The 72,089-nt window shown below is 45.1% G+C and overlaps 3 protein-coding genes across 3 annotated transcripts in view; all 3 read left to right on the top strand.

The window, feature by feature from the left end:
- LOC140065309 (uncharacterized) overlaps positions 1 to 95 on the top strand; it is a 6,528-nt gene extending 6,433 nt beyond the window's left edge. The window contains exon 5 of the mRNA XM_072112905.1: positions 1 to 95. This exon is cut by the window's left edge and continues 364 nt beyond it. The gene's annotated coding sequence lies outside the window, so the exon portion shown is untranslated.
- A 5,184-nt stretch (positions 96 to 5,279) lies between these two features.
- On the top strand, positions 5,280 to 16,163 carry LOC140065310 (uncharacterized). Its single transcript, XM_072112906.1, has 5 exons — positions 5,280 to 5,368; positions 7,235 to 7,351; positions 7,990 to 8,136; positions 14,422 to 14,568; positions 15,578 to 16,163. Exons 1-5 carry the CDS (start codon positions 5,317 to 5,319, stop codon positions 15,745 to 15,747), a joined length of 633 nt encoding a protein of 210 aa, XP_071969007.1. The 5' UTR covers positions 5,280 to 5,316; the 3' UTR covers positions 15,748 to 16,163.
- An 8,484-nt stretch (positions 16,164 to 24,647) lies between these two features.
- Positions 24,648 to 58,406, top strand: LOC140065311 (phospholipase A2 inhibitor and Ly6/PLAUR domain-containing protein-like). Its single transcript, XM_072112907.1, has 6 exons — positions 24,648 to 24,775; positions 47,560 to 47,840; positions 49,933 to 50,049; positions 53,840 to 53,986; positions 55,901 to 56,047; positions 57,365 to 58,406. The coding sequence occupies exons 2-6, from the start codon at positions 47,648 to 47,650 to the stop codon at positions 57,541 to 57,543; spliced, it is 783 nt and encodes a 260-aa protein (XP_071969008.1). The 5' UTR covers positions 24,648 to 24,775; positions 47,560 to 47,647; the 3' UTR covers positions 57,544 to 58,406.
- Positions 58,407 to 72,089: the final 13,683 nt, after the last annotated feature.

Raw genomic sequence — 72,089 nt, forward strand, 5'->3', positions numbered from 1 at the left:
AGTACATGTGGTATGCTGCTACTTGTGGTCCGGTGCCTCTATCTCTCCTCCTTTTATCCTCTTTAGATTTTAGAATTGTGACCTGAAATGTAACAAAATACAATAAAAAATACCCGGAATAACATTTTCTCTAATAATATCCTTTCCCTTGTTTTCTTTATTTATGTAAAGTGTAAAAGACAGTAAGCGAAGATTAGTGATGAGCAGAGCCATTAATATTCAAGTGCTCACCTACTTTTCAGTTCAGGGGGGAAAGCGGCTGCACAATTTTCAGCCAGTTATCCATCCCTTCAGACACCTATGGTCCAGTGAGTGCACACGTGTTACACGCTACTGTACCTTTGCCCTATCTTTTCACATAAGTACGGCCGGGCACCAGGCGTCTCTATGGAGAGGGGAGGGGTGTTCACATTAAGTATAAGAAAATGGGAAGAGAAGAAAGAGGATATTGCTGATCTAGGCACTCGACGATTCTGGCTAGAAGCGAGAAGATATCTGGACCAAAAATATAGTTCTACATGTCATCTGTATTGGAGTAGTATTGAAAGCCGTGAGGCTTAATAAGCTTTCCTAGGCCAGAGGTGTAGATGGAAAAAAGTAGGGGCCCAAGGACAGAACCTTGAGGGACGCCAACAGAGAGTGGGTCGAGGTGGAGAGGTGGTATGAGAGTAATAGACACTGGACGTCCAGTTGGAGAGATATGAGGAGATCCAGGAGAGAACCAGGTCAGTGATGCCAAGAGAACATAGTGCCTGTAGCAAGAAAGAATGGCGGACAGTGTCAAAGGCAGAAGATAGATCAAGAAGGAGAAGAGCAGAGTAGCGGTGTTTTCCCCTGGCTGACAGTAGATCATTGGAGACTTTGGCCAGGGCAGACTCATTATAGTGATTAGGCCTGAAACCAGGTTGTAGTTTATCAAAGAGCGAGTTGGAGGAAAGGTAGGAAGATAGTTGTAAATGGACATCTTGTTCCAGGAGTTTTGAAGAAATTGGAAGTTGTGAGATGGGCAATCGTTCAGCAGAATTGCTGTTTCCAGAGATGCTTCTTTAGAATAAAAATGCATGTTTAAAAAAAGATGGAAGATATTATTTGTCGTCTTCTGCCCCCTATGATTCCAATCTGTGTATTCTCTGTCTGAAATGGCATTATGGACAGGAGTTGATACACCGGCTATCAAGATGGCAGCTCCACCTCTGGAGTTGGGATGAGTGGACCCAGTGGGTCGGTTTTAGCATATACTGGCAAACTTCAAAAAAAGGTTTGGCTACCCGAACCCAAACCCAATCCTATTAGGATGCAGCATTTAAATTATCCTGCACTGATCTCGGTGGCTACCGGGTGATCCCATATACCAAACCTATTTAGGAGTTTATGATGAGCCTGGTCTAATTTTTCCAGTAAGACGAATCTCGTGTGCATGCAGTAAATCCGAAAGACCTTGTTGTTGTGATAAGATTCCAATATGAATGTATGATGAAGTATGGTGTAGTTGAATTGTCGCTAGTCCACTTTATTCCATTCAACCAGGTACTAATCCACGACAGATTAGAGACACAGCCTACTTTATTGGATTTTAGGCCCAGAGCCTGCCAGACTTTGACAATAGTGATCGTATGTATTGTCCAGTCAGCCCCACATAGCAATCAGCCCTCCTTGTCTTCAGTGCTGCATCCTATCCATTCCTGTACATACTTCTCAGGTGTACTTATACCGTCTTCTCTTCTAATACCATTTTCTTCCCATTGACTCACATGTGGAGGATCTTACTGGCTAAAACAATGTTTCAAACTTCAGTTCCCACAGCTACAGTTGGCTAATTATTGGCAAATGAAATGAACCTTGGAGGACGCCATAAATTGGCCACCTAGATGGGGTCACTTCCTGCCACCTAGATGGGGTCACTTCCTGCCACCTAGATGGGGTCACTTCCTGCCACCTAGATGGGGTCACTTCCTGCCACCTAGATGGGGTCACTTCCTGACACCTAGGTGGGGTCACTTCCTGCCACCTAGATGGGGTCACTTCCTGCCACCTAGATGGGCTCATTTCCGACCCCCTAGATGGGGTCACTTCCTGACACCTACATAGGTCCACCTGCTCTTCATAATAAAACGGTAGAATACAACTCAACTGCCACCTCATCCCCTCCCGGAGATGTTGTCTTTTCCTCTTCCCATCTGCATCACACCTCACCTGTAATATGTCATACATAACTCTCCCTTCTTAACCAAAGCAACAAAGCTACATAAGTTGTAATAGAACAACCTTCCATCTCATCCTCCTGTAGTCCATCTAGACAGAAATTGAAATAATGTAAAATATAAGCTGACACTTGTCAGAGCTGCAGAGCCGGATTATAACTTCCTCTTTCCCGAACCTGTAACTACTAACAACACACACAGGGGTCTGATTACACAACTCTCCAGGATCATCACCTAACTCTGGCTGCAGCTTTGTGTGCTCAAAACTGCTGATAGATTCCCTTTAGTAAGATGTATAGAAAGAAGGTGCACTATTTATTTTTATGTTTTTGATTTAAAAAAAATTTAAATTAAAAAGTTAGAATTTATAATCACAATTCAGAAAACAATTGGTACATCTGTCATCTTATAGTAACGGAGCCATCATCTCCGCCTGCACATTGCTGGGAACAGCTCTGCCTCGGAGGCTGCGCAAATACTCAACACTCATAGGAAAAGTAATTTAACACTGGACAATAACCCAAGGTATTTTTATCTGTAAATAACTATTATTATTATAACTATAACTATAATTTCTCATTCAGCATACAAATATTATATTTTTAATGACACTTTAGACTATTATTTTATGCAATTAGGTGATGTATAAAATAATATATCATTTTGAAATTGAAGAAAAAACAAAGTAAAACATAATGGGGCTCATTTAGTAAGGGCTCCGCGGCCGCACTTTCGTCAGGTTTCCCGACTTTTTCCGTTTTGCACCAAACTCCGACAGGATTTTGGTGCACGCAATCGGATTTCCGTTGCATGCGACGGAAATCGGGGGCATGGCCGTCGGAAAACCCGACGGATTCGGAAAAAACGCCATAGTTTTTTTTTTTAAAGTGTCGCTTGATCCACACTTACATGCACCAGGAAGAAGACGGTGAAATCCGGCGGACCTCGGCGCAGCAGCGACACCTGGTGGACATTGGGCGCACGGACCTTAGTGAATGCCGGCAGGACCCGAATGCTCGTAGGAGAACGCGCCGCTGGACAAAGATGTTTTGGAAACTTGACCCTTATACTTACACTGTGTAAATCTATCTATAACTTTCACGCTAGTTTGGATCAGCACAAGCCCTGAAATAACAGGAGCACGTTATGGATCTTGGAGATCTTTTTCCCTTTTGGCGCTTTTTTGGGACTACAACTAACTACTTTAAAAAATGTTGACAACCAAAGGAATTCCATTAGGGGAAATTTGGACTTTTTTGACTTTTAAGTTGTGTTAGTGGAAATGAATGAAATTTTGCAAATAAAAATTGAATTGCGCCTATTCCGACCCCTCCGCAGGTTGAGCAGGGAGTAGGTGTGGGTTTAAGCCCTTATGCCACAGATTTTTCACACAGAAAATCCAAGTGTTATGCACATTGGGGCACATTTACTTACCTGTCCGAGTTGCGATCCCAGAGGTGCATTCCCCGACGATCCTGCACTCTGCCGTGATCCACGTAGATCGTGCGCCCGATATCCTGCATGTGTCGCTTCCCCGATCAGGTCCGCCGGAGTTCACCGGCACGCCCCCCCCCCCCCCCCCGATTTCTGTCGCATGAAAGCCGGCGCCGAAGAAATAAGAGATCCTGCCAGTGTGGGTACACACACCAGTATGTCAGTGTGCTTGGTTTACAATCCTTCATTCTGGTGGTAGATGTCCTTTAACCCCTTACTTTACAATGTTACTCAGTTTTATTTCTGTTTTAACTCCTATCACTCAGTGATGGTCAGTGTAAGATTCCAGAGTGTGAACGAGGACTCTCTGAGCAGACACTTCATGATCCCTCTGTGCTGTGAGATGCTGTGAGCTGACAATATGCTTAGATCATCAGGATCCAGGGTTTATATACACTTTTATTTACCTTCCAAACATTCGGTAATATCTGACACATAGAAAGAGAGATGAGACAGATCAGAGATGAGATGATGATGATGAGATCCATGAGATGCATATTACAAACAATGACACAGTCAGCTCTGCTACATGTCTGCTCTATCACACTATCACCCTCCCCAGATAAAGAACTTATTTGCCTGTAGCTTGTAGGTCTCCTCTCGCTGCTGCTGCTTGCCAGCAGGAAGTCAGTGTGTATCAGTGTGAGCTCGTCCTGGAATGTAGGGGGGATGGGTAACTGCAGGGAGAAGAGAGAGATAAAAATTCAGCTCCACAGCATCAGGCAAGATGGCTGCCAACCCTAAAAGTCAGAAGATCCCGGGTCGGAAACCAGGGGCAACAAAAATTGTATACACCAGGACCAATAGAGACAGGTTGGAATTATATCTGTTAAATGCTTTATTTTTGGTAACAACAGTGAGATAGAGAATGTGTTATTTTGTTATCCTGAGTATATTTAAGAAACTTGTCTACGTGGCAATATCCCTTTAAATTTACTAATCTTTTATAACAATTCTGAGTGATGACCGTGGCAGGATGTCATAGGGATCGTTAGCCCGGAGACCACTTTGACCTGTCTGGTTTGTGCAGGGAGATTACAATGTGACTGTATGTAGTTGTCACAAAATGATCACAGTAACAAAACGGGAAAGGGGAAGCAAGAGAAGAATCGGGTAGGCGGGGCACAAGTGCTACCATTTGCATGATAGATTTCATTTAAACGGTGCACCCACGGTTACTCAAAGGTAAGTGGGAGGCTTTTCGGTTTACATACCGGTCTATTGCGCTGATGTTTATACCCCTGATGAAGCTGTCAGAGGTGAAGCACATGTTGGAGTTTAAGGCTCTGTGTACCTGGATATTGTAGGGGTGTGACACTTTACTTTAAATTAGTTTTTATAATTTTTTTTTTCACATTAATTATATCATTTGGGTTCCGAGGCTGAACAAATACCCTCAGCGCAGCCTCCATTTGGCATAAAAACTGTTGATCGTTAACTTGTTGTTTTTGACCCAAAGCGACAACTACAAGCAAATATATGGAAATTGGACTGAGACTCTACATGACCTCATCTCCTCCTCAACCCCCCCCCCCCCCCCGCCATAGACTCTATATATATGACCATCCGCCACCATGAGGTTACTCAATCAAGAAGTGCAAGATCAACAAAGGTAACAGAAATGAAACCTGTTATAATAAGCATCTTCCTCATTTCCTTCTCACTCTCCATCGGTGAGTATCTTCTCAGAGTCGTTTCTTGTCTTGTGTCTTATAATTCAGCCGCGAAGATCATGAAAATGATCCTAGAAAACACCTGGAATTTATGACGAATTCTACATATTTATACATTATATTTTATAATTATTAGTCTCATTGTATAAGGGTTTACTGAAACAACAAGCATTAGTTGTAAATCATATCATTTATATATAATAGAAGGGGAGTAACAAGGGGCCTGATCACATATGTTACATACAGACATTTCCTATGTCTATATAATGTTATCATTTGTTTCATCTTCTATCGTGATTTATGTAGTTGATGTCATTCTCCCATCTGTTTATGTCAGTAAACCCTGAATCTTTGCTGTTACTGACCTATAGCCTTATAATAGGTTAAGAGTCCACTGCCCAGTGAACCTGCCGTCTGCTGGATCCTCTTCTACTCTGCAAAATCTGGTCCTGCTATGGGTGCCAACCAATGTCTTTATTCAGGCTTAAAGACTTTTATTAATATATATATAGTCAAGCTACCATTGGGAGGATGAAGATGTTAATGGGATATTGTTATGATGGGAATTTGTCCATTGCTGGTTTATATAAAGGAAGTTTCATTTTAATGGTGTGTGCTGGTACCCATGGCGGTACCATTGATGTCAGTCTGTAATTAGTGTTGAGCAGACCCAAAATTTCAGTGAAAAGTTTGGGGTCAGGTTTGTTTCCAATCCCTCCACTATTAACACCCTATAATCCCTCCCTCTATTAACACCCAGGATCGGTGTTGGCACTACACAGGGGTGTATAAAATGCTTTAAATGCCACCAGCATCAATTAAATTAATGTGGTACAAGGATGTCACCATTATGGGTAGGGTTCTTGCTCCTCAATGGCGTCGCAAGCAGCAGCGATCTATCTAAAAATAGCAGTGCCCACGCATCGCTGGGGTGTAAATGCATCAGCTCGTTACTCGAGGCGAACTTTTTCGGATGCTTGAGTGCTCGGTTTGAGTTACGAACCCCATTAAAATCAATGGGAGACTTGAGCATTTTTCATCACAATGTGTTCTTCAGTGAAGAACACATTGCAGATGTTTAACACAATGTTTAACAAGATGTTCTTCACTGAAGAACAAATTGCAGATGTTTCCGATCATCAGCTAAACATCTGCGATGTGTTCTTCAGTGAAGAACACATTGCAGATGTTTAACACGATGTTTAACAAGATGTTCTTCACTGAAGAACAAATTGCAGATGTTTCCGATCATCAGCTAAACATCTGTGATGTGTTCTTCAGTGAAGAACACATTGCAGATGTTTAACACAATGTTTAACTAGATGTTCTTCACTGAAGGACACATTGCAGATGTTCAGCTGATGTTCGGCAACATCTGCAATGTGTTCTCCAGTGAAGAACATCTTGTTAAGCACGTGTTAAACATCTGCAATGTGTTCTTCACTGAAGAACACATTGCAGATGTTTACGAACATCTGCTTACTTAGCAGATGTTCGGAATCATCTGCGATGTGTTCTAATTCACTTTTTTAAACAGTTTTTACTTAATTAAATGCTCGATCTCGAGCAGGTGAGAAACTCGTCCGAGCAACGAGCCATTTCGAGTACGCTAATACTCGAACGAGCATCATCTCTAGTCAGCATCTTTGCTGGCGGGACTTAACAGCCGTGTGGTGGTTCGGGTTCGGTACCCAGACCTGGACCTGATCAGAATTTTTAACTTCATCTGTAATTTATTCTTCAGGAACCATACCCACCACCACTACTATCACTGAGATTTTTTGCCTTTTATATTTGTCTCTCAGATATTGTCCATGTTCTGGTGACTTTATGTGGAATATTATTGTAGATGTGTTGTAATTGCAGCCGCTGTTCTCCAGTGCTACTCCTGCCGTGCTAAGAACAATGTCACCTGTGAGCCTGAAATAGTGAACTGTACAGAGGGAGACCGGTGTGTAACTATCTCCGAGTATTGGAAATATTGTGAGTATCAAGTTCTGCTTTTTCTGGAATCTTCCTTGTCCTCTATTGAAACCTTTGTAATTGCTTCCAGCTACGGGGCGAGAGCGAGGTGTAATTCTAACAGATTTTATTATCTGAAATTAAAATAATATTAAGAAGAAAATAAAGAAGAAGAACAACAACATTTTGAAGGGGTTGTCCGAGACTTAATAAAAAAACAAAAGGTGGCCTGGAGGGGGCTGTTTAAAAAAATAAAGATGTACTTACCTTCCGGCGCCCTCTGGGTGTCCCGCGCTGCTATCGCTCCGGTCCTCGCGCCATGTAAACAAACATGGGCACGGACCATCGTTGGATACAGCTTCCGGCCGGCCCGGACAACCATCCGTCCCGCTTATACAATGCTGTGAATAGGGACGAGTGGGCGTGGCTGGCCACGGCCAGCCGGAAGCTGAATCCACCACTGCTCCCGTGGCCATGTTTGTTTGTCGGGACACCAGGAGGGCGCCGGAAGGTAAGTACATCTTTATTTTTTTAAGCAGCCCCATCCCGGCCACATTTTGTTTTTTAATAAGTCCCGGGAAACCCCTTTAAATTTTTGTTATTATATTAATCACCTTGTTTATCAAAATGTTTCCATCAAATCATTTTTTTTTTTGCAGATAAGATCTATCGCTCAGTATCCAAAGGCTGCGCTGAAGGTTTACCATGTGGTGTTATACCTCACGGAGGGGTAAACTGCAATATCTCTCTTAGGTATAACATCCAGTGCTGTGATACAGACCTCTGTAACGCCAAATCCTATGAGAGTAAGTAGAGAGAATAAGAAGCGGGGGGGGGGGGTGTCCTGGGAGGATTAAATAAAAAATCTTTAACCTAAAATACTGTATCTTCTGGATAACATTTATTACTGTAAAAATTATGCTAATGAGCCAGGTAGACTCTGGGGGCATTACCAGAGGCTCTTAGTGCTTCAGCTTCAGAGTCCATTACACTGTGAGAGGGGGAGGGGGTAGTGCAAAGGGAGCAGGGGGGGGGGGGGAGTAACAACCTGTGCAGATATATCGTGGGAGGGGACATTGTTAAATGCCCTATGAGCCTTTCAAACTTATTAGCATAATTTAAACAATTGATATAAGAAGGAGGAAGGACATGGATAACAAATAAGGCTCTATGACTAAGTGTCGCTGGTTTATCATGATGGATTTAGTAGATTTCCTCCAAATCTTCTGTCTGGGAAGCAGGACACGAATTCCAAATGTTGTTGATTGCCAGAAAATGCAGAGTTGTCCCATGTTTTATGCGCTTTGTTTTTATGTTTTTTTCTGTGTGGTCAAATTGATACTTTTTTTTTGTTATACTTTAGGCCAGAAGCAAGAAAATCTAATTTATATTTTTACACTATATGTGCAAATACGGTTAAAATAATTCTGGGGGTAGCGGGACGGTGCAGGCTCCTCCTTCCTCTTGCTCCACATCTCTGTAGTTTTAGTTTTTTTTGTCCTTTTTCTTGTCTTTATGTAATGTATGTAGTTATTTATTTTTTTATATTATTATTATTTTTTTTTTACATGTATTTTCTTTTTGAACCATAAGGGATCTGATCATTTATAAAATATACTGCAATACAGTAGTGAGTATTCGACCTCTCTATTACAGTCTACCTCCAGCAACCTGTTTAAAGACTACAGAATGACCGCAATGGGGGCCACTTACAGGCGCTAAGCTGTCATGGCAACCAATCTGTGCCCACCCATTTATTCGCATGTAAAAAAAATTATTGCCTGTGCATTGTACCAGTGCAAATCTGTTCTGAATGGCGCAGCTTCCCTTCTATACCCTCTGCAGCGCCCATACAGCAGTTACCAACAAATATGTGTTATACTCACTGAATGTATTGTCCAAAAAAATTACAATGCATAAATCGCATCTCCACTGTGTTAAACACCTAAAGGGATAACAAGCTTTTTAAATGTGTTTTCGCATATATTGAGGGGTTTAGTTTCCATAATGGGATAATTTATGAGGTTTTACTATTATTTAGGCCTCTCACAGTCCCTTGAAAGCTGAGCAAGTGCCTTTAAGAATACTGTATATACTCGAGTATAAGCCGACCCTAAGCTCCTACCTTTACCACAAAAAACTGGGAAAACCTATTGGTCACAGCCTCCCCCCAGTATATAGCTATTAAGCCCCTTCTTCCCATTATACAGACAGCCTCATTTTGCCCCTAGTATTCAGTCAGCCTCAATTTGCCCCCAGTATACAGCCAGACCCAGTTTTCCCCCAGTATACAGCCAGTCCCAGCCTCACCCCAGGATATAGCTACTCAGCCCCTTGCCCCAGTATACAGCCAGCCAGCATGCCCCCAGTATACAGACAGCCTCAGTTTTCCCCCAGTATACAGCCAGCCCCAGCCTCCCCCCGTTATACAGCTATTCAGCCCTTTGCCCCCAGTATACAGCCAGCCAGCATGTCCCCAGGATACAGCCAGCCCCAGTTTGCCCCAAGTATGCAGGCAGCCTCAGTTTGCCCCCACTATACAGCCTCAGTTTGTCCCCAGTATAAAGCCAGCCTTAGTTTGCCCCCAATATACAGCCTCAGTTTGCAGCCAGTATAGAGCCTCAGTTTGCCCCCAGTATACAGCCTCAGTTTGCCCCCAGTATAAAGCCAGCCTTAGTTTGCCCCCAATATACAGCCTCAGTTTGGCCCCAGTATAGAGCCTCAGTTTTCCCCCAATATACAGCCTCAGTTTGCCCCCAATATACAGCCTCAGTTTGCCCCCAATATACAGCCTCAGTTTGCCCCCAGTATAGAGCCTCAGTTTGCCCCCAATATACAGCCTCAGTTTGCCCCCAATATACAGCCTTAGTTTGCCCCCAATATACAGCCTGTTTGCCCCCAGTATAGAGCCTCAGTTTGCCCCCAATATACAGCCTCAGTTTGCCCCCAATATACAGCCTTAGTTTGCCCCAATATACAGCCTTAGTTTGCCCCCAATATACAGCCTCAGTTTGCCCCCAGTATAGAGCCTCAGTTTGCCCCCAATATACAGCCTCAGTTTGCCCCCAATATACAGCCTTAGTTTGCCCCAATATACAGCCTCAGTTTGCCCCGAGTATAGAGCCTCAGTTTGCCCCCAATATACAGCCAGCCCCATAAAAAATGAAAGTTAATAACTCACCTTTCTGGGGGTGCACAGCGCTGACACCAGAGCCTGTAACGTCGCACGGACTTGCCACTGCCAGAAGGATTGCACAGAAGACCTCCGGGGGGCGCTCTGGAAAGGTGAGTTATTAACTTTTTTTTTATTAACTCGAGTTAAGCCGATTTTGGGTTTTTCAGCACACTTTTTGAGCTGTAAAATTCTGAGTATATACCGTAGGTTTTGCTGATTTTCCAAAAAAATCCCACCCAAATTTTAAGCCTCATAACATTCTAGAAAAATTAGTGGATGCTTGAAAAAACCTGCCAATATAAAACAAACACTTGTTTGCTATGAATTAATTTGGTTAATATGAATATCTGCCTGAAAACTAGAACATTTTGAACATTGATTATGGAGCGTCTTTCAAAATTTCAGCAAAATTTCAGTTTTTCTCATAGCTAAACACAAATGATATCATCCAAACTTTTTAACTAATTTGAAAAACTATGTGTCATCAAGAAATAATCTCAAAGTATCCTGGATATGTTAACGTGTTCCAAAGGTCTAACAAACTATAGTGACACAGGGAAGATTAGAAAAAATGGGGCAGATTTACTTACCCGGTCCACCCGGTCCATTTGCGATCCAGCGGCGCGTTCTCTGTGCTGGATTCGGGTCCGGCCGGGATTTAACCCCTTCACGACTTGGCCTTTTTTAGTTTTTTCACTTCCATTTTTCACACCCCACCTTCAAAAATCTATAACTTTTTTATTTTTCCACATAAAGAGCTCTGTTATGGCTTATTTTCTGCGTAACAAATTGCACTTCGTAGTGACGGTATTTAATATTCCATGGCGCGTACTGGGAAGCGGGAAAAAAATTCCAAATGCAGTGAAAATGGTGAAAAAACACATTTGCGACGTTTTCTTGTGGGCTTGGATTTCACAGCTTTCACTCTGCGTCCAAAATGACAGGTCTACTTTATTCTTTGGGTTGCTACGATCACAGGGATACCACATTTGTACAGGTTTTATAATGTTTTCATACATTTAAAAAAATTAAAACCTCCTGTACAAAATTTTTTTTTTGATTTTGCCATCTTCTGGCGCTAATAACTTTTTCATACTTTGGTGTACGAAGCTGTGGATGGTGTCATTTTTTGCGACTTTTGATGGCGTTTTCATTGCTATCATTGTTAGGACTGTGCGACCTTTTGATCACTTTTTATTAATTTTTTTATATTTTCCAAAATGGCAAAAAAATGTCATTTTTGACTTTGGACGCTATTTTCCGTTACGGGGTTAAACGCAGTGAAAAACCGTTATAATATTTTGATAGATCGGACATTTTCGGACGCGGTGATACCTAATGTGTTTATGATTTTTACTGTTTATTAATATTAATATCAGTTCTAGGGAAAGGGGGGTGATTTGAATTTTTAGGTTTTTTTAATATAATTTTTTTTTTTTTAACTTTTTTTTACTTTTACTTTAACTATTTTTCAGACTCCCTAGGGTACTTTAACCCTAGGTTGTCTGATCGATCCTATCATATACTGCCATACTGCAATATGGCAGTATATGGGGATTTTACTCCTCATTCATTACAATGTGCTGATAGCACATTGTAATGAATAGGTTAAAACGAGACAGCTTCGGGCCTTCGTGAGGACGATGCTGTCATGGCAACGGATCACCGCTCCCCGTGACGTCATCGGGGAGCGGAGATCCGCGCCAAGATGGCGGCGCCCATGCGGCGCCATCTTTTTGAAGCCTCCGGCAGCATTGCCGGAGGCGATCGCGGTGAAAGCACCCGCGATCGGTGCTAGCACCGATCGCGGGTGTTACCGGTAAGCCTTTGCTGCAATATGCAGCAAAGACTTACCGGCTATAGAGAGGGCTCGGCCCGCGAGCCCTCTCCATGCACCGGGACCCGGCGCGCGCCGTACTAGTACGGCGCGCGTCGGGAAGGGGTTAATAAGGTAGTTCCTCCGCCGTCCACCAGGTGGCGCTGCTGCGCTGAAAAGCATCTGAACGCGCTGTAGTTCACCGGCTCGGGCTGAGTGAAGGTAAGCGCGTCCCGGGCGACACATTTTCCGTTCTTAAATGCGGCGGTTTTTCCGAATACGTCGGGTTTTCGTTCGGCCACGCCCCCCGATTTCCGGCGCGCGCATGCCGGCGCCGATGCGCCACAATCCGATCGCGTGCGCCAAAATCCCGGGGCAATTCAGGTACAATCGGCGCAAATCAGAAATATTCGGGTAACACGTCGGGAAAACGCGAATTGGGCCCTTAGTAAATGACCCCCAATGTGTCAGGTAGGGGCAAAATGGCCAAGTCTATAATGGGTTAAATGACTGACATTGGTGATAACTAGAGATGAGCGAGTATACTTGCCAAACATCAGTTAAACATCTGCAATGTGTTCTTCAGTGAAGAACACAATGGAGGTCATTTACTAAGGGCCCGATTCGCGTTTTCCTGACGTGTTACCCGAATATTTCTGATTTGCGCCGATTTTCCCTGAATTGCCCCGGGATTTTGGCACACGCGATCGGATTGTGGCACATCGGCGCTGGCATGCACGCGACAGAAATCGGGGGGCGTGGCCGAACGAAAACCTGATGGATTCGAAAAAATTTAAAAAAAAAATTGGTTGCACGCACCATACTTACATGCACCAGGAAGAGATCAGTGAACTCTGACGCAACTCGGCCGACCTCGGCGCTGCAGCGCCACCTGGTGGACATCGGGTGCAGGACCTTCATGAATCGCCGGAAGACCTGAACGCTCGTCAGAGAAGCCGCTGCTGGAACGCAAATGGACCGGGTAAGTAAATGTGCCCCATTGTGCTGAAAAATGCTCAAGTCTCCCATTGATTTCTATAGGGTTCGTTACTCGAAACGAGCACTCGAGCATCGGAAAATGTTCGGCTCGAGTAACGAGCACCTGAGCATTTTAGTGCTCGCTCATCTCTAGTGATAACCGATATATAACAAACGACATTATGCATCACCGCTCTCCACTTATGGACTGCACCGTTGTTATCCAGATGGTACAGCGCTCCTTTTTACTTTCTAGTCGCTGAACCATCGCTGTACCATCACCGTATTCTTTTTGACACCAAGTACCACCCGTAGCTAAGATTCAAGTGCAAAAAATGGCTCAGCATCAAATGGTGAAAATCCACTCTTTTTTATTTCATTTAGATTAAAAAGTCCATAGCAAACACCAACGCGTTTCAGGAGACCAGTCGCCCTTAATCGTCCGTAGCTGTTGTTTTTGTTTTTAAAAAAACAACGGTGAATTGTAGTATCACTCCATGTCGTTCCCGTTTGTTTGAAATACACACATATCACCAACGAAAGGAATAGCCATTAAAATACTATAGACACAATTATGCCAATAGAGACACACTTGGTTTTTCATACTTTACCTTTTTCCCACCGTCCCGTAAGATCCCCCATACCGGTAATGATGTCATGAACTGTGATTCCTCGATAACGTTGGCGGCAACCCTTTATATTGTAGCGTTCTTTGCTGAAAGTTAGGAACCAGATGAAGCGCTTGGTACAAGCGCGAAACGCGTTGTTCAGTATTAATTTTTTATTATTTTTACACAACCTTTTATCTGTTATGTTTAAATAAATTGCTTTTTGAACAAATTTAAAAGCATTATAGTCATCCAGCGCCGGATCTGAACGCTCACTATCTAAGTCCTTTTGACGAATACAGTATTAGTAGTGTGGTAGGGGCTATCCATTCACCAGTTGCACCACCGGCGGGCGTAGACCCTGCCACTACACAAGGGATAAGTCAGCACCAGTGGAAACTGGTGGAACTTTTTTGTGTTTTTTCGATGTATAAGTCACATTACTGATATTACTATTAAATCCTGTATTTTCAGGGTAAATCTTGGATAATTTGTATTTCCCATCATTCTTTAGTGCCAGATCTTGGAGAGCCCAGGGGACGTCTATGTCCGAGCTGCCATAAAGATGACACTATAGATGGATGTGAGGCCAAAAAAATGGTTAGATGTCAAGAAGAAGGTGACAAATGCCTTAGATTTAGTGGGACAGTCAAGCATCCAGGTAATCTACCCCAAACTGCTATGAGTAGACATTAGTGGTGCCGGGGAGCGTAGAGATCCATCTGAGACTATAGTGCGTTAAACATATTCACCTATGCAGATGTTTCCACCAATACTCAACTAAAAGAGAATCAATGTGAGTCTCATCAGAGAAACATACATAAGGTTTTGGGTCAGGTGACGCGTCTTTGCTGGTCACATGACGTGATTGCCGGTCAAATGAGTTGACGTGGAGAAAGTTGTGGTTAACTCACAAATATAGTATACCCCCGGTAAGAAGATTACCTTCTCTAAATGAACATCATGACCCCCTAAGCAGTCCCAGAAATAATGAGGTCACACTCAGCAGTGTAATACTTGAATGTCTCTTCGATTTACTTACCAAGAAGCAAGTTTTGGGTCCGAAAATCCCTTTGAAACCCCAAATTTCAGTGATAAATATACTATTTGTGTCTATATGTAGCCCCCTCGTGTGGGGTGTTGGAGTAAAGTGGGGTTTGAAATAGGTTTGGGTTTGCTATAACATTCTTTTACCAACCCGGAGATGGACAATGTGTGAGAATTCTTAAAGGACATGTACCACCAGGATCAAGAATTGTAAACCAAGCACACTGACATACTGGTGTGTGCCCCTCTAGCAGGATCTGCTCTTATTTAAGCATTTTATAACCTGCTTTTTTTTTTTTAAGAATTTTAAAATTATGCAAATGAGTCTGAGAGGCTCCAGGCTGCATAAATGTTAATGGAACCTGGAGCCCCTCAGGCTCATTTGCATATTTCTTTTTTGTAAAAACGAGGGCATAATAAGCTTAAAGAAGAGCAGATCCTGTCAGAGGGGGGACACAAGAGTATGTCAGTGTGCTTGGTTTACAGTCCTTCATCCTGGTGGATGAATGAGACCCCAATTATTTGGATATACACTTGCATATCGTCACTGAGCACTGTAACCATATCTCAAAGAATATTCCCAAAAGTAATTGATGACAAATCTTCTTCTTTTTTTTGAACAGATGGATATGTAACCACTTACTCAGTCAGAGGTTGCGTGAGCCCCATGGAGTGCGAGCTAAATCTAAAGAGGTTGGTCGGAATTGAAGTCATTCAACAATCAAAATATGAGTGCACAGATCCAAAAGGATCTCTGACAGAAGAAGAGAAGTTACTTAAAACCACAAAATGAATTTATTGAGATAGTAAAAGGCTTTTACAGATTCTGCAACAATTTATAAAGCAATATTTACATCACATAAAGTGGACGCCACTGGGGGGAGCTCAAGAGCTTCCCGTATACTGACCTCTTAACATTATTCTCTGAGCTGATGAGCTCCCCCTAGTGTATAACAGAGACAATCAGAATTGTGTAATTTTGTTTTTTTATTTAGCTGCTTGTAGCCGTTGCCTGATTCAATGCAAATGCTTCTTTCTCCAATAATGTCCAGTCACTTGAACTTTTTAGTTATGCAAAGTACAAGAAAAAGTAAGTGAAGATTTCAAATAAATGTTCTAATTAAGACAAAACAAGAGTACATTAAATCATTTCCACTAAATGTACTTTTTGCTTTTTGAATCAATTTGTATTAAATGACTTTCTGCTTATTAGTCACTAAAAATATTGAGACTTTATTGAAATACAACAGATATATACCTTTAAAGAGAACCCGTCATGCAAAATAACCCCCTAAACTAAATATATTTTCATAAACTGCCATTAGAGAGCATTGCCTGTATCCCTTCATTGTCCCTCTACATGCCTGTAACCCTAAGCAATATGGTCCTAAAGCTGTATGCAAATGACCTGTGAAATGTCCAATGAGGCATTAGCATATTCAAGCTGTCCACTCTATTCATGAGTGGGAGGCACAGCCACACCCCCAGTGCATGACTGACAACCTGTATAATGATGTGAGGCTGTATAATGATGTGCTTGCTGGTGCTGGCGCCCCCTGCAGCCTGTGTGTGCATGTGTGTGTGTGTATAGGAGAGATACAGCAGCTCCAGGCAGCCATGTTACAGCAGAACATGTCAGATTCATGTGTAGCTGATGTCTGTGTCTCTCACCTGTATATTAGGAGGATGCAGCATGTCAGCAGATGCAGCACACACACTAGCAATGCTTTACTATACATTACACACAGACATGAGCAGGGGGAGGAGAGGGGAGGGGGAACAGGGGTGACATCACTGCCTCTGACCATGTGACCAGCCTCATTTACATGATAAAAAATAGATGATTTTACAATGAATAATGTATGAAATAACTAGATAAAGGCTGGGATGGGATCCTTGTGAGCTGCTCCAACAGGTAGAAGTGACAAGACTAGTGACACAGACCTGATGACAGGTGTCCTTTAAGCAAAAAACATAAATACAATTTGACAGTCAAAGAGGGAGAATATAAAACAATATGGAAACCTTAGAAGTAGGTCCAAAATACCCCAATATAATTGTCAAGGAAGAGCAAGGAATACCGGCCCTGAAATCACAAACAACCCCAATTCCCTACCTAATAGCCATACAAACCCTAGTGGTAAGGGACCACTGGTTGACAATTTCTATACTGTGAGTATGTGCTCAAAATAGAAGGAACTTGAACAGAGATGAAATTCAAAAGAGAATCACAGAACAGGTGTTCACGGTTTAGGTTTTATTCAGATACAGGTTCAGGGTTCTGGATAAGGCTTGAGTTTAGGGTTCAGGCTCAGGTATAATTTTGGTTGTTGTGTAATATAGAATAATTTATTGACAATTCATAGCAAACTTAAGGTGACATTTCGGTCGGACAATCGACCTTCTTCAGACTCCTTCAAAGCCTCCTCGTCAGATAACCCCGCCTCCTTCCTGCCGTGGAGCTGCTATTATCCCTGCCTACTAACTCTTTGTCACCTCCACATGGTCTTGCTGTGCAGTGCACCTGTAATCTCCCCTCTGACCCTGCGTGTACCCGGAGGCAGAAACATGTTGTGCCATGCACAACAGGCATATGGTGCCAAAGTGGATAGACAGTGGTGTATGCGCAGTGTGATAACACTTTAGATCACTTAAACACATTAAAATTATTTTCAGACTGTTTATTCCTGACATGTTGATACATTTTAGTTGAAATGTTTTACATATATTAAAAAAATGTGCAATTTTCTGATTTGTGAATGTTATACTCATCATAAAGTTCAGCCACCAAAATTGGAACTTATTAACATTTACCATTTGTTTTATGTTAACATAATTTTTTATGTGATTTTATTACAATGTATCAGGAGGCTTTTAAATCATTTATTAAATTTACAAAAAAAATCTGATTCCATTTATTAGGTCTATTCATATACAGAATATATGGTGATTTTCACTTTTTTGGGGTTGGGAGTTTGTATTACATATGGGCATTTAGGGGACTTTTACTATGTTTTCTTTTTTTATTGTTTTATATCTTATTTTTACAATTTTAATTGTCAAATTATGGGATTTGAACAAGTGATCAGTTGATCGCTTGCCTAAATTTATCGACTACCACACTGATGCATTGCAGCGCAAGAGAACAGTCAGCAGATGCATGTACATAGGCTGACACTAGCACTGCTAGGACCAAACACAGCTGGCAGCCATGAGGTTCTTCTTAGGGCCCCTCGGTTGCAATGAAGATGATTGGCACTTATCAAACTCGTATAAGAGAAATCGTGCAGAAATGTGTGTGCAGTGATTTCGAGGCCCTGTACATGCAGTGAGTCTGAGTCCCTGTACGTGCAGTGAGTCTGAGTGCCTGTGCATGCCGTGAATCTGAGTCCCTTACATGCAGTGAGTCCGAATCCCTATTCATGCCGTGAATTTGAGTCCCTTACATGCAGTGAGTTCGAATCCCTATTCATGCAGTAAGTCTGAGTCCCTGTACATGCAGTGAGTCTGAGTCCCTGTTCATGCAGGGAGTCTGAGTCCCTGTACATGCAGTGAGTCCGAATCCCTGTACATGCAGTGAGTCTGAGTCCCTGTACATGCAGTGAGTCTGAGTGCCTGTGCATTCCGTGAATCTGAGTCCCTTACATGCAGTGAGTCTGAGTCCCTGTACATGCAGTGAGTCTGAGTCCCTGTACGTGCAGTGAGTCTGAGTGCCGGTGCATGCAGTGAGTCCGAATCCCTATTCATGCAGTGAGTCTGAGTCCCTGTACATGCAGTGAGTCTGAGTCCCTGTACATGCAGTGAGTCTGAGTCCCTGTACATGCAGTGAGTCTGAGTGCCGGTGCATGCAGTGAGTCCGAATCCCTATTCATGCAGTGAGTCTGAGTCCCTGTACATGCAGTGAGTCTGAGTCCCTGTACATGCAGTGAGTCTGAGTCCCAGTACATGCAGTGAGACAATTCAGAAAACAATAATTACATCCGTCATCTTACAGTAACGGAGCCATCATTTCCATTTGCACATTGCTGGGAACAGCTCTGCCTCGGAGGCTGCACAAACACTGAACACTCATAGGAAACAAAGGTTAATATTTGACAAGTCTAATAACCTAAAGCACCAGGGGAGGATAAATATCTCAACATTACCAGAAGCTGAAATCTTATTGGTCAACAAATAACAGAAATTTCATGCTGTATTATCTTCGCCCTAAATGAGAAACAATGCTCCGGCAGTAGTGGATTATTATATAGGGGGTTTGGGTGGTAGCGTTGGGGCCCATCCACCAATGCATATGGACACAAGAGCCACTTCAGGACCTTTGAAGGGACACATCCTCATCATACTCAAGAAGCTGATTCTAGTACCATAAGTAGGAAGTGATTGTAGACTTGTAGGGGCCATAATATTCATACAGCCCAGGGGTCATGGGGGTCTTATCCTCCCCTGTGCTCTGGTGTTTGGTCCCACTAACACTACAGAGCCCAGAAGACCCGATAAATTCATCAGACCACTTCTCCGGTTCACTATAGCTCACTATAGTAGCCACGTGAAGGGGATCCGGTATAATGACGTGAATGCACCTCGCCTCTGTCACTTCACCACTGTGGGGGACATTACATAGAATATAGAGAACTACGATGTCACCTGCAGTCACTGCATGTAATAGGTAGGGATTCTCCTGTGTTTTTGTAGTTTTATATGATAAGCACAAACACGAGTGAGGTGTTAATGTACAAGTGTGGACACTACTGAAGATTTGGTAGATATGTGTTGGGGCTGGTGCTCCCGATCTTTGTTGACCTTAGCAATGCCCCTGGTTACCTCCATTATGGAGTCTAAAAAAATCTCCAGGTGCTACAAGGCAATGTTTTATGTATTTCAGATAACACTAGGAAAGTATATAATGTGGAGAGAAGGATAAAAGGTAAAAAAAACTGTGAAATGCGTTAATTGCTATCTTACACATTGTCAGATGTGTATATAAGAAATACAGTAACTATTTGGTTTACATTCAATTAAGTAAATATTTAGTGAAATTTCTCATTATTACCCGGTGGCCTCCATGTTGATTGAAGGCTCTTCCTTTCATAATTCATTAAATAGACATTTATAGGCCACCATATCCGGTCCACACATTGACCAGAAATATGTTTTGTTGTTAATACTGGGGTCGGGAAGTAGGAGTTCTCCTTATGGAGATTGATTTCGAAGATTGGAGATGGAGATTGGAGATTGATTACTCGTCCGAGCAACGAGCCGTTTCGAGTACCTTAATACTCGAACGAGCATCAAGCTCGGACGAGTATACTCGCTCATCTCTAATAGTAACCCTTTAGATGCAGGCAGCTAAGCTACTGATACCCCTTCATTGGCTAGATAAAGTAAATTGGTGCCAACTACTGGCAGCCTGCACCAGTGTTAATGCACATCATGTCATAAGGCTTCCTGAAGGTCATGCTTGATGTCAAGGGAGCTTCCTTACAAGGCGCTAAAACATGCGTAGTTTTCCTTATCCCATGCTGGAAAACGTTGCATGTTTCCATAAGGATACAACAATATTTAGAAATCCGGGGGGGGGGGAGTCTTCTCATGATCTCGAGAGGGACAGCTCCAGGAGAATGGGAGGCAAAAGAGGACAAGCACTCCAGATTCAAAGGTTTCTTTAGACTGTGCTGATAGGATTTAGTGTCTATGTTCAGCTCACCTTATAGTAGGGAAAAGCAGGATTTGATTTAAAACTTATTTCGTTACGTTGCTGGCCTTCTACTTCGACCTCAGAGCAAAAAACAGATCCCACTGTTTTTGCTTTGGATAGCGTGGATTGCAGGGCACAAACGGAAGATCGAAGACGTAGATGGATGGCGGTGCATACACGTCAGGTAATTTAGGAAAGAAGTTTTTTTTATTTCATGGTGCTACGCGTTTCGATCGCGGATTGAGATCTTCATCAGGCTGTCCGCCGCCCGATTACTAGCTCAGCTCAGTTTTGGTGCTGAGCGAGTAACCGGGCAGCGGACGGCCTGATAAAGATCTCAATCCGAGATCGAAACGCGTAGCACCAGTTGCAGTTGGAATCTGAGCAGATTCTCTAATCATATAAAAAGTTATAAGAGTAAGTAGGAAGTTATAGTGGATAAAAGGATTCTAAAATACTGATTGAAGAAACCATCTTGTCCTGGCAACCCGGTGGGTCCTAAGGAAGGAGATTGCTGGATTAGCTCCCTGAAGGGTGAAAGGTGCCTAGGGTGGTGCGAGGAGATGTGAGGGAAGCCAAGGGAGGTCTTGCTTTCTCAGAAAATCCCTTATTTCACTGTCCACAGGTTGTGGTAGAGAGGAGACCTCCCCTAAGTTATAGAGGGAACTATAATAATCAGCGAATACATGGGCTATACCTTGCAGATCAAGGATTCTCACATGTGGGTCATTTCATGCATGAGGATTGCAAAATGTAGCTGCTCTCTTCTTCTTCAAACAACACTCCAGGACAGAGCCCGGTATTTACCCACTACAAGAACAGGACATTTTAAGCCTACGAAACACAAATCCAGGCTGATGAGCATTCAGCATTCAAAGTTGATCGATAAGGGCCAATATTTCTAATGTCCTGGCTGAGGATATGGATTTCTTATTAAAGGGAACCTGTCACCACATTTTTCACAAATACATCGAGGAACAGGTTCCCATAGAGCTCTATTAAATAACTGACACCATTATTTTAACCATAAAGTGCCCCATATGATCAACTTTATAATTTTGTCTGGGACATCTATAGCTAGTCAGATGGGGCGTGGCCTCCTCCCCATGCCTTCTCACCATTCAGCTAGTAATGTCATGTGACCAGAGTGACATCATCTATGGTCCTTTAGCCTCCTAAGCAAACTGTACCCCATGTATGTATCTGATCACATGAAATCACAGCAGCCTCCATGGAGGATGGAGAGGAGTAGTAGGCCATGGAGGCTGCTAAAAGAAGGGTGGAAAATTGCTCTCATGGTGTCAGTAAAACAGGACCATGTGGTAATCCCTATGGAGATATTCAGGGTGGAAGAGATAGTTGTGGGAAGTCCGATGGTGAATGTGCCATACACTATATAATTAAGGCCTGAGAATATTTGGTCCTTGGTCTTTATGGGAATATGTGGTTTTAACACTGTAGCCGCCCACTATGGTACAACCTCCTTTCTTGGTTTTTATTTGTTTTTACGAGGGTTTTCTTCATAAACGGAAATTCTTTGGACCATAAATTGTGGAAATTGTTTGCTGTGTGCTATTTGTTAGACAAATATGAATGATATAATGGCCACCCTCATCTATAACCCAATTATAATCCCATTGGCAGGGGCTTGGAAAATATGAGGAATACGAGGAAATGTTTAAGTTGTGAATAGTCATCAGAGTTTAAGCAAGTCTCTCGGAGACAAATGAGGGCAGCACGGCACCTAATTCGTGACATGGATTACAGTAGATCTGCAAGGGGTTACAAGAAAATTTAGAAGCTGTTGCTCCTTCTTCACTCACTATAGTTGGATGGTATTTTCAGGGCCATGTCTTCGTGCCATCCCTAATGATAAGTTTTTAAGGAAAGCCCCACCTCTATTGGGCTTCAGGGTAACTGCCAACAAGTCAGAAGAATTACAGGCAGTTGCTTAGGTTTAGGCAGATGATGCACACTGTCATCAGGATCTTGAGCCCTTAAGGAGGACACTGGGTGTGTTCCAAAGAAGAGATCTCCACTGGGCCTCCACTGAGCCTCTTCTTTGGTTTGCTGGGGAGGAAAAGACCAGAAGTTGCCTGTAGCTTCTGCTTAGAAGATGTAGATGAGCACACTCAGAAGCCGGGACAAGGGGAGTTAAGGAGGGATTACTTGAGCTGGTTGAGAGGCTAAGGAGCCAGTGTTGGCTGGAGCAAAAATTTAGGCACCAGCTTGGTGGGTCTCACTAGGCCTCCTTAAGCCTCAGCAGACTAGAGCAGTTCTCCAGCCCTGGAAGAGATCAAGCCAGATTAATGGGTCTCCAGAAGGACCGCAGGAGGTGCAGGAGCTGTTGGCAGGTGACAAGAGGCTGGTATCTAGGGAATCTTTACATTTAGAGTTTCAGTCTGGCAGGAAGTAGCTTGGCCCCAGGTGTAGAAATTTGGGTCCTGCAATCCCAAAGAGAAGAAGGAAACAGTCTGGACAGATGCAGGGTGGCAGCTGGGGTCCAAGACAACAAGGATGAGCTAACTAGGCATGTGAGTCCTAGCAAAGATGACTTGTTGTTGGGAAGCTGGGACCTTGTACATTGTGCTTTACAGGAAATATGATCATCATTGTGTCTATCACTCAGTGTATGCACAGCCAGTGGTGCCATCGCTGAAAAAATGCTCCTCCTCCCCACAGGCAATCTGGACATCCTTAAATTTACCAATATGAATGGATCCCACTTAGTTTGGTTTTTCCAGTCTTCGAATAAGTTCTGTATTCACAGAACTTTATTTTCAAATTTTTCAATCCCCCAATTCAGGAACTAAAAATTCAAAAATGTTTAATTCCACTTTCCCAGAATTCCGACTTAAATTTTTTCAATGTTGCATTTTCAGAACTTTAAATTCAAATAACTGTGTCTGAACTCCCAGAGCGTCTTCAGTGAGAGGAAGGGTTTGTGGTTTCTCCATTGCTTCTTTAATCCTCCATGTAAATAACTGGGTCGGAACACCCAGCGTCCCTTTAACTGATTTTAGAGACTGAATTTTTTTTTAAAATGCCATTTTTTCAATAGGGAAATATATCTTTGTATATGCCAATGTTCTATGGTATATATATATATATATATATATATAAAGATACAAAGAGGTGAGGCAGCACTCGGGAAAAGTTATGAACTCGGGTGCAATTCCCAGGACCTGAACCAAGGTCCATCAAACCATAGAACAGCAAAAAAAGGCAGCACTCCGAGATTTGTGGAAATCAGAAAAACATACTCATTTATTCACACATGTGTCAAGGCTACGTTTCGGCTCCTTGCATCTGGAGCCTTTCTCAAGCAAAAGAGAAAGGCTCCAGATGCAAGGAGCCGAAACGTAGCCTTGACACATGTGTGAATAAATGAGTATGTTTTTCTGATTTCCACAAATCTCGGAGTGCTGCCTTTTTTTGCTGTTATATATATATATATATATATATATATATATATTTTTTTTTTTTTTTTTTTTTTTACAATATCAGTTTAGGATGAATTACCTTGGTTTTCGAAAATCCCAGAAAATGTACAAAATATTTCTCCTTTTTCTAAGCATCTTTCGCATTTATAGAGTGTTTGGTTGATGGCAGCTCGGGCACTGAGGTCCATTAGGATTTCCGGGTTTTGGCACTAAAGAATAAACAAATATCTAAGGTTTACATTGTGACAAGAAAAACTTAAAGCGGTATTCCAGGAATCAGCATAATTCATATACAAATGGGTCCTTAAAATATAATATTAAAATATAAATATAATAAAATATAATATATTAGTTGTTATTTAAAATTTTGCTCCCCTTAGCAGAAAAATCATGTTGACCTAGGCTATAATGAAGAATTAAAATGCTACCGTCCCTTTAATCAGTCCGTTAATTTCCTCCACGCGGAGGAGACACAGGACAGAAGATGCTGCTGGTCACATGTCCACATCACATGTCTTGCAGCTCCCTGGGCAGGTCATGTGATCACCACTAGGTTTGGCTGTACTCAGTTGGTTGCAGTGCATCCAGTATGGCCGGTGTGTGGTGATGGCAGTTACACATCATTACTATGGTAACAGAGCAGGAAAACCTGTTAGATCATCACTGGGGGCAGAGCATAAGAGGTAGGAGGAGTTTCTGAGAACTAAAGGATCATGGGACTTGTAGTTTCCAGTGGTGGCCATCTTGGTGATAACTTTACAGAGGCCATAAAATTTGTGAATCATAAAATCAAACTATTTAAGCTCCATTTTGTGACTAATGACATTGAGTTTTGTTACATTCATTTATTTATAGCATTATGGGTTTTTGTATCAGACGTTCATATTCCCGGAATACCCCTTTAAGGTGGCAGATATGTAATGAATATGACTTTCTGCACCTGCGCTGTCTCCTTTGCTCCCGAAACAATTCTCTGTTCGCTCATGGGGACCCGAACCCAAAAAGTTTGGTACAATCTTAGGTGAATCGAGGTGAATAATAAATGTTGCATTATAAACACTAGTCCCAGTGCCAGCCATGAACACCAGATTTACTGGCGAGGGGCTCAGCCAAACTCGGACCCTACTTTACGGTTCAGCTTGGTCAACTCTAACACTAACTATTATACTAACAAAGAACAACAAAACCTTAAACTTCTTTTCATTGGGGTATGAAATCCCCTATATAATATACTAGCGAGAATAACCAACTTTTAAAGGGAACCTACCACCACGGATCTACCTATTAAGGTAGATCGGGTGGTAGGTGCCTCTATTGGACTTGAGGATAGCCCTTTTAAGGGCTAATCATCATGTCCCCTGTATCTTTTTATAACTTTTATTCCCCTAATATGCCAATTGCGTAAAGAGGCTACTGGGGCGTGGAGTAGACAGAGCTGAGGTTACACGGCGCGGCTACTCCACTGCCCAGTAGCCCCATTGACCCTCCTACCAGCATATCTCCGGTGCGCAGCTACGAGGAACTGCGCGCCCTCGTCTGCGAAACCTGCACTGCTAAAAGTTATAAAAAGATACAGGGGACGTGAGGATTTTTCCTTAAAAGGGCTATCCTCACATCCAATAGAGGTACCTACCATCCGATATAGCTTAATAGTTAGATTTGTGGTGGTAGGTTTCCTTTAAATATCTCATTAGGGAATCTAACCCAAGGCTCCTCTATTTGATATATTTACTTTTAGGCTCCTTTTACATGAATGTATGCCTGTTGTGCCATAGCCAGGTGGGCAAACATCCAGCGCGATGGAAAGGTGGAGGGGTGACCTCTCCCTTCTCCATAGAGATGCACGGTGTACATATGCCCCCCATATGGTTGTGTGAATTTGGCCTTAGACTAATGTGGAGCAACCTAAATTTGAGGCAAGGACTAGAGATGAGCGAACACACTCGTCCGAGCTTGATGCTCGTTCGAGCATTAGCGTACTCGAAACTGCTCGTTGCTCGGACGAATATTTCGCCAGCTCGAGAAAATGGCATCTCCCGCCATTTTGATTTTTGCTGGCCAGAAACAGAGCCAATCACAAGCCAGGAGACTCTGCACTCCACCCAGCATGACGTGGTACACTTACACGTCGATAGCAGTGGTTGGCTGGCCTGATCAGGTGACCCTGGGATAGACTAGCCGCTGCCCGCGCTGCTCGGATCATTCTGTGTCTGGATGCCGCTAGGGAGAGAGCTGCTGCTGCTGCAGGGATAGCGTTAGGGTGTTATATTAGCTTACTGTGAGGCAGGAGTGAGTCTTTTTTTTTCAAAACTTAAAGTGACAGGCACACCACAAAATCCAGTTGTGTGCTGTCAGTGTAGGTTAGAAACTAGCCATAGCAATCATCATCATCTTTTGTGGTTGCTGTGTGTTTTCTTCTGATTGTTTTGTTAAAAAAAAAACACACAAAAAAAAACACACAAAAAGACACAAAAAAAAAAACACAAAAAAAATTTACAGTTTACACTTTAATTTTGAAAATGTTGAACCCGAGGGCTAGGGGTAGGGGTAGAGGACGAGGGCGTGGGTGTCCAACTACTGCAGGGGTCAGAGGCCGTGGTCCTGGGCGGGGTGAGACACCACCTGCTGATGAGGGAGCAGGGGAACGCCGCAGAGCTACACTCCCTAGGTTCATGTCTCAAGTTACTGGGACTCGTGGTAGAGCACTGTTGAGGCCAGAACAGTGCGAACAGGTGATGTCGTGGATTGCGGACAATGCTTCTAGCCATTTGTCCACCAGTCAGTCTTCCACGCAGTCCACCCATGTCACCGAAATCAGCACTCCTCCAGCTCCTCCACCTCAGCCTCCTTCCCCCCAGTCTGCCCCCTCCCAGGAAAATTTGGCATTTGAACCGGCATACTCTGAGGAACTGTTTTCTGGACCCTTCCCACAGTCACAAACCACTTGTCCGGTTGCTGCTGAGCTCTTTCCCGATGCCCAGGTTTTCCACCGGTCGCAGTCTGTTGGTGATGATGACATTGTTGACGTAGTGGAAGAAGTGTGTAAAGAGGTGTCGGATGATGAGGAGACACGGTTGTGGTGAAGTTGTTGTCAGGGCAGGAAGTCCGAGGGGGAAGCAGACTGAGGGATCGGAGGATGATGAGGTGACAGACCCAAGCTGGGTTGATAGGCCGGGTGAACACAGTGCTTCTGTGACGGAGGCGAGTCCTCGACGAGAGCAGGTTGGAAGAGGCAGTGGTGGGGCCAGACGGAGAGGCAGGGTCAGAGCTGGTGCATCAGCGCCAAATGTTTCACGTAGTGAAGTTCCCGTGGCGAGGGCTAGATTTTCTGAAGTCTGGAGGTTCTTTAAAGAAACACCGGATGACCGACGGACTGTGGTGTGCGACCTGTGCCACACCAGGATCAGCAGGGGTTCCACCGCTACTAGCTTAACCACCACCAGTATGCGCAGGCATATGAATGCTAAACACCCCACTCAATGGAACCAAAGCCGTTCAGCTCTGGCCGGGCACACCACTGCTCCTTCCCCTGTGTCATCTGCTGCCTCTGCTAGTCAGCCCCCTGCCCAGAACCTCGGCCCAAACACCTCCCGTGCGAAAACCACACCTTCGCCTCCACGATACTCCACAGCATCCACCAATGTCTCCATGCGCAGCGTCCAGCTCTCTATACCCCAGACGCTGGAGCGCAAGAGGAAATACAGTGCAACTCAAGCCCTCAACGTCCACATCTTCAAATTACTGAGCGTGGAGATGCTGCCCTATAGGCTGGTAAAGACCGAGGCCTTTCGCAACCTCATATGACCTCGATGGTCATATACTGCCGACAACGAGGATTGCGGGGCCTACCTCAGTCCAGGTCTCTCAGGCCTACTATGCCTCTGCCTCCTCCCACCCCTCCTCCACCTCCTCCTCCGATTTACCATCCGTGGGCATGGCGCCATCAGTCGGTAGCTCTAGGGACAGCAGCAGTGCCGTCGCTAAGCAACAGCAGGCGGTGCTCAAACTGCTGAGCCTAGGCGATAAAAGGCACACCGCCCAAGAGCTATTACAGGGCATCACGGCGCAGACTGATCTGTGGCTGGCATCACTGAACCTGAAGCCAGGCATGGTTGTGTGTGACAACGGCCATAACCTGGTGGCGGCTCTGCAACTCGGCAGACTGTCACATGTGCCATGCCTGGCCCATGTGTTAATTCTCATAGTTCAGCGGTTCCTCAAGACATACCCCAATCTGTGTGATTTGCTCACGAAGGTGCGCCGCATCTGTGCGCATTTCAGGAAGTCCAGCACAGATGCTGCCACTCTCAGGGCAGCGCAGCGCTGCCCCCAACTGCCCGCTCATTGACTGTTGTGCGACGTGCCCACGAGGTGGAATTCAACATTAACCATGTTATCCAGAGTTTACCAGCAGCGCAGAGCGATTGTAGTCTGCCAGACGTCAACTTCCACCAGAACTGGTAGTCAGGTCAGTCAGCTTCCTCAAGTCTACAATGAGGAGTGGACGTGGATGTCTGATATCTGTCAGGTGCTGAGTAACTTTGAGGAGTCAACACAGATGGTCAGTGGCGATGCCGCCATCATCAGCCTCACCATCCCGCTGCTTGGCCTGTTGAAAAACTCTCTGGTCAGCATAAAGTCGGAAACTTTGCGCTCGTCACAAGAGACGGGGGAAGAAGATTCCCTTGTTGATAGCCAAAGCACCCTTAGGTCTGTTTCTCAGCGCATATCGGAGGAGGTGGAGGAGGATGAGGAGGAAGAGGAGGAGAATGTTGGCGAGACAGAAGAGGGGACCATTGTTCAGTCCTTCACTGTTCAGCATGTATGGGCAGAAGAAGAGGAGTTGGAGGAGTTGGAGGAGGAGGAAATGGACAGTCAGGCCAGTGAGGGGAGTGAATTCTTGCGAGTTGGGACTCTGGCGCATATGGCAGATTTCATGCAAGGCTGCCTATCCCGTGACCCTCACGTTCAAAGAATTTATTCCAGCACCGATTACTGGGTATTCACTCTCCTGGACCCACGGTACAAGCAAAATCTTTCCACTCTCATCCCTGGAGAGGAAAGGAGTGTGAGAATGCATGAATACCAGCAGGCCCTGGTGCACAAGCTGAAACAGTATTTCCCTTCTGACAGCGCTAGCGGCAGAGGGCGTACTACTGCGGGACAAGTAGCGAGGGAGAGTAGGCGAGCAGGCAGCTTGTCCAGCACTGGCAAGGGTACGCTTTACAAGGCTTTTGCCAGCTTTATGTCACCCCAGCAAGACACTGTCACCTGTCCCCAGTCTCGGCAGAGTAGGGCTGATCTTTACAGAAAGATGGTGAGGGAGTACGTAGCTGACCATACCATCGTCCTAAATGATCACACAGCTCCCTACAACTACTGGGTTTCAAAGCTGGACATGTGGCACGAACTGGCGCTGTACGCCTTGGAGGTTCTTGCCTGCCCTGCCGCTAGCGTGTTGTCCGAGCGGGTTTTCAGTGCAGCTGGTGGCATCATCACCGATAAGCGTACACGCCTGTCGACTGACAGTGCTGACAGGCTGACGCTTATCAAGATGAATAAAGCCTGGATTTCTCAGGATTTCCATTCTCCACCAGGTGAAAGAAGCTCAACCTGAATAATTTATGTACTCCTCCTCCTCATTGTCCTCCTTCTCCTCCTCTTTGTACACTAAAGCAGAGGAAACTGGCTATTTTTTGCCAGGGCCAACTGGCTCTAGCTATAGTACTCTATGTATTTAATTTTTCTGGAGGGCCACCTACCCGGTCCTCTGTTTTAAACAATTTTTGGGAGTGCCACATACAGGCACTCAATCTATTTAATTTTTCTGGAGGACCACCTACCTGCTCCTCTGGTTTGAAAACTTTTTTGGACTGCCACATACAGGTACTCAATCTATTTAATTTTTCTGAAGTACCACCTACCTGCTCCTCTGGTTTGAAAACTTTTTTGGACTGCCACATACAGGCACTATCCAAATTAAATTGTCTCCATAGCAGCCTCCACACGTCGTCTTTTTAACTGCCTCCACACGTTGTCTCCACTGCTACCTCCACACGTCATCGCCATAGCTGCCTCCAAAAGTCGTCCATATAGCTGCCTCCATACATTGTCTCCTTATCAAACGAACTGTGTCAGGCAGAATTTTGGGTTGTTTTCATGGCTTCCACATCAAACTTGTTAACTTTGTCGCCACCCTGCTGTGATATCCACAAAATATACTGGCAAACTTTTATCATTTACCGATATTATTTCAGCGCTTCTTGCGCATCTGTTTACATTCCCCTCACCCGCCATAACCCAAACTTATGAGAACACTACTACACTTGATCTTATACAAAAGGTTCTTAGAAGTGCTGTTTGGGGAGTAGCCGAGAGACAGGGGCTTGGATTGGCGAAAGCTCGTATGGCAGCGGAGCGCCAGCTCCATCCCAAGGTCCAACTAACATAGTTTTAACTCCAGCACCTTTAATCTACTACTACTTCACTGCCTCCATACATGGTCCCCTTATCAAACGAGCTGTGTCAGGCAGAATTTTCAGGTGTTTCACCAGATACATAATGGAACTCGGCCCATCTATCGCCGCCATGCTGGAGACCTGAAGTTGTAATCATAGCAGCGCAATATGGATGCCCCATACTGTCGCTCTTAATCATGGAACCATTTCCGAAAAAACAATTAAAAATAGAACCACTATGCTATTCCATTATTCCTACGTGAAATATTCAAACGACCCCGCCTGCTATGAAAATTATAATATTTTCAAAGTAAACGCTTCTGGCCCCCAGGCCCATTTTGGGTGGGGAGGAGCCAAGAGACAGGGGCTTGGACAGACGAAAGCTCGCCTGGCAGTGGACCGCCAGCTCCATCCCAAGATTAGGCATCCTCAGAGGCATCCATGCATGCTGCCCCTGCTGTTTCCTGTCCATTTTGCCTCCACGATCCTCCACAGCGTCCACCAATGTCTCATTTCAACTCTCTATACCCCAGACGCTGGAGCACGAGAGGATATGCAGCACATCATCCCCTTATCAAACGAGCTATGTCAGGCAGAATTTTCAGGTGTTTCACCAGATACATAGTGGAACTCGGCCTATCTGTCGCCGCCATGCTGGAGACCTGAAGTTGCAATCATAGCAGCGCAATATGAATGCCCCATACTGTCGCTCTTAATCATGGAAGTCGTCTCCATGGCTGCCTCCACATGTCGTCCCTCTATCAAACGAGCTGTGTCAGGCTAATTGTTCGGGTGTTTCACCAGATACGTTATGGATCTTGGTCACTATGTCGCCACCATGCTGTGTTATCGACTAAATATACCGTCAACCTTTTGTTCACATAGGAAATCATTTCAGCGCTTCTTGCTCACCTCCTCTGGTGAAGCCTGAGTCCATTTAGGGTATGTCGCCATGACACTCTCTAGCCTGCCGCTGCTGCCGCTGCCTCTGCATAGTCCCCTATAGTGTCAGGGTCAATTATTGGATGTTTTAGATGCTATCTAGCTTCATTCTGTCACTCTGTCATGGCCATGCTGTTGCCCATAATTTTGGCATAATGGTGCGATTATGCAGCCTCAGAGGCATCCATGCATGCTGCCCCTGCTGTTTCCTGTCCATTTCCGTGGTGTTTCCATCCTTTTCTGAGGTTCCCAGGTGTTTGGCCAAGCTTCCCTGTGCAGAGCCTTGGTCCCCTTGAAAAATGCTTGAGTCTCCCATTGACTTCAATGGGGTTCGTTATTCGAGACGAGCACTCGAGCATCGGGAAAAGTTTGTCTCGAATAACGAGCACCCGAGCATTTTAGTGCTCGCTCATCTCTACCAGTATTCTTTGGGCCAGAATTAGTCATTTCAAATTTGTATCCATGCACAGTGGGGGTCATTTACTAATGGCCTGATTCGCGTTTTCCCGGCGTCTTACCACAATATGTCCGATTTGTGCCGATTTTCCCTGTATTGCCCCAGGATTTTGTAGCACGCGATTGGATTGTGGCGCATCAGCGCCGGCATGCACGCGACGGAAATCGGGGGGGCGTGGCCGAACGAAAACCCGAAGGATTCGGAAAAACCGCCGCATTTAAAAAAAAAAAATTGTTGCGGGACTCGCGCTTACCTTCACTAGAAATAGGCCGGTGAACTTTAGTGCATTCCGGCCGGCCTCGGGGAACTTTAGCGCAGCAGCGCCACCTGGTGGACGTCGGAGGAACTACCTTAGTGAATCCCGACCAGACCCGAATCCACCGCAGAGAATCGCGAATGGACCGGGTAAGTGAATCTGCCCCAATGTGTCCTAGCCGTTTTAAAGGAATTCTAAAACTCTGCAAAAAATTCTTCTCCCATTGTATTCTCTGTCTTACCTCCACATATGGGATATCAAAATAGGTGGAGCTTTATGTCATTCAACTCATTGTGAATGTTGTGATTTGTTAATTTTTAGGACAAATATTAAAATTTCTAAATTGCATCTCCATTTTGTTTTAACCCTTTTTAAACACATAAAGGGTTAATCTAAAGTAGAGATGTAGGGGAGACAAGGAGAGACAAAAGAGCGCTCCTATAGTGTGTTACCCTCGTTATATTAGGATTTATTGTGATGTAGTGATACACTCACCTTTTGGAGTTGTGCAGATAGGGCACAACTCCTATTGAAGCTTGCTATGAGACTTAATGCTGCTGCCTCGTTCCACTGCTGGCTCCCCAAAGGTCCATGTGCAGTAACTTGAAGAATAAACGGATAGCATCCAGGAGGGGTGCGTTGCTCTCCTATTTGGAACGTTTGAAAAGGAATCGGCGCTGGCTCGCTCAAAAAGTTTCTTTTATTTAAGCCAATTGTGGCAATAAAATATAAAAGAATTAAAACAATCAAAGGAATGACGCGTTTCGCGCTCGTGCTGAGCGCTTCATCAGATTCATGTGATTGTATAGACAGTCTTAGAATATATAGAGGTCTAAAAGCCCGGTTTCCCTGTTTTTTTTTTTTTTTTTTGAAACATAAAAACTTTATAAGGCAAGAAAAATTGATATATTATGACAAATCCAATAGATATAAGTAATTTAGGCATTTACAAAGCATATTCATGAATTATACAATAAAAAACAATGTAAAATCTTGTACTGGAGCTGATAGAAACTACACTAATGGCGCTGTTCGTAGAACTACAACTACGGTGTCTCTGAGGTCTCAGCTTGGAGATGATTGTGTACTACGAGGACATCTAGTGGTGAAAAAAAGGGGAATTGACCTGGGAATAATATAGTGCTATGCACAATCTCAGAATACGGGAGCCGAGAGGGGACAAAATAGTTTCAGGTACATTTGAGAAACTTATTGAGGATTATCGAGGATGGAAAAACAAGCCGTATTTTCTGGTGAGGAATCCCTGATGGTTTAAGGTGTTGAAGTGTATAGTATATGGAACCGGAAAAAAGAGTCTATTTTTTTTTTTTTTTTTACAAGATGGTTTCTTGGATCTCGTTCAGACCCTGTGGTGCCAGAGTATCTAGCTTATAGATCCAATACACTTCACGTCGGCACAAGGTTGGAAATCTATTTGAGACTGTGTTAGGTGTATGGTAATTGGTGTGATGTATTATTAGGATGGCGGAGTGCACAATGCTTGGAGACTCCATGTAACAGGAAGTTTTTCTTGATGTTTTCTCTATGTTTATTTAGTGGACACTCGAGCGCTTGAACTGTTCGTCCTACATATTGTAGATGACATATTTGACATTCAATTAGATAAATAACGTAATTGGTTTTACAGGACATTTTATTTTTAATTTGAAATGTTTCTCCTGTATTGCTGGACTTGAAGGTTTTTCCTGTTTTTATGGCGCTGCAGCAGAGGCTTCTCGGGTTATTACACTTAGTGACACCGCTGGGGCTGTTGGTTTTATTCTTCTTATGCTGCCTGAGGGTGCTGGGTGCCAGAATGTTTTTCATTGTGGCTCCTCTCCTATAAGTGATTTTGGGATGGTTAGGAAGGTGATCTTTTAGATGGACGTCCTTCTTGAGGATTGGCCGGTGTTTTTGTAAGGTCTCTCTAATAGTATTGTATTTACAGTTGTACCTAGTAATAAAAATTAACCTCGTTTGTAATGCTTGACTCCTTCTTGATCTTGGGTAGAACGCATTCTTTTTGGCTCAGAGGTTTCGCCCTGTTATATGCAGATCTGAGGATGCTGTCTGGGTAGCCCTTTTCATGGAACCTGTCTCTTAATATTTTCGCTTGTTCGTTATAGTCGGTTATATTCGTACAATTTTTCCTTATCCTCTTGTATGTTCTTGATCCGCTTTGGCACTGGAGTAGTTTAAATAATTATTAGAATTTACTGTTTTGCAGTGCGTTTTTTGTACTGAATTGATCATTTGTTTCATAGATTTCGAGATCCAAGAAAACAATGTTGGAAGCGTTTTTTTCTAGGGTAAATGAGATGCCATATGAGTTGTTATTGAGGTGTTCTTGGCAGTGTACAGCTTCCTCGATGGGACCTGACCATAAAAAGAAGAGATCGTCAATGAAACGTTTATAGAGGACGATATGGTCAAAAAAAGGGTTGTTTGATTTATTCAGTATGTGATCTTCCTCAAATGCGCCCATAAATAGGTTCGCATATGTGGGGGCGACCCTGGTCCCCAGAGCAGTGCCGAGTTCTTGATGATACAATTTACTATCATACAAAAAATAGTTATTCTTCAGAACAAAATTCAGGCATTGTAAAAGGAAACTTTTTTCATCTTCAGTGATGTTTTTATCCATCGATAAGTATCTGTTTACACTTTCAATCCCTTTTTCGTGTGCAATATTAGAATAAAGTGCATTGACATCTAGTGGGATAAAACACCAGTCCCTGTTCCATTTTAACTCGTGTAGTTCTCTAATCAGTTGATCTGAGTCTTTCAGAGAGCTCGGGAGTTGGGTGACATATTTTTGTAAAGATAGATCCAGGTAGTGTGAAACATTGCTAGTTAGAGAACCCACACCGGAGATTATTGGTCTTCCCGGTGAATTTTTTGTATCTTTATGTACTTTTGGCAAGAAATAAAAATATGCCATTGATGGAAATGGAATACAGGCGGTCCCCTACTTAAGGACACCCGACTTACAGACAACCCATAGTTACAGACGGACCCCTCTGCCCACTGTGACCTCTGGTGAAGCTCTCTGGATGTTACTATAGTCCCAGACTGCAATGATCAGCTGTTAGGTGTCTGTAATGAAGCTTTATTGATAATCCTTGGTCCAATTACACCAAAAATTTTGAAACTCCAATTGTCACTGGGGCAAAAGAAAAAAAATTGTCTAGAACTTCCATTATAAAATATACAGTTTCGACTTACATACAAATTCAACTTAAGAACAAACCTCCAGACCCTATCTTGTATGTAACCCGGGGACTGCCTGTATATAGAAAATTCCTTTCCTCTTTTGTGATCAAGTTCTTTTTTAGGGCTTCATCGAGAAATGATTTTATTTTTTTTAGGATATCAGATGTGGGGTCTTTGGTGACTCTCTCATAGTATTTTCTGTCACTCAAGATACGAAGGGCTTCGGAATTATAAGCGGAATAGGTCATTAAGACAATTCCTCCCCCCTTATCCGCTGCCCGAATATCTACATTTTTATTCTCCTGTAAACGTTTTAAAGCTTCTTTTTCATCTTTAGATAAATTTTCATTTTTGGCGATGTCCTTGTTTTTTACCTTTACGGGTACTTTGGGTATTCTTTGTCATTTTGTTGAAATCTTCAAGCACAAGTTGGTAAAATGTTTTTATGTTGTGGCTTTGCTCTTTTAGTGGGTAGAAATCTGCCCTCGAAAAGGGAAAGATTTTATTACTAGGTACAACTGTAAATACAATACTATTAGAGAGACCTTACAAAAACACTGGTCAATCCTCAAGAAGGACGTCCATCTAAAAGATCAGCTTCCTAACCGGCCCAAAATCACTTATAGGAGAGGAGCCACAATGAAAAACATTCTGGCACCCAGCACCCTCAGGCAGCATAAGAAGAATAAAACCAACAGCCCCAGCGGTGTCACTAAGTGTAATAACCCGAGAAGCCTCTGCTGCAGCGCCATAAAAACAGGAAAAACCTTCAAGTCCAGCAATACAGGAGATGTCCAGTGCTCCAAGCTGCTAATTATGCACGTCCCCACAAACTCCCTCTCCCATGTATTACGTCACTTCCCTCTCCCATGCTTCCAGCATGAGATAGGGAGGTGCCGGGGAGTGAATAATAAGCAGACCAGAGTGCCGGACATCTTGTCCTCAAGCTCAGGGCTGCTAATTCTAAGTCTCTTTAGTAGGTGATCCCGGATGTCAAGCTCTATTCAAGAGCCGGCATCTGCAGGTGTAGCAGAATCAAACTGAACTGGTCTGGACATCCTATTTCTAACATCTGCAAAACTATGGTACAATCCAACAGTGGAGAGATGTGATGGATATTATTGTTTGCTGGTTAGTATTAGTAGTGTGGTAAGTGGTATTTATTCACCGGTTGCACCACCGGTGGGCGTAGACTCAGCCACTGCACAAGGGTAAGTCATCACCAGTGGAAAAATGTTTTTGTGTTTTCGTGATGTTTAAGCCACATTACTGATATTACTATTAACCCCTTAACGCTCTGCGCCGTAGCTCTACGGCGCAGAGGTACAGGGAATATATGAAGAGGGCTCACAGGCTCTTCATACAGAGGTGGGGGTTGTTGCATATTGCAGCAAACTCCCACCGCTAATAACCGCAGTCGGGGTTTGCACCGATCGCGGCTATTAACCCTTGCATTGCTGCTGGCAAAATCGCTGGCGGCATTTAAAAGACGGCGGCGCACGGGCGCCGCCATCTTTATTACGATCGCCGCGCCCCCGAACGTCATCGGGGGGGCGGCGATCGGTTGCCATGGTAGCCTCGGGTCTTCGTTTGACCCGAGGCTTAATGGCTTCTGCAGATTCGCTACAATGAGCCAGTCGCTCATTGTAATGAATGAGCTGCAAAAATGCCATATATTGCAATACAGAAGTAGGGTTAATGTACCCTAGATGGTCTAAGAATTAGTGAAAAAAAAAAGAAAAAAAAAAGTTTAAAAAATAAAAAAATTTAATAAAATATTAAAAATTCAAATCACCCCCCTTTCGCTAGAACTGATATAAAACATAATAATCAGTAAAAATCACAGACACATTAGGTATCGCCGCGTCCCAAAATGCCCGATCTATCAAAATATAAAAACAGTTACGGCCGGCGGTGACCTCCGAGACGGGAAATGGCGCCCAAATGTCCGAAACGTGACTTTTACACCTTTTTACATCACATAAAAAATGGAATAAAAAATGATCAAAATGTCGCACAGACCTCAAACTGATAGCAATGCAAACTTCGGCTCATTTTGCAAAAAATGACACCTCACACATCTCCGTGCGCCAAAGTATGAAAAAGTTATTAGTGTCAGAAGATGGCAAAAAATTATTTATTTTTTTTGTACACATTCGTTTAATTTTTGAAAATGTATTAGAACACAATAAAACCTATATAAATTTGGTGTCACCGCGATCGCACCGAACCAAAGAATAAAGTAGGTGTGTTATTTGGAGCGAAGAGTGAAAGTTGTAAAAACTTGGCCCACAAGAACATTTGGATTTTTTTTTCAGCTTCGCAGTACACGGCATGTTAAAATAAATAACATCGCGGGAAAGTAAAAATTGTTACGCACAAAATAAGCCCTCACACAGGTCTGTACACGTAATAATGAAAAGTTATGGATTTTTGAAGGTGGAGAGCGAGAAATGAGCGAAAAAACCCTGCGTCCTTAAGGGGTTAAATCCTGTGTTATCAAGGTTAACCTCGGATATTTTGTTTTCCCATCATTCTTGATGGGAATCATTCCCATCATTTCCCATCAGATCTTGGAGCGTCCAGGGGACCTCTATGTCCGAGCTGCCATAAAGCAAACACTATAGATGGATGTGAGCCCACAGAAATGGTTAGATGTCAAGAAGAAGGTGACAAATGCTTTAGATTTGCTGGGACAGTCAAGCATCCAGGTAATTTGCCCTAAATTGTTGTGAGTAGACATTAGTGGTGCCGGGGAGCGTGGAGACCCATCTACGACTGAAGAACATCTATGCCGCTACGCAGATGTGTCAACTTGATTTAATGTGAGTCTAATGGGAATTGATGGAGAAACATACATGTGACTCTAGGTCAGGTGACGAGTCTTATTGGTGGTCACGTGAGATGATGTGGAAACAGTGACCCTCTAAACAGTCCCAGAAATTATAAGCAACAAAGTATCTCAATGGGGCACATTTACTTACAAAGTCACTAGAGTTCACTAATTGTCCGTGTGTAACGCACATCTGCCGCAATTCACCAAGATTGTGCATCCGTTATCCTGCATGTGCCGCTTCCTCGCTCAGGTCCGACAGAGTTCGCCATCTTTTTGATGGTGCATCTTAAACATAGGGCGTGCCACACAATTTGAAAGTTAAATACAGCGCTTGGTCCGAATTAGTCGTACCGTCCCCTGGCACGTCCCCTAATTTGTGTCGCATGGAGACCACAAAAAGGTCGCGTGCACCACAATTGAAGCGCAGGCACTTCTTTAAAACCTGCGCAATCCATTTTAGCCATGAATAATGTGCACAGACCAACAAAAGTGCAGCACACGACCCTTTGTAAATGAGCCCTAGGGCTCTTTAATTTGCCGACCAGGAAGCAAGTTTTGTGTCACAGTCAGAAAACCCTATTGACACAAAATTCTGTGATGACGTCACTATTCGTGTCTATGTGTAGCCACTTCTGAGGGATGAGTTAAAGTATGGTGGGGGTTGAAATAGGTTGTTATTAGAGATGAGTGAGCACTAAAATGCTCGAGTGCCCGTTATTCAAGACAAACTTTTGCCGATGTAATGAGCCCCATTGAAGTCAATGGGAGACTCGAGCATTTTTCAAAGGGACCAAGGCTCGGCAATAAAATGTGTAATTTTATTGAGAAATAATATCTTCTGATAATCTTCAGATGTATGGAAACATCTGCAATCTCTTCTTCACTGAAGAACACATTGCAGATGTTTGTGTACATCTGCTAACTTATCCGAAGACACGCGCGCCGAATGGTGTTCTTCACAATAGTATGTGAAAAACAATATGTGTGAAGAACACATTGCAGATGTTTCCATACATCTGCAATGTGTTCTTCACACATATTGTTCTTCACATACTATTGTGAAGAACACCGTTCGGCGCGCGTGTCTTCAGATAAGTTAGCAGATGTGCGGAAACATCTGCAATGTGTTCTTCACTTAAATGATCCTGTGTTCACTGTTTTTATTCTATTCTTCATTGTTCTTCACTGTGTTTTCTTAAGTAAATGCTCGATCTCGAGCAGACGAAATACTCGTCCGAGCAACGAGCCATTTCGAGTACGCTAATAATCGAACGAGCATCAAGCTCGGATGAGTATACTCGCTCATGTCTAGTTGTTATAGTTAAAATATGTTGTTAATATACATTCTTTAACCCCTTCCCGACGCGCGCCGTACTAGTACGGCGCGCGCCGGGTCCCGGTGCATGGAGAGGGCTCGCGGGCCGAGCCCTCTCCATAGCCGGTAAGTCTTTGCTGCATATTGCAGCAAAGGCTTACCGGTAACACCCGCGATCGGTGCTAGCACCGATCGCGGGTGCTTTCACCGCGATCGCCTCCGGCAATGCTGCCGGAGGCTTCAAAAAGATGGCGCCGCATGGGCGCCGCCATCTTGGCGCGGATCTCCGCTCCCCGATGACGTCACGGGGAGCGGTGATCCGTTGCCATGACAGCATCGGGCCTCACGAAGGCCCGAAGCTGTCTCGTTTTAACCTATTCATTACAATGTGCTATCAGCACATTGTAATGAATGAGGAGTAAAATCCCCATATACTGCCATATTGCAGTATGGCAGTATATGGTAGGATCGATCAGACAACCTAGGGTTAAAGTACCCTAGGGAGTCTGAAAAATAGTTAAAGTAAAAGTAAAAAAAAGTTAAAAAAAAAAAAATTATATTAAAAAAACCTAAAAATTCAAATCACCCCCCTTTCCCTAGAACTGATATTAATATTAATAAACAGTAAAAATCATAAACACATTAGGTATCACCGCGTCCGAAAATGTCCGATCTATCAAAATATTATAACGGTTTTTCACTGCATTTAACCCCGTAACGGAAAATAGCGTCCAAAGTCAAAAATGACATTTTTTTGCCATTTTGGAAAATATAAAAAAATTAATAAAAAGTGATCAAAAGGTCGCACAGTCCTAACAATGATAGCAATGAAAACGCCATCAAAAGTCGCAAAAAATGACACCACCCACAGCTTCGTACACCAAAGTATGAAAAAGTTATTAGCGCCAGAAGATGGCAAAATCAAAAAAAAAATTTTGTACAGGAGGTTTTAATTTTTTTAAATGTATGAAAACATTATAAAACCTGTACAAATGTGGTATCCCTGTGATCGTAGCAACCCAAAGAATAAAGTAGACATGTCATTTGGGACGCAGAGTGAAAGCTGTGAAATCCAAGCCCACAGGAAAACGGCGCAAATGTGTTTTTTCACCATTTTCACTGCATTTGGAATTTTTTTCCCGCTTCCCAGTACGCGCCATGGAATATTAAATACCGTCACTACGAAGTGCAATTTGTTACGCAGAAAATAAGCCATAACAGAGCTCTTTATGTGGAAAAATAAAAAAGTTATAGATTTTTGAAGGTGGGGTGTGAAAAATGGAAGTGAAAAAACTAAAAAAGGCCAAGTCGTGAAGGGGTTAATGAACCAGAGATTAATTATGTGTGAGAACATCTGGATCAGTTCTTAGGGTTTTCTATGATGAGCAGTAAAAATGTCCAGGTAGACGAAAGAAAAGGTACAGCACTCACTGAAGCTCACTGTAAAGATTAATTTGTGGAGGCTACAGGACAGGGTATAATGCTATATAATAAGAAAAGACGAAAAACAACAAACATAGGGCGACGCCTCGGGTAATATCGTCAGGCTGAGAGTAGGAATATAGAAAATGGTCCCCAATGAGGTGCTCACCATAAGTCAACATGGTTGTTGCATATATAACCCTTAAAGGGTAGAGGTTTCAAGGTTGATCGATGTCCGGACACAGTTTGCAGCTTATTTACCCAAAAGGAAAAAATACTGGTTCCCAAAATAGTGGGCCGGTTGTATGTTATAAAGAGAAAAATCAGGCTAAGCGATATGGTCGCTGACCACTGGATTGGAGTATTAACGACAGTAGGTACTGGCTCCACTCCGAAATTGTTTATTAACACAAACAATTTGTAAAAGGTACATATAAAAAACTATTAAAATCAGGACATATAAAACACATTAAAAGGACTTTTAATGTGTTGATATGTCCTGATACTATACCCTGTCCTGTAGCCTCCACAAATAAATTGTCAGGATCAGTGGTAGTGGATCCTCTGTGCCACTGTGGACGACAACGTTAGCCAACACCTTGGACCAGACTCTTAGTGGCACCAGGTTTTCACCAGAGCCTGCCCAAAGCAGGTTGGACTTGTACCACCAGGTCGCTTCACAGGCCCGAAATTTAACAGAATGGGCCAATGCTGGGCTTTTAAATCTCCAGAAAAACCGACGCACGCTCGCTCTCTAGGAGACAGGGACGCGTGCTTCCCGGGCCGTCTGAACCATCGTTGGGATGAGGTAACCATTCAATAGAAGGAAAAAAGTAGAGTTGGCACTCACCGATAAAAGTTAAATCTTTATTCCGACATTGTTAAAAAGACACCGTTGCGGGGGGGGGGGGGGAAGTAAAAGCCGCAGGAGCCCACAGAAGGCGACGGTCCGTTTCGCGCTTAATCCTGCTGGGATGCAGTAAGGTGAGACAGCCAGACGCAGGGGGCCTGGGGAGTGGAGAGGGGCATGGGTGGGCCTGCGAACCGGCACATGGGTGCGTAGGAGCACTCGTGACATAAATCTTTACAGCGAGTTTCGGTGAGTGCCGTACGTTGTCTTTCTTCTACCTGGATGTTCTGCATTGGATGTGCAGCCATATTACTGTTACCTGATTCTGTGTTCCACACGTCTATTGGAAGTGACCCGTATTAGGGTGTCAGCTGTGACGACTCCTTCATCCTCTATTACTCAATATGATGAGTCCTGGTTTACTTTCCAGTAAACCCAGGCCCAATCATTGTGATATTATCTCGTTTGTATCTCATCATCGATCCCTGGTTCCATATCTCAGAGAATCTTCCAGAAAGTAATTGATGACAAATTTTGGCCTCCGTGCTGCCCCATGTCTCCGTGCTGCCCCATGTCTCCGTGCTGCCCCATGTCTCCGTGCTGCCCCATGTCTCCGTGCTGCCCCATGTCTCCGTGCTGCCCGATGTCTCCCTGCTGCCCCATGTCTCCGTGCTGCCCCATGTCTCCGTGCTGCCCCATGTCTCCGTGCTGCCGATCTCTCTGTGCTGCCCGATCTCTCCCTGCTGCCCGATGTCTCCCTGCTGCCCGATGTCTCCCTGCTGCCCGATGTCTCCCTGCTGCCCGATGTCTCCCTGCTGCCCGATGTCTCCCTGCTGCCTGATGTCTCCGTGCTGCCGCTGCCCGATGTCTCCGTACTGCCCGATGTCTCCCTGCTGCCCGATGTCTCCGTGCTGCCCCATGTCTCCCTGCTGCCGATCTCTCTGTGCTGCCCGATGTCTCCCTGCTGCCCGATGTCTCCCTGCTGCCCGATGTCTCCCTGCTGCCTGATGTCTCCCTGCTGCCGCTGCCCGATGTCTCCGTGCTGCCCGATGTCTCCGTGCTGCCCCATGTCTCCGTGCTGCCCCTTTCCCGATCCTGTAACTACTAACAACACACAGAGGGGTCTGGTTACACAACTCTCCAGGATCATCACCTAACACTGGCTGCAGCTTTGTGTTGTTTAAAACTGCTGATAGATTCCCTTTAATAAGATGTACAGAAAGAAGGTGCACTATTTATTTTTTATGTTTATGGTGAAATAAAAACCTCAATAAAAATAGAATTTATTATCACAATTCAGAAAACAATCAGCACCTGTGTCATCCCCACCAGCTCCCGCTGCACATTGCTGGGAACAGCTCTGCCTCGGAGGCTGCACAAATACTCAACACTCATAGGAAGAGTAATGTAACATTGGAAAAGTTTAATAACCCAAGGCACAAGGTGAGGACAAATATCTGAGCATTGCCAGGAGCCGAAATCTCATTGGTCAACAAATTCCAGACAGAAGCTTCATCTTCCATCTTCAGCTCCCTAAACAAGTCACCATGTTACTTCCATGAACCTCTTCACCACCGGAGTGTTTACCCCCCCCCCCCCCCCACCAGGTCATTTTTCAGTTTTAGCAATGGACTTATTTATCTATGGATAATTGTTAAATTAATGATTCAACATACATATATGTTTAATATTTTTAATAACACCTTGGGCTATTATTTTATACAATTAGGTGATGTATAAAATTTTCAAATTCAAAAAGAAACAAAGTCAATTATTGAAAATAACCCTGAATATTTTAAATGACAAAAAAACCTTCAAGACAAAAATGTTTTGAAGACTTGATGGTTTGAGATCTTTTTTCCTATTGGCGCTTTTCTGGCACCACAAAAAACTATGTTTTAAAATGTTGACAACTAAAGGTATTCAATGAGGGGAAATTTGGACCTTTTTAACTTTTAAGTTTTGTTAGTGGAATTGAATGAAATTTTGTAAATAAAAATTGTGCCTATTCCGACCCCTCCACAGGATGAGCAGGGAGTAGGTGGTGCAAGGTCGTGTTTCACTCTTCAACCTCAGGGTTTAAGCCCTTATGCCACAGATTTTTCACACAGAAAATCCGAGTGTTATGCACATTGGGGCTCATTTACTAACCCATCCACTGGAGTTTACTAAGATCATACACCCGATATCCTGCATGTGTGGCTTCCCCGCTCAGGTCCCCGGAGTTCACCTTCTTCTTCCTGGTGCATGTAAGTGCATTGTCCGTGTATAATGCGCTGTGCGGGGAGTCACTAAGATCGTGCGCCCGATATCCTGCATGTGTCGCTTCCCCGCTCAGGTCCCTGGAGTTCACCTTCTTCTTCCTGGTGCATGTAAGTGCATTGTCCGTGTATAATGTGCTGTGCGGGGAGTCACTAAGATCGTGCACCCGATATCCTGCATGTGTCTCTTCCCCGCTCAAGTCCCCCGGAGTTCACCTTCTTCTTCCTGGTGCATGTAAGTGCATTGTCCGTGTATAATGCGCTGTGCGGGGAGTCACTAAGATCCTGCACCTGATATCCTGCATGTGTCGTTTCCCCGCTCAGGTCCCTGGAGTTCCCCTTCTTCTTCCTGGTGCATGTAAGTGCATTGTCCATGTATAATGCGCTGTGCGGGGAGTCACTAAGATCCTGCGCCCGATATCCTGCATGTGTCGCTTCCCCACTCAGGTCCCCGGAGTTCACCTTCTTCTTCCTGGTGCATGTAAGTGCATTGTCCGTGTATAATGCGCTGTGTGTGGAGTCACTAAGATTGTGCCCCGATATCCTGCATGTGTCGCTTCCCCGCTCAGGTCCCCGGAGTTCACCTCCTTCTTCCTGGTGCATGTAAGTGCATTGTCCGTGTATAATGTGCTGTGCGGGGAGTCACTAAGATCCTGCGCCCGATATCCTGCATGTGTCACTTCCCCGCTCAGGTCCCCGGAGTTCACCTTCTTCTTCCTGGTGTATGTAAGTGCATTGTAGTAAGGTAAGAGGTAGCAAGATATGCAAATCAGTTCATATGAAAAAGGATCCACACCAGAAAAAAACAACAATGTCAATAGCAAACCAGTGTGGTGTGTATAAATGATCCTTAAAAGAATATGAATTGGTTTAAATAACAAATGAAAAGTTTATTGTAGACACCAATGAAAACATTTAAAATTGCATGAGTAAGGTTCATGCAAGAAAAGGGAATGGTTATGATGCAACCAAAGGACCCTCCGCACTCTCCCCTGAATATGATAATGCAGTCGCACACAATCAACTTATGAATATCTATGGCTAGAATGAAGCAAGTAAGCACATCAATCCTAATACCAGTAAAGGCTAAAATAGCCTGCCAATATATAAATCACCACATGCTAATCTCCGGTGCCGCAGTGCCCCTGAGGAAGCCACACATAGTGGCGGTACGCGTGGGGCTTGCACCCACACTCCCCCCGAATGCAGTCTCAACCTTGGTAATATATGGCACTGGCGATTAGCATGTGGTGATTTATATATTGGCAGGCTATTTTAGCCTTTACTGGTATTAGGATTGATGTGCTTACTTGCTTCATTCTAGCCATAGATATTCATAAGTTGATTGTGTGCGACTGCATTATCATATTCAGGGGAGAGTGCGGAGGGTCCTTTGGTTGCATCATAACCATTCCCTTTTCTTGCATGAACCTTACTCATGCAATTTTAAATGTTTTCATTGGTGTCTACAATAAACTTTTCATTTGTTATTTAAACCAATTCATATTCTTTTAAGGATCATTTATACACACCACACTGGTTTGCTATTGACATTCATATAAGTGCATTGTCCGTGTATAATGCGCTGTGCGGGGAGTCACTAAGATCCTGCACCCGATATCCTGCATGTGTCACTTCCCCGCTCAGGTCCCCGGAGTTCACCTTCTTCTTCCTGGTGCATGTAAGTGCATTGTCTGTGTATAATGCGCTGTGCGGGGAGTCACTAAGATTGTGCGCCGATATCCTGCATGTGTCGCTTCCCCACTCAGGTCCCTAGAGTTCACCTTCTTCTTCCTGGTGCATGTAAGTGCATTGTCTGCGTATAATGCGCTGTGCTGGGAGTCACTAAGATCCTGTGCCCGATATCCTGCATGTGTCTCTTCCCCGCTCAGGTCCCCGGAGTTCACCTTCTTCTTCCTGGTGCATGTAAGTGCATTGTCCGTGGATAATGCGCTGTGCGGGGAGTCACTGAGATCCTGCGCCCGATATCCTGCATGTGTCGCTTCCCCGCTCAGGTCCCCGGAGTTCACCTTCTTCTTCCTGGTGCATGTAAGTGCATTGTCCGTGTATAATGCGCTGTGCGGGGAGTCACTAAGATCGTGCGCCCGATATCCTGCATGTGTCGCTTCCCTGCTCAGGTCCCCGGAGTTCACCTTCTTCTTCCTGTTGCATGTAAGTGCATTGTCCGTGTATAATGTGCTGTGCGGGGAGTCACTAAGATCGTGCCCCGATATCCTGCATGTGGCGCTTCCCCGCTCAGGTCCCTGGAGTTCACCTTTTTCTTTCTGGTGCATGTAAGTGCATTGTTCGTGTATAATGCGCTGTGCGGGGAGTCGTGCGCCCGATATCCTGCATGTGTCACTTCCTGCTCAGGTCCCCAGTGTAAACCTTCTTCTTCCTGGTGGATGTAATTGCATTGTCCGTGTATAATGTGCTGTGCGGGGAGTCACTAAGACTAAGACTATAAGATGCTCTGTGCTGACAATGTGGTTAGATTATCAGGCTCCAGGGTTTATATACAGTTTCATTTACCTTCTAAACATTCACTAATACCTGACACATAAAAAGAGATATCAGACAGATCAGAGATGAAACAGATCAGAGATTAGATGATGAGATCCATGAGATGCATATTACACACAATGACACAATCAGCCCTGCTCCATCTCTGCTCTATCACACTATCACCCTCCCCAGATAAAGAACTTATCGGCATGTAGCTTGTAGCTCTCCTATGGCTGCTGCTGTTTGCCAGCAGGAAGTCAGTGTCTGTGTATCAGTGTGAACTCGTCCTGGACTGCAGGAGGGAGGGCCCACTGCAGGGAGCAGAGAGAAATAAAAGCTCAGCTCCACAGCGTCAGGAAAGATGACTGCCGACCCTAAAATCAGTAGATATAGGGTCCGGAAACCAGGGGCATCTGATATTGTGTACACCAGCACCAATAGAAACAGGTTGGAATTATATCTGTTAAATTCTGTGATATTTTGTTATCCTTAGTATATTTAAGAAACTTGTCTCTGTGGGAAAACCCCTTTAAGTTTACTAATCTTTTGTAACTATTCTGAATGATGACCAGGGCAGGTTGTCCCAGTGATCGTTTGACTGGAGACCACTTTGATCTGTCTCTGGTTTGTGCAGGGGGATTACAACTGTCTAGAGACAGCCCAGTTGTCACATAATGATTGCGGTAACAAAACAGGAAGGAGAAGAATCGGGTAGGTGGGGCACAAGTGCTATCATTTGCATGATAGATTTTATTTAAACTGTGCACCCACTGATACTCAGAGGTAAGTTTTTCGGTTTAAATACCGGTCTATTGCGTTGATATTTATACCCCTGATGAAGCTGTCAGAGGTGAAGCACATGTTGGGGTTCAAGGCTCTGTGTACCTGGATATTGTAGGGCGGTGACACTTTACTTTACATTCGTTTTTATGATTTTTTTTTCATTAATTAGATGATTTGGCTTCCGAGGCTAAACAAATACCCTCAGTGCAGCCTCCATTTGGCATAAAAACTGTTGATCGTTGACTACAAGCAAATATATGGAAATTGAACAGAGACTCTACATGAGCTCATCTCCTCCTCCACCCCCAGCCATAGGCTCTATATATATGCCAATCCTCCACCGTGAGGTTACTCATTCAAGAAGTCTCAGAAGTGCAAGATCATCCACGATAACAGAGATGAATCCTGTTATAATAAGCATCTTCCTCATTTCCTTCTCACTCTCCATCGGTGAGTATCTTCTCAGAGTTGTTTATGTCTTGTGTCTTATAATTTAGCCGCAAAGATCTTGAAAATGATCCTAGAATTCATTGGGCATGGAGGATTTATTTTACATATTTATACATTATATTTTATAATTATATTAGTTTTATTGTATAAAGGTTTACTGAAACAAAATGGCATTAGTTGTAAGTATATATATATATATATATATACACTCACCGGCCACTTTATTAGGTACACCTGTCCAACTGCTCGTTAACACTTAATTTCTAATCAGCCAATCACATGGCGGCAACTCAGTGCATTTAGGCATGTAGACATGGTTAAGACAATCTCCTGCAGTTCAAACCGAGCATCAGTATGGGGAAGAAAGGGGATTTGTGGCCTGTGAACGTGGCATGGTTGTTGGTACCAGAAGGGCTGGTCTGAGTATTTCAGAAACTGCTGATCTACTGGGATTTTCACGCACAACCATCTCTAGGGTTTACAGAGAATGGTCCGAAAAAGAAAAAACATCCAGTGAGCGGCAGTTCTGTGGGCGGAAATGCCTTGTTGATGCCAGAGGTCAGAGGAGAATGGGCAGACTGGTTCGAGCTGATAGAAAGGCAACAGTGACTCAAATCGCCACCTGTTACAACCAAGGTAGGCAGAAGAGCATCTCTGAACGCACAGAACGTCGAACTTTGAGGCAGATGGGCTACAGCATCAGAAGACCACACCGGGTGCCACTCCTTTCAGCTAACAACAGGAAACTGAGGCAGAAATTGGACAGTAGAAGATTGGAAAAACGTTGCCTGGTCTGATGAGTCTCGATTTCTGCTGCAAAGTCTCCGATCGCGGGTGTTAGAGGCAGGCGTCGGCTATAATATATAGCTGACACCTGCAGCTTCTGGCGCCGGCTCCATTCAGGAGGCGGTGCCAGAAGCATGACGTAATAGTACTGCATTTTGCGGGAACGCACCTCCCACGATGCAGTACTATTAGGCCCGGCGCCAGCACCCGGCCAACCCGGGCAAGTGCCGGGGCCCCGGGGTACTGGAGGGGCCCACTCGGGCCCCCGGATCAATTGTAGCAGTGTCGCTATAAGACACTGGTACAATAGATCACCATCCGGATCGATCGCTTTTCTGCCTCTATGCTGCGCTGGTCGGGAGCGCAGCATAGAGGCAGAATCTAAAACTCACCTGTCCCGGTTCCCACGATGCAGCGCTCCACAGGGTATGCGACGGCTCTGAAGCCGGCGCACATGATGACGTCATTGGATCACGTGTGCCGGCTTCAGAGCCGGCGCGTACGGGAGGCCCAGGCCGAAGACAGCTGCAGGCGCTGCTCCGGGGGAACCAGGAAAGGTGAATTCTTTTTTCTTTCCCAGAGTGTGGGGGGGGTTCAGTGTGTCTGCAGGGGGAGGGAGGGGGTCAGTGTGTCATATCAGGGAGGTCATTGTGTCAGCAGGGGGAGTTCAGTGTGTCCGGAGGGGGGGTTCAGCGTGTCTGCAGGGAGAGGGGGGAGGGAGGGGGTCAGTGTGTCATCAGGGAGAGGGGGGAGGGAGGGGGTCATTGTGTCAGCAGGGGGGGTCATTGTGTAAGCAGAGGGGATTCAGTGTGTCTGGAAGGGGGGTTCAGTGTGTCCGGAGGGGGGGGTTCAGTGTGTCCGCTGGGGGAGGTAGGGGGTCTGTGTGTCGGCAGGGGGGGGGTTCAGTGTGTCCGCAGGGGGAGGGGGGGTTCAGTGTGTCCGTAGGGGGAGAGGGTTCAGTGTGTCCGCAGGGGGGTGAGGGGGTCAGTGTGTCCGCAGGGGAGGGGGGGCAGTGTGGTCACTGGAGGGCGGCCCACGGAGGGGCCCACTAAGGCTCTGTCGCCCAGGGGCCCACTAAAACCTGGAGCCGGCCCTGAGTACTATTACGTCAAATGTTGGGAAGGGGTTAAATTCATTTCAAAATCATTCATCAGGAATCATACATTCATACAATCATACCAACCACCACTACTATCACTGAGATTTTATCTTTACAAGTTTTTGCCTTTTATATTTGCCTCTCAGATATTGTCCATGTTCTGGTGACTTTATATGGAATATTATTGTAGATGTGTTGTAATTGCAGCCGCTGCTCTCCAGTGCTACTCCTGCCGTGCTAAGAACAATGTCACCTGTGAGCCTGAAATAGTGAACTGTACGAAGGGAGACCGGTGTGTAACTATCTCCGAGTGGTGTAAATATTGTGAGTATCATTTTCTGCTTTTCTGGAATCTTCGATGTTCTGTCTATGAAGAACATTAGTCATTGCTTTCAGGGACGAGAGCGAGGTGTAGTTCTAAAATATTTTATTATCTGTAATTAAAATAATAAGAAATGACCTGCAGGGGGCTAGGCTAGAGGTCAATCGCCTATTAGAAAGAGCCTATGGAGGAATGTTACAGATCTGTCGTAGCAGCTTTAATGAGTACGGCAACAAATGTGGCTGCTTGCCCGCTAAAACCCTCAGGAGTCGCATAGGACAATCCCAACACTAAATCCACCCAGAATAAAGGGGTACACACCACCACATAAATAGTGGACACCTTTCTTTCCTTCTGCACATCACTGTAAAACCTACTCGTTCCGCCCCAGGACCAGACCTCATGTCGCCCCTTTGCACACACCATTTAACACACACTCGGCAAGCTCTATCATTGAGTTGGAGGAACCATTGACTCCTTCAGAATTGCTCAGGTGGTCAAAAACCTACTGGGAGGTAAAAGCCCAGGCAAGATGGATTCACAGGCAAATTCTTTAAACACTTTTTACAAGAACTGAACCCAATACTAATAATGGCCTTTAATACAGTCTCCTGACTCCCCCTTCCCGGCACAGTCCACATCTGCTTATGTTGTTGTCATCCCGCATGTTCCAATTACGTCCTATCTCAACGTCCTAACTTAATGTAGACCTAAAGATTTTTGCAAAGCTCCTAGCTAACAGACTAAACCCACTATTGCCGAATTTCATCAACAGAGACCAGGTGGAATTTGTGCCAAGCAGAGAGGTCCTAGACCAGTGATGACTAACCTAGCCAGAGTCGGCACTCGGAGCCCTTTCTGTGGGCACTCAGGCCATCACCAGAGATGACTCCAGGTATCTTCCTGCAGTCTCAGACAGCACAGGACTTGCTGTGCACAGAGCTATTTTGAAGTGACAGCTCTACCTGGGACTATTTTCTGCTTTATTGGTGTCCTCAGGGTCCTGGTATCAATGAAAGCTGTGACAGAGATGGGAGTATAAATCACAAATTAAATTTCTGTGTTGGCACGTTGCGATAAATAAGTGGGTCTTTGTTGTAGTTTGGGCACTCGGTCTCTAAAGGTTCGCCATCACTGTCCTAGACAATACCTTCAAAATATTGGACATTATGCATTGTGCCCAGTCACACTGGACACCTGCAATGATTTGCTCCCTAGATGCCGAAAAAGGCTTTCGATAGAATCTCCTGGCCCTCCCTTAGACTGACCCTCTCCTAGGATTAGGCCCAAACTTCAGAGCCAAAATCCTTTCCCTCTATCCTATCCCTTGGCCAGAATTAAAATCAATGGTAGCCTCTCCGATTCACTCCCCATACAAAATATCACCGGCCAAGATTGCCCCCTATCCCCACTCCTATATGTACTGGTAATGGAGCACCTCCTGGCTGCGATTCGGAACAATCCTGACATTAAGGGAGTCCAGATTGCCGGGACGGAATACAAATGTTCAGCCTCCTGAAAAAAGATAGAAATTTCCTGGTTCGGACGACTTAACATCTTCAAAATAACCCTGCTGCCATGATTGCTCTACCTTGTGCAGATTATCCCGATCTTCATACCCCGCTCCTTCTCGATGAGGGTCCGAAAATGCTTTGGGTTCTTCATCTGGTCCAATAGACACCCTAGAATCTAAAGGGACACCCTGACTTGCCCCTAAGACATATGAGGAATTGGCCTACTCGACTGTCGCCTCTTTTACTTGTCAGCAGCCTATTCCAGGGTCCTGGACTTTTTCCACGCCAAGACCTCTAAAACTTGGGTAGTACTGGCACAGGAGGTCTCAACCAGAGACCTCACAATTCTCCCTTGGACCCTCACCTCATCCTCCCATGACCCCAACTCCCTCTCCTTTACCACGGCCCACACTATCCGAGCCTTAAGATGAACTGGACCAAACCTCTACCGGATTATAGACAACCCTGCATTCCCACCAGAAAACACCAAAGGCTCATTTTTAGCCCGCCCTCACAATAACCCACTTAGATTCCTAGAAGTGCTGGCGGGATCTGCACTTCAACCCATACAATTCCTACTACCCCACGAGACACCCACTCTTACACTCTACCTCCAATACAACCAACACAAACATTTATACGACACCATTAAGAACCCTAACAACTTGTCGCAACCTTCTCCAACGTCAAAAAGGCATGTCTGGACCCCAACCCCACACCCCTTGCCATATCCTTCATTTACAAACTGCTAATAGCCACACGCACATCTTCGCTCCCCCCATACTGCGCTACCTGTGAGGCTAAGCTGAGCACGCATTTCTCCCAACCACAGAGGCCAAAATGTTTCTGCCTCACTCAGAGATCTGCAATCGCCACCAGATACTAAGAGACCTGTAACAAGATCCCCTACAGGTGGTAAAGAGTGCCTGCGCAACTGCATCTATGGTATCCAGAGGTCCCTGATTTCTTCTGGTGATGCAGAGCCAGCAGTGGCACTATGACCAACATTTGGTAGTCCTGCCCACAACTCAGCAACTTCCGGTCCACGGGTTTCACCTGCATCAATAGCATCACAGGCACCATGCTACCCCACACCCCTGAAGTGACTCTCTTATTCATGTTTGACATGCCAACTCACAAATACAAGAAGTCCCTCACACGCCACCTTCTTCAAGCCGCCAAGACAGTAATTCAAAGGAGATAGTGTTCACATCCCCACCCCTCACACACACAATGGGGGTCATTTACTAAGGGCCCGATTCACGTTTTCCTGCCGTGTTACCCGAATGTTTCCGATTTGCGCCGATTGTACCTGAATTGCCCCGGGATTTTGGCGCACGCGATCGGATTGTGGCGCATCGGCGCTGGCATGCACGCGACGGAAATCGGGGGGCGTGGCTGAACGAAAACCCGACGGATTCGGAAAAACCGCCGCATTTAAGAAAAAAAAGTGTCGTGAAAATTACACTTACCTTCACCAGGTATAGGCCGGTGAATTTCAGGGCATTCCAGCGCGCCTCCGGGGAATTTCAGCGCAGCAGCGCCACCTGGTGGACGGCCGAGGAACTGCCTTAGCGAATCCTGGCCGGACCCAAATCCACCGCAGAGAACGCGCCGCTGGATCGCGAACGGACCGGGTAAGTAAATCTGCCCCAATATCTGAATGGATGGCAGAAGTGGCCTCCTCACACAGAATGGAGGAACTTATAGCACAATCACCTTCAGACTGTACCCATTTCTCTAATAGCTGGCTGCACTGACAATCATTTTTATCCTCTCCTGAGTACCGGGTGCTCCAAGTCTCAGGAACATGTGGAAAGGCTGCACCATCTCTCGACCCTTCGGCTGCCCCCCCCCCCCTGATATCTCCCCTATCCTAAACCACCCCTTCCCATCCCTACCTCATACCCCACCCCCATCCCTACCTTCAACCTCCTACCCAACCCCCATCCCTCTCTCCGATCCCCCCGTCACTCTCCTTTCTTTCTCTCTTTCTTCTCCCTATCCCTCAGTTATTTCATGTTACGAATATGACTGCACAAGTTAGTACTTGTACCAAACAGATTTCACCGTCTGTGTTTGGCTTTGGTTTCACCATGTCCGATAAGGCGCTATACTGTTGCCATGTGTATGTCATGCCATTGTTGATGTTGATTGTTGAATAAAGTTTTTTTCTTGAATAAATAAAAAATAATAATAAGAAGAAAATAAAGTAGAAGAATTTTTTGTTATTATAATAATCACCTGGTTTATTATTATTATTTTTTTTTTTTTGCAGATAAGATCTATCGCTCAGTGTTTAAAGGCTGCGCCAAAGGTTTGCCATGTGCTGCTATACTTCACGGAGGGGTAAACTGCAATATCTCTCTTAGGTATAACATCCACTGCTGTGATACAGACCTCTGTAACGCCAAATCCTATGAGAGTAAGTAGAGAGAATAAGAAGGGGGGGGGTGTCCTGGGAGGATTAGATTGAAATCTTTAAACTAAAATACTTTATCTTCTTAATAATATTTGTCACAGTAAAAATTATGCTAATGAGCCAGGTAGGCTCTGGGAGCGTTACCAGAGGCTCTTAATGTTTCAGCTTCAGAGTCCATTACACTGTGAGAGGGGGAGGGGTTAGTGCAAAGGGAGCAGGGGGGAGGGGAAGACATGCTCCTGTACAGTGTAACAGCCTGTAAAGATAGACCATGGGAGGGGACTATGTGAAAAGCCCTAGGAGCATTTCAAACTTATTAGCATAATTTAAACAATTGATTAAAGAAGGAGGTAACATGGATAACAAATAAGGATCTATGACTAAGTGTCGCTGGTTTATCATGATGGATTTAGTAGATTTCCTCCAAATCTTCTTGTCTCATGTGCTGGGAAGCAGGATACGAATTCCATGTTGTTGATTTTCAGAAAATGCAAAGTTGTCCTAGTTGAAGTGTTTATGCGCTTTTTTTTTTTTTTTTGTTTTTTTTCTGTGTGGTCGAATTGACACTTTTTTAAATTATACTTTTGGCCTGAAGCACGAAAATCAAATTTATATATTTACATTATATGTGCAAATACGGTTATAATAATTCTGGGGGTAGCAGGACGGTGCAGGCTCCTCCTATCTCTTGCTCCACATCTCTGTAGTTTTAGTTTTTTTGTCCTTGTTCTTATCTTTGTGTAATGTATGTAGTTATTTATTTTTCATATTTTTTTTTTTTACATGTAATTTCTTTTTGAACCATAAGGGATCTGATCATTTATAAAATATACTGCAATACAGTAGTGAGTATTCTACCTCTCTATTACAGTCTACCTCCAGCAACCTGTTTAAAGACTACAGAATGACCGCAATGGGAGCCACTTACAGGCACTAAAATGTCATGGCTACCAATTTGTGCCCAGTGTACAGCCAGCCCCCAGTATAAAGCCAGCCCCAGTTTACCCCACTATATACCCAGCCCAAGTTTGCCCCCAGTATACTGCCAGCCTCAGTTTGCCCCCGGTATAGAGCCATACCCAGTTTACCCCACTATATACCCAGCCCAAGTTTGCCCCCAGTATACTGCCAGCCTCAGTTTGCCCCCGGTATAGAGCCATACCCAGTTTGCCCCCAGTATATACCCAGCCCAAGTTTGCCCCCAGTATACTGCCAGCCTCAGTTTGCCCCCAGTATAGAGCCATACCCAGTTTGCCCCCAGTATATACCCAGCCCAAGTTTGCTCCCAGTATACTGCCAGCCTCAGTTTGCCCCCAGTATAGAGCCAGCCTCAGTTTGCCCCCAGTATACATCCAGCCCCAGTTTGTCTACAGTGTACAGACTCAGTTTGCCCGAGCATACAGCCATCACCAGTTTGCGCCCCAGTGTTCAGCCAGCCCCAGTTTGCACCCCAGTGTTCAGCCAGTCCCAGTTTGTCCCCAGTATACAGACTCAGTTTGCCCCAGCATACAGCCAGCTCCAGTTTGCCCCCAGTATACAGACTCAGTTTGCCCCCAGCATACAGCCAGCACCAGTTTGCCCCCAGTATACAGCCAGCCCCAGTTTGCCCCCAGTATACAGCTAGCCCCAGTTTGCCCCCAGTATACAGCCAGCCCCAGTTTGCCCCCAGTATACAGCCAGCCCCAGTTTGCCCCCAGTATACAGCCAGCCCCAGTTTGCCCCCAGTATACAGCCAGTCCTGGTTTTCCTCCAGTTAACAGCCAGCCCAAGTTTATCCCCACTACACAAGGGACAAGTCAGCACCAGTAGAACATTTTTTTATGTTTTTTGATGCATAAGTCACATTACTGATATTGCTATGAAATACTGTGTTATCGAGGTTAACCTTGGATATTTTGTTTTCCCATCATTCTTTAGTGCCAGATCTTGGAGAGCCCAGGGGACCACTATGTCCGAGCTGCCATAAACCAAACACTATAGATGGATGTGAGCCCACAGAAATGGTTAGATGTCAAGAAGAAGGTGACAAATGCTTTAGATTTGCTGGGACAGTCAGGCATCCAGGTAATTTGCCCTAAATTGTTATGAGTAGACATTAGTGATGCCGGGGAACGTAGAGATCCATCTATGACTGTAGTCGTTAAACCTATTCACCTATGCAGATGTTTCCACCAATACTCAACTAAATAAGATTCAATGTGAGTCTCATCAGAGAAACATACATAAGGTTTTGGGTCAGGTGACGCGTCTTTGTTGGTCACATGACATGATTGACGGCCAAAGGAGTTGACGTGGAGAAAGTTGTGGTTAACTCACAAGTATAGTATACCCCCGGTAAGAAGATTACCATCTCTAACTGAACATCATGACCCCCTAAGCAGTCCCAGAAATAATGAGGTCACACTCAGCAGTGTAATACTTGAATGTCTCTTAGATGTACTTACCAAGAAGCAAGTTTTGAGTCCGAAAATAATATTAATAATTCTTTATTTATATTGCGCCTACAGATTATGCACTGCACAAAGCATGTCAAATTGGTCCCTGTCGCCATAGGGCTCACAATCTAAACAACCTACCTGTATGTTTTGGAGTGTTGGAGGAAACCGGAGTACCCAGAGGAAACCCACGCAAACACGGAGAGAACATGCAAATGTTGACATACAGATCAACATACCCACCCAGGTCAACATACAGATGTTGACCTGGGTGGGATTAGAACTCAGGACTCCAGCGCTGCAAAGCAGAAGTGCTACCCACTCAGCCACCGTGCCGCCCTAATCCCTTTGAAACCCCAAATTTCAGTGTTAAATATACTATTTGTGCCTATATGTAGCCCCCTCGTTGGGGGTGTGTTGGAGTAAAGTGGGGGTTGAAATAAGTTTGCTATTACATTCTTTTAGCAACCCGGAGATGGATAATGTATGAGAATGTCCGTATCAGCTCTTTAAGGACATCTACGACCACGGTCAAGAGTTGTAAACCAAGCACACTGACATACTGATGTGTGCCCCCCTGACAGGATCTGCTCTTCTTTAAGTATTTTATGACCTGTTTTTTTTTTTTTTAAGGATTTTAAAATTATGCAAATTAGTCTATGAGGCTCCAGGCTCCATAAAGGTTAATGGAACCTGGAGCCCCTTAGGCTCATTCATATTTCATAAAGCCTTTTTTGTAAAAAGCTTAAAGAAAAGCAGATCCTGTCATAGGGGGGGACACGCAAGTATTTCAGTGTGCTTGGTTTACAGTCCTTCATCTTGGTGGATGAATGAGACCCCAATTACTTGGATATACGCTTGTATATCATCACTGATCACTGTAGCCATATCTCAAAGAATCTTCCCAAAAGTAACTGATGACAAATCTTCTTATTTTTTTGAACAGATGGATATGTGACCACTTACTCACTCAGAGGTTGTGTGAGCCCCATGGAGTGCGAGCTTAATCTACAGAGGGTGGTCGGAATAGAAACCCTTCACCTATCGGAATATGAGTGCACAGATCCAAAAGGATCTCTGACCGATGAAGAGAAGTTACTTAAAATGACAAAATTAATTTACTGAGATTGTAAAAATGCTTTCACGGATTCTGCAAAAATTTATAAAGCAGCTGGATCAATATTTACATCACATGAAGTGGACACCACTGGGGGGAGCTGAAGAGCTTCAAGTATACCGAGCTCTTAACATTATAGCTGATGAGCTCCTCATAGTGTATAATAGAGATAGAATAGTGTCATTTATTTTTCTATTAAGCTGCTTGTATCTCCGGTGCCAGATTCAATGCAAATGCTCATTTCTCCAATAATGGGGCACATTTACTTACCCATCCCTTTGCGATCCCCAAGGAGCGTTGTCCGCCGAGGATTCGGAGCTGCCGCGATTCACTTAGATCGTGCATCCAATTTCCTGCTTGTGTTGCTTCTTCCACTCAGGTCCTTTGAAGTTCACCTTCTTCTTCCCGGTGCATGTAAGTGCATGGCTTGCGACACCATTTTGAATGTTAAATCCCGCGCTCAGTCCGAATCAGTCGGGTTTTGTCCGATGGCAACGCCCCAAGATTTGTGTCGCATAAAAGTCGGCACGATTGCGCCAAAATCCGATCGCATGCATCAAAAACCCCTGTTAAATGCGGCGAAAAATGGAAAAAGATGGGAAACCCAACGAAACTGCGGTCTACGGATCCCTGGTAAATGTGCCCCAATGTCCATTCACTTAGTTATGCAAAGTCTAAGAAATAGTAAGTGAAGATTTAAAATAAATGTTCTAATTAAGACAAAACAGGAGTAAATTAAATGATTTCCACTAAATGTACTTTTTGCTTTCTGAATCAATTTGTATTAAATCACTTTCTGCTTATTAGTCATTAAAAAAATTGAGACGTTATTGAAATACAACAGATGATATTGTAGGATGATTGGTTTTATAACTTCTCCCCTAAACATCTCACAAATTGTGCAAAGTCTGAACACTCTGACCAATATATACATATAGGGGATCACAACCAACTCTACTCATTATACCACACATATAAATATCATTATAACTTTATTATACATTGAAGCAAAAAACATAATTACAATGTGACAGTCAACGAGGGAGAATATAAAACAATATGGATATGTGAGAAGTAAGTTAGATAGGTCCAAAATACCCCAATATAATTGTCAAGGAAGAGCAAGTAATACAAGTACTGAAATCACCCATAACTCCAATTCCCTACCTAATAGCCATACAAACCCTAGTGGTAAGGGACCACTGGTTGACAATTTCTATACTGTGAGTATGTGAGTATGTGCTCAAAATAGAAGGAACTTGAACAGAGAGACAGACGGATAAAATACAAAAGAGAATCACAGAACAGGTGTTCACGGTTTAGGTGTAGAGATGAGCGAACATGCTCGTCCGAGCTTGATGCTCGGTCGAGCATTAGGGTACTCGAAACTGCTCGTTACTCGGACGAATACTTCGCCCGCTCGAGAAAATGGCAGCTCCCGCCGTTTTGCTTTTTGGCGGCCAGAAACAGAGCCAATCACAAGCCAGGAGACTCTGCACTCCACCCAGCATGACGTGGTACCCTTACACGTCGATAGCAGTGGTTGGCTGGCCAGATCAGGTGACCCTGGGATAGACTAGCCGCTGGCCGCGCTGCTCGGATCATTCTGTCTCTGGATGCCGCTAGGGAGAGAGCTGCTGCTGGTCAGGGAAAGCGTTAGGGTGTTCTATTAGCTTACTGTTAGGCAGGAGTGATTCTCCAAGAACCCAACAGCCCTTCTTAGGGCTACAATAACGTTCTACTTTTTTTATTTTAATTTGCATCTTTTACCATTTTGTGAGGAATTAGCAGGGGGACTTGCTACCGTTGTGTTTAGCTCTTAGTGGCACACATATCCATAGCAAAGACCGAAGTGGGAAAATTCAGTAGGGGTTGGATTTCTATTAGGCAATAACTCGGTGTCATCTCATCTGGCATAGTAGTGTGCTTCCTTTGATACTTGGCTAGAAAATAGCCATAGGAGAATACAAACAGCTTCTTGAAGCCTACAGTAGCGTTCTATATATTTGATTTCTGGTTGATCTGCTGGTGGCTGTAGTTTCTGCAGTGCATGTACTTGCCAATTCTGAGCAATTTGTAGTGAGACTTGCGACCGCTGTGTTCTGCGCTTAGTGGCGCACATATCCATAGCAAAGGCCGAAGTGGCAAAATTCAGTAGGGGTTGGATTTCTATTAGGCAATAACTCAGTGTCATCTCATCTGGCATAGTAGTGTGCTTCCTTTGATACTTGGCTAGAAAATAGCCATAGCAATAGGATAGGATTGTTTGGTTTTAAAAACTCAAAAAAAAACAAAAAACACAAAAAAAAAAAAAAAAACACAAAAAAACACAAAAAAAAACAAAAAGAAGTAAAAAAAAAAAAAAAGTTATAACTCTCATTTTAAAAATGTTTAACCCGAGGGCTAGGGGTAGAGGACGAGGGCGGGGACGTGGGCGTCCAACTACTGCAGGGGTCAGAGGCCGTGGTCCTGGGCGGGGTGAGACACCACCTGCTGATGAGGGAGCAGGGGAACGCCGCAGAGCTACACTCCCTAGGTTCATGTCTGAAGTTACTGGGACTCGTGGTAGAGCACTGTTGAGGCCAGAACAGTGCGAACAGGTGATGTCGTGGATTGCTGACAATGCTTCGAGCAATTTGTCCACCACCAGTCAGTCTTCCACGCAGTCCACCCATGTCACCGAAATCCCCACTCCTCCAGCTCCTGCACCTCAGCCTCCTCCCCCCCAGTCTGCCCCCTCCCAGGAAAATTTGGCATTTGAACCGGCATACTCTGAGGAACTGTTTTCTGGACCCTTCCCACAGTCACAAACCACTTGTCCGGTTGCTGCTGAGCAATTTTCCGATGCCCAGGTTTTCCACCAGTCACAGTCTGTGGGTGATGATGACCTTCTTGACGTAGTGGAAGTGTGTAAAGAGGTGTCCGACGATGAGGAGACACGGTTGTCAGACAGTGGGGAAGTTGTTGTCAGGGCAGGAAGTCCGAGGGGGGAGCAGACTGAGGGATCGGAGGATGATGAGGTGACAGACCCAAGCTGGGTTGAGAGGCCGGGTGAACACAGTGCTTCTGAGACGGAGGAGAGTCCTCGACCTGAACAGGTTGGAAGAGGCAGTGGTGGGGCCAGACGGAGAGGCAGGGCCAGAGCTGGTGCATCAGCGCCACTGTCAACTAGTGAAGCTCCCGTGGTGAGGGCTCTTGCGGCGAGGGCTAGATCTTCAGAAGTGTGGAGGTTCTTTAAGGAAACACCGGATGACCGACGGACTGTGGTGTGCAACATTTGCCAAACCAGGCTCAGCAGGGGTTCCACCACTACTAGCTTAACTACCACCAGTATGCGCAGGCATATGAATGCTAAGCACCCCACTCAGTGGCAACAAGCCCGTTCACCTCCGGCCGTGCACACCACTGCTCCTTCCCCTGTGTCAGCTGCTAGTCAGCCCCCTGCCCAGGACCCTGGCACAAAAACCCCATCGTCGCCTCCACGATCCTCCACAGCATCCACCAGCGTTCAGCTCTCCATACCCGAGACGCTGGAGCGGAAACGCAAATATAGTGCAACCCACCCGCACGCCCAAGCCCTTAATGTGCACATCTCCAGATTGCTTAGCCTGGAGATGCTGCCCTATAGGCTAGTAGAGACCGAGGCCTTTCGCAACCTCATGGCGGCGGCCGCCCCTCGGTATTCGGTCCCCAGCCGCCACTACTTTTCCCGATGTGCCGTCCCAGCCCTGCACCAGCACGTGTCAGACAACATCATCCGTGCCCTGACCAACGCCGTTTCTGACAAGGTCCACCTGACCACGGACACGTGGACGAGTGCTGCCGGGCAGGGCCACTATATATCGCTGACGGCACATTGGGTTAACTTGGTGGAGGCTGGGACCGAGTCTGACCCTGGGGCTGCTCATATACTGCCGACGCCGAGGATTGCGGGGCCTACCTCGGTCCAGGTGTTTCAGGCCTACTATGCCTCCTCCTCCTCCCACCCCTCCTCCACCTCCTCCTCCGAACTACCATCCGTGGGCACGGCGCCATCAGTCGGTAGCTCTAGGCACAGCAGCAGTGCCGTCGCTAAGCGACAGCAGGCGGTGCTCAAACTGCTGAGCCTAGGCGACAAAAGGCACACCGCCCAAGAGCTATTACAGGGCATCACGGTGCAGACTGATCTGTGGCTGGCACCGCTGAACCTCAAGCCGGGAATGGTTGTGTGTGACAACGGCCGTAACCTGGTGGCGGCTCTGCAACTCGGCAGACTGACACATGTGCCATGCCTGGCCCATGTGTTAAATCTGATAGTGCAGCGTTTCCTCAAGACATACCCCAATCTGTCTGATTTGCTCACGAAGGTGCGCCGCATCTGTGCGCATTTCAGGAAGTCCAGCCCAGATGCTGCCACTCTCAGGGCAGCGCAGCGCCGCCTCCAACTGCCCGCTCACCGACTGTTGTGCGACGTGCCCACGAGGTGGAATTCAACACTGACCATGTTATCCAGAGTTTACCAGCAGCGCAGAGCGATTGTAGACTGCCAGATGTCAACTTCCACCAGAACTGGTAGTCAGGTCAGTCAGCTTCCTCAAGTCTACAATGAGGAGTGGACGTGGATGTCTGATATCTGTCAGGTGCTGAGTAACTTTGAGGAGTCAACACAGATGGTCAGTGGTTGATGCCGCCATCATCAGCCTCACCATCCCGCTGCTTGGCCTGTTGAAAAACTCTCTGGTCAGCATGAAGTCGGAAGCTTTGCGCTCGTCACAAGAGACGGGGGAAGAATATTCCCTTGTTGATAGCCAAAGCACCCTGAGGTCTGTTTCTCAGCGCATATCGGAGGAGGTGGAGGTGGAGGAGGATGAGGAGGAAGAGGAGGAGAATGTTGGCGAGACACAAGAGGGGACCATTGTTGAGTCCTTCACTGTTCAGCGTGTATGGGCAGAAGAAGAGGAGTTGGAGGAGTTGGAGGAGGAGGAAATGGACAGTCAGGCCAGTGAGGGGAGTGAATTCTTACGCGTTGGTACTCTGGCGCATATGGCAGATTTCATGCTAGGCTGCCTATCCCGTGACCCTCGCGTTCAAAGAATTTATTCCAGCACCGATTACTGGGTGTTCACTCTCCTGGACCCACGGTACAAGCAAAATCTTCCCACTCTCATCCCTGGAGAGGAAAGGAGTGTGAGAATGCATGAATACCAGCAGGCCCTGGTGCACAAGCTGAAACAGTATTTCCCTTCTGACAGCGCTAGCGGCAGAGTGCGTAGTTCTGCGGGACAAGTAGCGAGGGAGAGTAGGCGAGCAGGCAGCTTGTCCAGCACTGGCAAGGGTACGCTTTACAAGGCTTTTGCCAGCTTTATGTCACCCCAGCAAGACACTGTCACCTGTCCCCAGTCTCGGCAGAGTAGGGCTGATCTTTACAGAAAGATGGTGAGGGAGTACGTAGCTGACCATACCATCGTCCTAAATGATCACACAGCTCCCTACAACTACTGGGTTTCAAAGCTGGACATGTGGCACGAACTGGCGCTGTACGCCTTGGAGGTTCTTGCCTGCCCTGCCGCTAGCGTCTTGTCCGAGCGGGTTTTCAGTGCAGCTGGTGGCATCATCACCGATAAGCGTACACGCCTGTCGACTGACAGCGCTGACAGGCTGACGCTTATTAAAATGAATAAAGGCTGGATTTCTCAGAATTTCCAATCTCCACCAGGTGAAGGAAGCTCAACCTGAATAATTGATCCACTCCTCCTCCTCCTCATTTTCCTCATTCTCCTCCTCTTTGTACAGTAAAGCAGAGGAAAATGGCTATTTTTTGACAGGGCCCATTGGCTCTTGCTATAGTACTTCATGCATTTAATTTTTCTGGAGGGCCACCTACCCGGTCCTCTGTTTCAAACAATTTTTGTGAGTGCCACATACAGGCACTCAATCTATTCCATTTTACTGGAGGGCCACCTACCTGCTCCTCTGGTTTGAAGAATTTTTGGGACTGCCACATACAGGCACTCAATCTATTCCATTTTACTGGAGGGCCACCTACCTGCTCCTCTGGTTTGAAACATTTTTGGGACTGCCACATACAGGCACTCAATCTATCCCATTTTACTGGAGGGCCACCTACCTGCTCCTCTGGTTTGAAAAATGTTTGGGACTGCCACATACAGGCACTATCCAAATTAAATTGTCTCCATAGCAGCCTCCACACGTTGTCTCCATTGCTACCTCCAAAAGTCGTCCATATAGCTGCCTCCATACATCGTCCCTTTATCAAACGAGGTGTGTCAGGCAGAAATTTGGGTTGTTTTCATGGATTCCACATCAAAGTTGTTAACTTTGTCGCCACCCTGCTGTGTTATCCACAAAATATACTGGCAAACTTTTACCATTTAGGGATATTATTTCAGCGCTTCTTGCGCATCTGTTTACATTCCCCTCACCCGGCATATCCTAAACTTATAAGAACGCTACTACACTTGATCTTATACAAAAGGTTCTTAGAAGTGCTGTTTGGGGAGTAGCCTAGAGACAGGGGCTTGGATTGGCGAAAGCTCGCCTGGCAGCGGAACGCCAGCTCCATGCGCATCATGCGCTTCTTGCGCATCTGTTTACATTCCCCTCACCCGCCATATCCCAAACTTATAAGAACGCTACTACACTTAACTTGGTGCAGGCTGGGACCGAGTCTGACCCTGGGGCTGGTCATATACTGCCGACGCAGAGAATTGCGGGGCCTACCTCGGTCCAGGTCTCAAAGGCCTACTATACCTCCTCCTCCTCCCACCCCTCCTCCACCTCCTCCTCCTCTGAATTACCATCCGTGGGCATGGCGCCATCAGTCGGTAGCTCTAGGCACAGCAGCAGTGCCGTCGCTAAGCGACAGCAGGTGGTGCTGAAACTGCTGAGCCTAGGCGATAAAAGGCACACCGCCCAAGAGCTATTACAGGGCATTCCACATCAAAGTTGTTAACTTTGTCGCCACCCTGCTGTGTAATCCACAAAATATACTTGCAAACTTTTACCATTTAGGGATATTATTTCAGCGCTTCTTGCGCATCTGTTTACATTCCCCTCACCCGCCATATCCTAAACTTATAAGAACGCTACTACACTTGATCTTATACAAAAGGTTCTTAGAAGTGCTGTTTGGGGAGTAGCCTAGAGACAGGGGCTTGGATTGGCGAAAGCTCGCCTGGCAGCGGAGCGCCAGCTCCATGCCAAGATCCAACTAACATAGTTTTAACTGCAGCACCTTTAATCTACTACTAGTTCACTGCCTCCATACATGGTCCCCTTATCAAACGAGCTGTGTCAGGCAGAATTTTGGGTTGTTTTCATGGCTTCCATGTTAACTTTGTCGCCACCCTGCTGTGTAATCCACAAAATATACTGGCAAACTTTTATCATGTACCGATATTATTTGAGCGCTTCTTGCTCACCTCCTTTGGTTCCTCTCTGCCACCCATTGGTTTGAAGCCTGAGTCCATTTAGGGTATGTCGCCATGACACTCTCTAGCCTGCTGCCGCTGCCTCTGCATGCCGTCCCCTATAGTGTCAGGGTCAATTATTGGATGTTTTAGATGCTATCTAGCTTCATTCTGTCACTCTGTCATGGCCATGCTGTTGCCCATAATTTTGGCATAATGGTGCGATTAGGCAGCCTCAGAGGCATCCATGCATGCTGCCCCTGCTGTTTCCTGTCCATTTCCGTGGTGTTTCCATCCTTTTCTGAGGTTCCCAGGTGTTTGGCCAAGCTTCCCTGTGCAGAGCCTTGGTCCCCTTGAAAAATGCTCGAGTCTCCCATTGACTTCAATGGGGTTCGTTATTCGAGACGAGCACTCGAGCATCGGGAAAAGTTCGTCTCGAATAACGAGTACCCGAGCATTTTAGTGTTCGCTCATCTCTATTTAGGTGTTATTCAAGTACAGGTTCAGGGTTCTGGATAAGGCTTGAGTTTAGGGTTCGGAATCAAGCAGGATTCAGGCTCAGGTATAATTTTGGTTTTTGTGTAATATAGAATAATTTATTGAAAATTCATAGCAAACTTAAGGTGACATTTCGGTCGGACAATCGACCTTCTTCAGACTCCTTCAAGGCCTCCTCGTCAGATAACCCCGCCTCCTTCCTGCCGTGGAGCTGCTATTAGCCCTGCCTACTAGCTCTTTGTCACCTCCTCATGGTCTTGCTGTGCAGTGCACCTGTAATCTCCCCTCTGACCCTGCGTGTACCCGGAGGCAGAAACATGTTGTGCCATGCACAACAGGCATATGGTGCCAAAGTGGATAGACAGTGGTGTATGCGCAGTGTGATAACACTTTAGATCACTTAAACACATTAAAATTATTTTCAGACCGTTTATTCCTGACATGTTGATGAATTTTAGTTGAAATGTTTTACATATATTAATAAAATTGTGCAATTTTCTGATTTGTGAATGTTATACTCATCATAAAGTTCAGCCACCAAAATTGGAACTCAACATTTACCATTTGTTTTATGTTAACATAATTTTTTATGTGATTTTATTACAATGTTTCACGAGGCTTTTAAATCATTTATTAAATTTACAAAAAAAATCTGATTCCATTTATTAGGTCTATTCATATACAGAATATATGGTGATTTTCACTTTTTTGGGTTTGGGAGTTTGTATTACATATGGGCATTTAGGGGACTTTTATAATGCTTCCATTTTTTTATTGTTTTATATGTTACTTTTACAATTTTAATTGTCAAATCATGGGATTTGAACAAGTGATTGGTTGATCGCTTGCTTAAATTTATCGAATACCACACTGATGCATTGCAGTGCAAGAGAACAGTCAGCAGATGCATGTACATAGGCTGACACTAGCACTGCTAGGACCAAACACAGCTGGCAGCCATGAGGTTCTTCTTAGGGCCCCTCGGTTGCCATGGAGATGATTGGCACTTACCAAACCCGTATAAGAGAAATCCTGCAGAAATGTGCGTGCAGTGAGTCCGATTCTCTGTATATGCAGTGAGTCCAAGTCCCTGTGCATGCAGTGAGTCCAAGTCCCTGTGCATGCAGTGAGTCCAAGTCCCTGTGCATGCAGTGAGTCCAAGTCCCTGTGCATATAGTAAGTCCAAGTCCCTGTGCATGCAGTGATTACGAGTTCCTGTGCATGTAGTGAGTCAGAGACCCTGTAAATGCAGTGAGTATGAGTTCTTGTGCATGCAGTGAGTCTGAGTCCCTGTACATGCAGTGAGTCTGAGTCCCTGTACATGCAGTGAGTCTGAGTCCCTGTGCATGCAGTGAGTCTGAGTCCCTGTACATGCAGTGAGTCTGAGTCCCTGTGCATGCAGTGAGACTGAGTCCCTGTGCATGCAGTGAGTCTAAGTCCCTGTACATGCAGTGATTACGAGTCCCTGTGCATGCAGTGAGTCTGAGTCCCTGTGCATGCAGTGAGTCTGAGTCCCTGTACATGCAGTGAGTCTGAGTCCCTGTGCATGCAGTGAGTCTGAGTCCCTGTGCATGCAGTGAGACTGAGTCCCTGTACATGCAGTGAGTTTGAGTCCCTGTACATGCAGTGAGTCTGAGTCCCTGTACATGCAGTGAGTCTGAGTCCCTGTACATGCAGTGAGTCTGAGTCCCTGTACATGCAGTGAGTCTGAGTCCCTGTACATGCAGTGAGTCTGAGTCCCTGTACATGCAGTGAGTCTGAGTCCCTGTTCATGCAGGGAGTCTGAGTCCCTGTACATGCAGTGAGTCTGAGTCCCTGTACATGCAGTGAGTCTGAATCCCTGTACATGCAGTGAGTCCGAATCCCTGTACATGCAGTGAGTCTGAGTCCCTGTACATGCAGTGAGTCTGAGTCCCTGTACGTGCAGTGAGTCTGAGTCCCTGTACATGCAGTGAGTCTGAGTCCCTGTTCATGCAGTGATTACGAGTCCCTGTGCATGCAGTGAGTCAGAGACCCTGTAAATGCAGTGAGTATGAGTTCCTGTACATGCAGTGAGTATGAGTTCCTGTACATGCAGTGAGTCTGAGTCCCTGTGCATGCAGTGAGTCCGAGTCCCTGTACATGCATTGAGTCTTTGAGCACTCGATAGACCTCAGAGTCGGATTATAACTTCCCTTTTCCAGGTCCTGTAACTACTAACAACACATTCAGGGGTCTGATTACACAACTGCACAGGGTCAAACTGCTGATAGATTCCCTTTAATAAGATGTATAGAAAGAATGTGCACTGTTTATTTTTTTATGTTTTTGATTAAATAAAAATCACAATAAAAAAATTAAATGTATTTTCACAGCTCAGAAAACAATAATTACATCCGTCATCTTACAGTAACGAAGGCGTCATCTTCCCCTGCACATTGCTGGGAACAGCTCTGCCTCGGAGGCTGCACAAACACTCAAGTCTAATAACCTAAAGCACCAGGGGAGGACAAATATCTGAACCTTGCCTGGAGCCGAAATCTTATTGGTCAACAAATACCAGAAATTTCATGTTGTATTATCTTCGCCCTGAGTAACAATGCTCCGGCAGTAGTGGATTATTATATAGGGGGTTTGGGTGGTAGCGTGGGGCCCATCTACCAATGCATATGGACACAAGAGCCACTTCAGGACCTTTGAAAGGACACATCCTCATCATATATAAGAAGCTGATTCTAATACCATAAGTAGGAAGTGATTGTAGACTTGTAGGGGCCATAATATTTATACAGCCCAGGGGTCATGGTGGTCTTATCCTCCCCTGTGCTCTGGTGTTTGGTTGATCGCTTGCTTAAATTTATCGAATACCACACTGATGCATTGCAGTGCAAGAGAACAGTCAGCAGATGCATGTACATAGGCTGACACTAGCACTGCTAGGACCAAACACAGCTGGCAGCCATGAGGTTCTTCTTAGGGCCCCTCGGTTGCCATGGAGATGATTGGCACTTACCAAACCCGTATAAGAGAAATCCTGCAGAAATGTGCGTGCAGTGAGTCCGATTCTCTGTATATGCAGTGAGTCCAAGTCCCTGTGCATGCAGTGAGTCCAAGTCCCTGTGCATGCAGTGAGTCCAAGTCCCTGTGCATATAGTAAGTCCAGATCCATGTGCATGCAGTGAGTCCAAGTCCCTGTGCATATAGTAAGTCCAGATCCCTGTGCATGCAGTGAGTCCAAGTCCCTGTGCATGCAGTGATTACGAGTTCCTGTGCATGCAGTGAGTCAGAGACCCTGTAAATGCAGTGAGTATGAGTTCTTGTGCATGCAGTGAGTCTGAGTCCCTGTACATGCAGTGAGTCTGAGTCCCTGTACATGCAGTGAGTCTGAGTCCCTGTGCATGCAGTGAGTCTGAGTCCCTGTACATGCAGTGAGTCTGAGTCCCTGTACATGCAGTGAGACTGAGTCCCTGTGCATGCAGTGAGTCTAAGTCCCTGTACATGCAGTGATTACGAGTCCCTGTGCATGCAGTGAGTCAGAGACCCTGTAAATGCAGTGAGTATGAGTTCCTGTACATGCAGTGAGTCTGAGTCCCTGTAAATGCAGTGAGTCCAAGTCCCTGTAAATGCAGTGAGTCTGAGTCCCTGTGCATGCAGTGAGTCTGAGTCCCTGCGCATGCAGTGAGTCCGAGTCCCTGTAAATGCAGTGAGTCCCTGCGCATGCAGTGAGTCCGAGTCCCTGTAAATGCAGTGAGTATGAGTTCCTGTACATGCAGTGATTACGAGTCCCTGTGCATGCAGTGAGTCAGAGACCCTGTAAATGCAGTGAGTATGAGTTCCTGTACATGCAGTGAGTCTGAGTCCCTGTGCATGCAGTGAGTCTGAGTCCCTGCGCATGCAGTGAGTCCGAGTCCCTGTAAATGCAGTGAGTCCCTGTGCATGCAGTGAGTCCGAGTCCCTGTACATGCATTGAGTCTTTGAGCACTCGATAGACCTCAGAGTCGGATTATAACTTCCCTTTTCCAGGTCCTGTAACTACTAACAACACATTCAGGGGTCTGATTACACAACTGCACAGGGTCAAACTGCTGATAGATTCCCTTTAATAAGATGTATAGAAAGAATGTGCACTGTTTATTTTTTTATGTTTTTGATTAAATAAAAATCACAATAAAAAAATTAAATGTATTTTCACAGCTCAGAAAACAATAATTACATCCGTCATCTTACAGTAACGAAGGCGTCATCTTCCCCTGCACATTGCTGGGAACAGCTCTGCCTCGGAGGCTGCACAAACACTCAAGTCTAATAACCTAAAGCACCAGGGGAGGACAAATATCTGAACCTTGCCTGGAGCCGAAATCTTATTGGTCAACAAATACCAGAAATTTCATGTTGTATTATCTTCGCCCTGAGTAACAATGCTCCGGCAGTAGTGGATTATTATATAGGGGGTTTGGGTGGTAGCGTGGGGCCCATCTACCAATGCATATGGACACAAGAGCCACTTCAGGACCTTTGAAAGGACACATCCTCATCATATATAAGAAGCTGATTCTAATACCATAAGTAGGAAGTGATTGTAGACTTGTAGGGGCCATAATATTTATACAGCCCAGGGGTCATGGTGGTCTTATCCTCCCCTGTGCTCTGGTGTTTGGTTGATCGCTTGCTTAAATTTATCGAATACCACACTGATGCATTGCAGTGCAAGAGAACAGTCAGCAGATGCATGTACATAGGCTGACACTAGCACTGCTAGGACCAAACACAGCTGGCAGCCATGAGGTTCTTCTTAGGGCCCCTCGGTTGCCATGGAGATGATTGGCACTTACCAAACCCGTATAAGAGAAATCCTGCAGAAATGTGCGTGCAGTGAGTCCGATTCTCTGTATATGCAGTGAGTCCAAGTCCCTGTGCATGCAGTGAGTCCAAGTCCCTGTGCATGCAGTGAGTCCAAGTCCCTGTGCATATAGTAAGTCCAGATCCATGTGCATGCAGTGAGTCCAAGTCCCTGTGCATATAGTAAGTCCAGATCCCTGTGCATGCAGTGAGTCCAAGTCCCTGTGCATGCAGTGATTACGAGTTCCTGTGCATGCAGTGAGTCAGAGACCCTGTAAATGCAGTGAGTATGAGTTCTTGTGCATGCAGTGAGTCTGAGTCCCTGTACATGCAGTGAGTCTGAGTCCCTGTACATGCAGTGAGTCTGAGTCCCTGTGCATGCAGTGAGTCTGAGTCCCTGTACATGCAGTGAGTCTGAGTCCCTGTACATGCAGTGAGACTGAGTCCCTGTGCATGCAGTGAGTCTAAGTCCCTGTACATGCAGTGATTACGAGTCCCTGTGCATGCAGTGAGTCAGAGACCCTGTAAATGCAGTGAGTATGAGTTCCTGTACATGCAGTGAGTCTGAGTCCCTGTAAATGCAGTGAGTCCAAGTCCCTGTAAATGCAGTGAGTCTGAGTCCCTGTGCATGCAGTGAGTCTGAGTCCCTGCGCATGCAGTGAGTCCGAGTCCCTGTAAATGCAGTGAGTCCCTGCGCATGCAGTGAGTCCGAGTCCCTGTAAATGCAGTGAGTATGAGTTCCTGTACATGCAGTGATTACGAGTCCCTGTGCATGCAGTGAGTCAGAGACCCTGTAAATGCAGTGAGTATGAGTTCCTGTACATGCAGTGAGTCTGAGTCCCTGTGCATGCAGTGAGTCTGAGTCCCTGCGCATGCAGTGAGTCCGAGTCCCTGTAAATGCAGTGAGTCCCTGTGCATGCAGTGAGTCCGAGTCCCTGTACATGCATTGAGTCTTTGAGCACTCGATAGACCTCAGAGTCGGATTATAACTTCCCTTTTCCAGGTCCTGTAACTACTAACAACACATTCAGGGGTCTGATTACACAACTGCACAGGGTCAAACTGCTGATAGATTCCCTTTAATAAGATGTATAGAAAGAATGTGCACTGTTTATTTTTTTATGTTTTTGATTAAATAAAAATCACAATAAAAAAATTAAATGTATTTTCACAATTCAGAAAACAATAATTACATCCGTCATCTTACAGTAACGAAGGCGTCATCTTCCCCTGCACATTGCTAGGAACAACAGCTCTGCCTCGGAGGCTGCACAAACACTCAAGTCTAATAACCTAAAGCACCAAGGGAGGACAAATATCTGAACCTTGCCTGGAGCCGAAATCTTATTGGTCAACAAATACCAGAAATTTCATGTTGTATTATCTTCGCCCTAACTGAGTAACAATGCTCCGGCAGTTGTGGATTATTATATAGGGGGTTTGGGTGGTAGCGTGGGGCCCATCCACCAATGCTTATGGACACAAGAGCCACTTCAGGACCTTTGAAGGGACACATCCTCATCATACTCAAGAAGCTGATTCTAGTACCATAAGTAGGAAGTGATTGTAGACTTGTAGGGGCCATAATATTCATACAGCCCAGGGGTCATGGTGGTCTTATCCTCCCCTGTGCTCTGGTGTTTGGTACCACTAACACCAGAGAGCCCAGAAGACCCGATATATTCATCAGACCACATCTCTGGTTCTAACAGCTCATTATAGTAGCCGCGAGCAGGGGATCCGGTATAATGACGTGAATGCACTTCGTCTTTGTCACTTCACCACTGTGGGGGACATTACATAGAATAAAGAGAACTACGATCGGAGGA

This window comes from Engystomops pustulosus, chromosome 6, assembly GCF_040894005.1.
Source record: "Engystomops pustulosus chromosome 6, aEngPut4.maternal, whole genome shotgun sequence".
Lineage (NCBI taxonomy): Eukaryota > Metazoa > Chordata > Amphibia > Anura > Leptodactylidae > Engystomops > Engystomops pustulosus.

Coding starts and splice junctions, on each gene's coding strand:
- LOC140065311 (XM_072112907.1), top strand. CDS start 47,648: ATGGAAATTGAACAGAGACTCTACATGAGCTCATCTCCTCCTCCACCC. Junction 50,050..53,839: donor CTCCGAGTGGTGTAAATATT/GTGAGTATCATT, acceptor TTTTTTTTGCAG/ATAAGATCTATCGCTCAGTG. Junction 56,048..57,364: donor TGGGACAGTCAGGCATCCAG/GTAATTTGCCCT, acceptor TTTTTTGAACAG/ATGGATATGTGACCACTTAC.
- LOC140065310 (XM_072112906.1), top strand. CDS start 5,317: ATGAAACCTGTTATAATAAGCATCTTCCTCATTTCCTTCTCACTCTCC. Junction 5,369..7,234: donor TTCCTTCTCACTCTCCATCG/GTGAGTATCTTC, acceptor TTGTAATTGCAG/CCGCTGTTCTCCAGTGCTAC. Junction 8,137..14,421: donor TAACGCCAAATCCTATGAGA/GTAAGTAGAGAG, acceptor ATCATTCTTTAG/TGCCAGATCTTGGAGAGCCC.